The sequence below is a fragment of the Chelonia mydas genome, chromosome 4 (assembly GCF_015237465.2).
Source record: "Chelonia mydas isolate rCheMyd1 chromosome 4, rCheMyd1.pri.v2, whole genome shotgun sequence".
Classification (NCBI taxonomy): domain Eukaryota; kingdom Metazoa; phylum Chordata; order Testudines; family Cheloniidae; genus Chelonia; species Chelonia mydas.
In genome coordinates, this window is record NC_057852.1 from 124,224,728 (window position 1) to 124,296,816 (window position 72,089).

Below are 72,089 nucleotides of genomic sequence, written 5' to 3' on the forward strand. Positions count from 1 at the left end.
AGAAAGTTGGCAACCCTATATCTGGGCGGTGGGCCTACTAGAGTGTGATGTGAAGAGCTGCTTTCCCTTGCTGGGAGGCTGACAGCTTTCCCATTCAGCTGGGTGGAGTCCCTGGTGGCCTCAAACCCTGGCCATCCCCTGGTTCCAAGTGTAGGAGGGGTCTGGTGGGCTCAGCAGACTTTCAGGTCTCATGGATGCAGCAGAATCTTTGGGCGTGGTCTCCCCTTTGTGGAGCAGGAGGATCAGGGCCGGTCTGAGGCCCTCTGACAGCTTGAGTCGCAATGGCCCTCTCCCCTTCTGTTGCACAGAGTTAATCTGAGGCTACTGCTTCAGCCTGACTCCCTGCAGCCCGCTCCCTGCTGGGTCACAGCTGTTTCTCTGAAGCCCCCAAACTTGCAAGGGCAGCCACGTCTATGCACAGCTATTAGTTAATCAACACATTTAATACATCAGCATGTGCATATTTATCTGCCTCCATTGAGCTTTGTAAACTACAAGTTTTGTACCTCAGCCTTGAAAATTAGTTTCACAGCTGCAGAGGGTAGCTGCTCTGTTATTTACAGTCCTTGGAGACCTCACTGAATGCAATGGCACTAGACAAAATGCGTCCTGTCATCCAAAAGCCAGGAAGCTTTAGCACCTGTAGAAACAGTTTTGCATTCCAAGGGGCAAATTATCTTTAATCTTGTTAAATGACTGCACTGCAAAACAATTGCAAAATACTTTCTTCGATGGCCCATAACCAAGCACGAAGGGTCCATTACTGCACTGTGTGAGGGATAGAGAGTAATCCTATAGGACAACGCAGCTGATCGCAAACAAGGGCTGCAGTCAATTTAAAAAAAAAGAAAAGAACTAAAGCTATAGCTGTTTAAGAACGGATGCTTCCAATTTTCTAAATTACAATAGCAACTTGTTGCCAAGCAATTACAGTGTTTCATCTGTTTTTTCCATGCTTTCCTCCTCCCCTTTTATTTTTCTTCAGCAGATGCTGTTTCTGAACCTTGTCATTCTTCTCTCTTCCCTCCACCCCCCAGTGATTTACATTTGGTAATGAACAGCCACCAAAGGTGGTGGTGGGGGGAAGCATAGTTCTTTTACGCTCCCTTTCAATCTGACCGAGGCATACGCACCTTTGAAAGCAATTTTAAAAAGCTTCTTTATAAACCAGACTGCTGGATGTGAGTTAGGACTTCTGAAAGTCGACATTTAACCCTCACTAAATTCTCTAGGCTAGATCCAGTAGGTAACTGGCAAACAAATGAGTTCATTGCACCAGAAAAGGGACTAAAAGTGGCATTTAAATTCTACAAACTTCTTAAGGAACCATAATTGCTTAATTCAAACATGCTCTGTAAACACAATGGAGTTTTTTGTTTATTTGTTCTCTCCTGATTCTTGGAAGAAACTGGGACTCCTTTTCCTCCCAGTACAGCTGGTGTTCTCTGGGAGGCATTGTGCCTATATCTTAGGCTGTTCCTGTAAGGCACAATTTAGCCCTTTTTCAGTAGCTAGAAGTGGCCGTTGAAGGGCGTGTTTTAGATGTTCCTGCTTTGACTCAACCCTTATTTATTGAAGTACTACAAACGGTGCAGGCCATTGTCAATAAACATCAGATCTTTAAATAGGTTTGCCCCCCAAAAGGTGGATTTCCCACATTTGTAACCTCTGAAACACCACAAAGAACATTTCACACTAAAACCAGATTTATTCCTCCTGTGCTAGAGGAGGCCAGCCATAAAAATCAGCTTAACCACATGCATTCAGCTGAAAGACACCTGCTTGGAGCACCACATGCTCCCAGTTCAGCTCAAAAAGGAGAAGGAGAAAAAGGCAAAAATGACTGTTGCACATACCCTAAAGCTGCATAAAAATCAGTCCAAAGCACCTAGTTGCCCTCTCCCCCATTGTGGACTGGCTAACCTGATCTCACAGGTCCCACGGGAAATCAACAGACATGTTTAATATACCTGATGGCGTATATAGGTGAGACCCTCCGCTGGTGTGAATTGACATAGTTCCACTGAAGTCAAGCCCGCTATGACATATCACACTAGCTGAAGATCTGGCCCCCTTGCCACTAGAGAAGAGTCCTATACTAAGGACTTTGGTTTATCTATAGGTTCCTGCAGTGCAATAGTATTAATGATGGTTTCTCAGAAAATGGTGGGAACGTTATTAAGAAGGCCAGGCAATGAAAAAGAAGGGTAGGTGAATAATGATGATGGTGCTGACAATTCTTGAAACAATCTTTGGTGAGCCGCTAAACTGAAATCAACGGAGCTTTGCCTATATACACCAGCTGAGGATTTAGCCCCACTGTTAATAATAATGAGACTTAGTGCTTTACATATTCAAAGCACTTTCAAAAAAACAGTCAGTATCAGACCTCAGAGTAACAGCCGTGTTAGTCTGTATTCGCAAAAAGAAAAGGAGTACTTAGTCTCTAAGGTGCCACAAGTCCTCCTTTTCTTATCAGACCTCAGTCTCCTGAATCCTAGTTCAGTGCTCTACCTGCAGCCCCCCAGAAGGTTTTGGATCAGCCCTTTGATTTCCTATTGCTCTCCCCTCTTCCCCTCCGTGACGTTATTGACTTGAACTGGGACCATATAGAACATTGTTGCAACCTTATGGTGGCACCAAATCTTGTATAAAAGGGGTCAAAGGAGGTGTCTAGGACAGGGTTGTGGTTTGCTGGTTGTGATTATGCTGTCTGTGTGTGTGTATCATTTTTGTAATTGAAGTTATGAATATTGGCTCTATACTGTCTGTGCTATGCTTCTGGGTGACACCCCAGATAAGTTGGTGTCAGCTCTGCCTAGCCTGCTTGATGGCCCATTAAGGACCATCAGCTATACAACTGACCCATTGAGAAAAGGCAGACACGCCTTGGGACTCAGCAAGGTATGCAGGGACATGCCTATGGACAGAACTCTGAGGTGTTTCCAGGCCATGTGATGGACAGCTTGTCTTTGGAACAAAGAAAGAGAGACCACATGGCAAGAGAATATAAAAAGCTGCTGCAGCTCCTCCATCTTGTCTTCAATCCTGCTTCATATCTCTGAAGGGACTTTGCTACACTGAAGCATTGAACCAAGGACTGAAAGACCCATCCCAGCTGTGGATGTTTGTACTCCAGAGACTTGATTTGAGCCTGCAGTTTATGCTACCACTGCTGCAAGCCTGAACCAAGAACTTTGCCATGACTGTATGTCATTGATTCCATTTAACCAACTCTAGGTCTCATCCATATCTTTTTCTTTTTATGAATAAACCCTTAGATTTTAGATTCTAAAGGATTGGCAACAGTGTGATTTGTGGGTAATATCTGATTTGTATATTGACCTGGGTCTGGGGCTTGGTCCTTTGGGATCGAGAGAACCTTTTTTCTTTTACTGGGGTATTGGTTTTATAACCATTTGTCCCCATAACGAGTGGTACTGGTGGTGATACTGGGAAACTGGAGTGTCTAAGGGAATTGCTTGTGTGACTTGTGATTAGACAGTGGGGTAAAACCAAAGTCTTCTCTGTTTGGCTGGTTTGGTTTGCCTTGGTGTGCACAGAAACCCCAGCCTTGGGCTGTAACTGCCCTGCTTTAAGCAATTTGTCCTGAATTGGCACTCTCAGTTGGGTCCCGCCAGAACCAGCATCGTTACACCCCCATCTCCATTTTCATGTTGTTCCCCCTTTTCTTGGGACCATCCACCTTGCTCCCACCCTGTTTCTCTGACAGATAAGGGGATTAATGGGTTGCTTCCACATAAATGTGCCTGCTCACCAGCTGCACAATAGAATGTTTTTCACATCAAGTTTGTGTATTGTGTCAGCTAGAAAAACAGTTCAGATTCATTCCCACAAGCATCTTAGTTACTAGATCTGCAGCAGGGATGACTCATTTTGTACTGTAGTAATAATAAAACCATTTTGCAGCAGTTCTTCTGCACTGACTTACCTTCAGAACCATGAATTTCAAATGATCACTTTATTGTTGTTTGTTTATTTATTGAGAAGTCCCTAAATAGAAGGGGTGGGAGGAGAGAATCTCTTTCAAATTACAATAGGGCTGACAGAGATATTATCAGCTGCCCTGTTGTTATTGCTTAGTTGAAGATGAATGAACATTAATGTTTGTTTCACAAGGACTCTGCAGCTTTGCCAGAAGCCATTAGCAAGTGGTAAGGTGTAGCTGTGCTGCTCGAAGCACAGACCAGGGATCAGATTTTGACTCTCAAAGTCACAGTCTGGACCCTGGTTCCCCCCACTTACTCCAAAGGGGAAATGATCTGTGCCAGGTACCCTTGGCAAGCTGACTCACCTATGCTGGCTAGTGCATTGAGATACAGAATGAAGGCTCCACCCACTCCCTGCTCATGTGCACATGAAAGGAGTAGCAGCCCCACGGAGATGGCTCTCCCCATTGCAATGTGGGTAGACTGCAGAAGGGAGCAAAAGGGGAGAGGGTAAATCATCTACCCTCCTCTCTTGTTCAGGCACTTAAGGCAGCTCAAAACTAAGTCCAAAACTGTGATTTCTTTAGAGGTCAACTAAAGATGAAGGGACAGTCTATTTCTCGGTCTTCTACATCAATCCCATCAGCGTTAGTGGGATTTACATTACATTAAACGCATAGCCCTAAGTTTTCAGTAGGGGACTTGGACCTTGTTGCTGCCTATTAAATATGCAACAATGGCACAGATTCCACAGACCCCCCCAGAGGAGACGGGATCCACTTATATTTTTCTGCCACTGAAGATCAAACTTATAAACAAGAAAGTTAGAAGGTATAAGGTCAGATCCTCTGCTGATGCAACTTGGCTTAGTGCCACAATCACCTCAATGGAGTTGTGGCAATTTACACCACTGAGGATGTGGCCCAGAGTGTATTTAGAGACAGTAGATAACACACATGAAATATAAGGCTCTAGCAGTGAAAACCTCCCTTTAACTTCCTTCATTTAAATATCCTACTGCTGTATTTGGAAAAAATGATAATGCTGTGAAATTTTCATTGTGATCATAGTCATTCATTTAGGCAGGTGGCTTAGTAGATAAGTCTTGTGGTTAAAGCCTGCGAATTCACAGATCTAGGTTCTATTTTTGCTTCTGCCACAAATTTTCCCTTTGTGATCTTGGACCACTAATTCTCTGTGCCTAATTTTTCCTTGTCTGCAAAAGGAGAGAGATAACACTTCCCTAACTCACAGAGGTGTTGTAAGGAATAGCTCGAGAGTGGTCACAAAGCACTTAGAGATCCTTGGGTGGAAGGTGCTGCTATTAAACAGCAGACTTGTGTTTCCCATAAGCATTTTTGAGCTCTGCCTATTTCTTTTGTTAGCTTTTGTTTTCTTAACCTTCAGAGGAAATGCTAAAGTAGCCACCGGAGACCATATTGCTTTTACAGTCAAGTTACTGTCGTGCCACAAATCAGCACACCTGTACATTTGTATTAACTTTAAGGCCTGGTCTACGCTACATGGTTAGGACAATGCCAGGCGGCTTATGTTGACTTAGTCGTTCATGCGTCTACACTCAAATTGGTCTCCCACTGCTCTAAGGATCCCATTACTTCAACATAGTAACATCATCTCCACAAGAGGCGTAGAGCCAAGGTCAATGTACTTAGGTTGAAGTAGTGTGAGTGTAGAAACTGTTAGTTATGTTGACCCTGACTGTCCTCCAGCAGCTGTCCCACACTGATGACTCTGGTCACCATTGGGAACTCCATGCCCAGGGGTCATGGAGACTGGAAGCCCACCTCCCCTTTAAAGCCCCACACATTTTTGAAATTCCTTTTGCTGATTTCCTGGCTTGGCGAGCACACCTAGCAGCTGTCCATTGTTGAGTGCAACTGCCCAGCTGACCATGCTGGCTACATGCTCCAGATGTGCTCCTGCCTGGAGTAGACAGGAGATATTTGATCTCCTGGGCTTGTGGGGAGAAAGGCTATATAGGCACAGCTGTAGAAATGTTGAGATCTACGAGCAGATTGCTCAGGGGATGCAGGAGAAGGGACACTACAGGGATCAGCAGCAGAGCCGCGTGAAAGCCAAGGAGCTGTGGCAGGCACACCAGGAGGCCAACACTTGATCCAGTGCTGAGCTGCAGACCTTCTGCTTTTACAAAGAGCTGGATCCAATACTTGGTGGAGACCTCAATAGCACGTCTGAGGAGCCTGAGTCACAAGACCCTGCCAGGAGCAGTGAGGAGGAAGAGGTGATGGTTGAGGAGGAGTATGGGGCAGGTGACTGGGGGATCCAGCTGTGCTGCAAGCTGGGACCTGTTTTTGACTCTTCTGCAGTCCAGCCAGTTGACCATGGGCGAGCCCAATGCAGGGGAAGAAACCTCAGGTAAGTGTGGAGATAAATTTTCAATTACAGGGATCCCCCCCCTCAAAGTAGCAGGACACATCTTTTGGCTTTTCATTAATGTACTTGTCTTAGAAGAGGTGTTGGTACAACCAAGTGAGGTAGAGTTGCTAGCTACTTTTCATTCCCCTCTAGAGTTAGGTGGGAAGGGGACATATGGAAAAGCTTGTTTATGTGCACCGGGATGTCCCTTGAATCCTCCTGAGAGAGCTTGATTAAACTTTCATGGCGTTACTGTGCAATCCTCTGCCAAAGGTTTCTAGCGAGGGCTGTCTTATTTCTTCCTCCGCGGTAGGACACTCTCCCACGCCACTCAATGATAACTTCAGTAGGCACCATCTCAGTACACAGGCTAGCAGCATACAAGCCTGAGTGGCTTTGAAATGCAACAACAGCTGTGCTCTCTCTTCCTTTGTAACCCTCAGGAGTGAGATATCAGATAAAATCACCAGCGCCTGTGGAAAACGGTGCCGGTATTCAGTGCCATTTGCACTATACTACTAGAATCATGCAACCGAACAATTCCCTCCTCATTTCCCCAATCCCCGGTGGGCCATGCTCACCATGGCTGAATTGGCTGGTGCTGTGACTGGCACCAAGCAGAAGAAATCCCAAGCAGAAGGGAGAATTTAGTGCTTAAAACTTTAGGGGAGCAGGGGGAGTGGGTTCAGCATCACAAGTTTTGCTTTCTGTAGTGAATGAGCTGACAGTGATACCTCTGTGTGTTCTTCAGCTGATGCCTCTGCGGCCTTCAGGGTGTCCCCCTCCACACCCGCAGAATACCTGAGCCAGAGAAGGTGGAGAAAGAAGAAAACTTGGGATGACACGTTCAGTGAGATCCTGCAAGTCAGTGCTGTATGAGACCATGAGCACAGGGCCTGGGGAGGATGAACATTGTGGACAGTCTGGAGAAGGAAAGAGTGGAGAGGAGAAAGAGAGGGAGTAGCACCAGGGCATAATGGAACTTCTCAGGCAGCTACACAGATGCTGCAGACTCTGGTGGACCGGCAGGTTCAACAATCCCAGGCTCCCCACGCTCTGCAGCCCACTGAGAACTGAGTATTGGCACCTCCCTAAATGCCCCCTTTAACATTTCACCTGGAATCAGGGGTCGCTGCATCACCCCCCACGACACCCAGAGGACATTAAAGACAATCACAGCTTCACATATACAGATCTGTGAAAGCCACAGTTGGTGTATGTGTACTTGAAACGAACATGAATTTTCCTTCCCCTTTGTAAGTTTTTATTGTTTTATTAAGTTTTTAATGTATTTGTTGTAAAATTGGTCAGGGTTTTTTTGCACTGATTTTGTTACAGAATAAAATCCTGTTGTTTGGAACAGAATTCATCTTTATTAGTTCGCAGCATATGCTGCCAAGTGCTCACCACTTCTGAAAGCAACCAATTACCCGTTACTGCACAGTGTCACGCAACTCATAGGATCATTCCCAAACAAAATGAATAGGTGCACTGACAATGTTGTAGACCTACATGTACAGCAGTCACCACACGATTCCTACCAGACCACAAAAGAGCAAGGCCAGGGAGAGCATACTACACCACTCACTACTCTGACTCACTGTTAAAGTGCCCTCTCGAAGCCTCCTTGAGCAACATAGCTCCACGTTGAGCTCTTCTAATAACCCTTGGTTTCAGAGTAACAGCCGTGTTAGTCTGTATTCGCAAAAAGAAAAGGAGGACTTGTGGCAATCCGATGAAGTGAGCTGTAGCTCACGAAAGCTCATGCTCAAATAAATTGGTTAGTCTCTAAGGTGCCACAAGTCCTCCTTTTCTTTTTTCTAATAACCCTGGTATCTGGCTGTTCAAATTCAGCAGACAGCTGCTCCACCTCTGCGCTCCACGCCAGCTTTTCCCCCTTTGCTTCATGTATATGATGCAGAACACGACAGGCAGCTATAACCAGTGGGATATTTTTCTCACTGAGGTCCAATCTTGTGAGAAAACAACACTCATGACCCTTCAAATGACCAAAAGCACAATCATTTGTTATTCGGCACCTGCTGAGCCTGTGGTTGAATCATTCTGTGGTGCTGTCGAGGTGGCTGGTGAAAGGCTTCATGAGCCGGGGGAGCAAGAGATAGGCTGGGTCCCACAGGATCACTATTGGCATTTCAAGATTCTCAATGGTAATCCACCGACCAGGAAAGAAAGTCCCTGTTTGTAGCTTTCTGAACAGTCCTGTTTTCTTAAAGATGCGAGTGCCATGCACCTTCCCTGACCAGCCCACACTAATATCAGTGAAGCTTCCTCAGTGATCCACCATAGAAACATCCCCAGTGGTCTTGCACAGTCATAGAAAAGTAGCCATTTCTGCTGATGTTCTCTGTGGCAAACTCTTCTGATGCCAAGGGAAGGATGTATACGTCATCTATCACTCCGCTGCGTTCAGGAACCCCGTTGCTGCAAATCCATTCACTGTGTCCTGCACATTGCCCAGAGTCACAGTCCTGCCTAGCAGGAAGCAATTAATGGCCCCGCACACTTGCATCACAACCGTCCCCCCGGTGGATTTCTTGACTTCATATGGATTCCTGACTGACTAGCAGTAATCTGGCACTGCAGAGTTCCACAGTGTGATCTCCGCTCGCTTGTCCGCTGTCAGTGCAGCTCTCGTTTTGGAGGGATGGGGTGAGCTCGGCACAGATTCAAACCGTGGGCACCCAAAAATTCTGCAGCCACTGCTCTTCGTCCCAAACCTGCGTTATGACGTGATCCCAGCAGTCAGTGCTTGTTGCTTGGACCCAGAAGTGGTGCTCCACCATCTGCAGCTGCTGCCCGAATACCAACAACAACCTTGAATTGGTTCTTGCTACGTCCCCTAGCAGCCTGTCGTTCCATTGCCACTGGGAGGCCTGTTGGGGGAAGGATCTGTCCACCGGGGCTGGCATGTGAGCCGTGCCCATTTATTTAGCATGGGCTCAGAGGCCAGGATTTGGACTTCAAGTAATTCCGCAAAAATTGATCAATTTATGGGATATTTTTGCCCACCAGGCTCATTTCACCTTTGGCCACTTAATTTAAAATCCTAGTTCAGCAGCCCTAAAAAATGGATGCTCTGCAATCTCTGACATCTCTTTGCTGTTGCAGCTCAGCTGGGTTTGAAGGCTTTAGAACAAAAGGTACATGACTATATAACAGGTAATCGGTGGGACCCTAGGACTGTTTGCACAGTCAGCATCCCATGCAGCAGAATGCTTGTGCTCTGTTACAATGCAAAATGCAGGCCCATCACTTCCATGGCTTTTGCACTCCAATCAAGATGCACACAGCAAAGTCCTCCTAACAGCAGCTATATTCACCTGCTCTACCTCAGGACCCCCTCATTCTTTATTCATTGCAGGCACTCTCCTGCATTCCTTCTCACTGAAAGGTAAGCAGAACTGTCTGCCAGATTCCTAGATGGAGAGAGTTACAGCTCAGACCAGATTCACTCGATGGCCAAGGTTGTACAACCCAATTGAATGGAATAAAAGCATTTAGACCAAATGGGAATTTGATGCAGCAGTCAGTGATTGTCAGGGATGTGATTTATAGCTGAAATATGGGAAGTCATTACATTGCTTCCTGAAGACTATCAGTCAAAAAATGTTATTTATTTGGAATGATGTAATTAGGGGTGCCATGCGCACAAAGCATACTAGGGAGTACGGTAGAACAGGGGTTCTCAACCTTTTCCTCTCTCGGCCCACCCCCCAACATGCTATAAAAATTCCACAGCCCACCTGTGCCACAACAATTGGTTTTCTGCCTATGCAGTAGATTAAAAGCCAGGGCTGGCATTAGGGGTATCAAGCGGGGCAACTGCCCAGGGCCCCATGCCACAAGGGGCACTGCGAAGCTAAGTTGCTCAGGCTTCGGCTTTCAGCCCCGGGCAGCAGGGCTTGGGCTTTGGTTTTCTGCTCTGGGCCCCAGCGAGTCTAACTACAGTTCTGCTCTCTGGTTTATTTTGGCAGATGCCGTGAAACCTGCGCACAGCCCCCCAAGAGGCCTCGGACCCCTGGTTCAGGACCACTCTGACAGAAAGCTTCTGGGTATCTGGGTGTTTTGCAACCTGCACTCACTGGCACCTGGTCTAAAAATGGGATTTGGTAAAAGAGTTACCTCCTGCTTTGAATGCAATTATTGGCGTTGTTAAAGAAATACTCTCGAGAGATGTCTGACATGGAATCAAGTAACAGAGGGGTAGCTGTGTTAGTCTGGATCTGTAAAAGCGGCAAAGAGTCCTGTGGCATCTTATAGACTAACGGACGTATTGGAGCATAAGCTTTCGTGGGTGAATACCCACTTCGTCGGATGCATGGAATCTACTCCCGTAGTTGGGCACTTAGGTTCAGCGGTGCCTGAAAGTGTGGTGGCCCAAGTATGGCATTGGGAGAGCAGAGCTCCTGAGTTCTAGCCCTGGCTGTGACATTTACTGACTCCAGTTCAAATTTGGACCCAGGTTGATTTTTGGGTCCCTCTGCAGTTTGAATCACAAAGCTAGTACAGCCCTAACACTGCCTTATGTAAATAGCATAGCTCTTTAAAGGGATAGTCCTCGGACACGGACAAATTCCAGGGAAAGGCATGTGTCTGGAATACTGGCACAGGGGGAGCTGGATGCAGAAACTGTCCCGCAGGCAATCTGAACAGAATGGCTTAATTGCTATTATTGACACAGCTGGGAAAGGATCAGGAAGACCTAGGGAGGGAGAGAAAGAAGAGATTGGGAGTTCCTGCTCTTGGGAAAAGGCTTGAGAGGAGTGAGGAGAACTGGGGCCACCACGGGGGGCGGTAAGCTCCTGTGGTGAATCTTGAAATAGTGGGAAAGACTCAGGGGATGCAGGCCTGGGAGTTTGCATTTCCTTGAGGAACTGTGCACAGGGAACATTACAAGGACTAAAGTTCCTGCCAGAGGCAGGCAGAAGTGGCTTAAGTTTGTATTGTCACTTGAGGATAGGGGGAGCCCCTGCCCTGAAAGCAGGGTGAACCTTGCAAAGCTATGCAGCCTGAGAAAAATACAGATACACACTGGGTGAAGGAAAGGAAAGGCTTAATCATCAGCTGAGGAAGCAAGGGGTGTTCTGAACAGACAGACTTGCCTGTTCACGACAGGCTCCCTGGGTTAGAATCCAGAGAGGAGGGAAAGCTTGGGTTCCCCTATCCACCCACCGTAAAGGGTGGGGTGAAAACAGTAGAGAACAGGGGCAGAAGTTGTTTTTATTGTTTTTGTATTTGCTTTTGAGTGGCAGTGTTGCCACCCTTCGCCACTGGGAAATCGTGAGTCAGACCCCCCAAAATCATGAGATTGGCTTAAAAATCATGAGGATTTTTTTTTTTAATGATATGAGGGTTTGCTTTATTTCCCTTCTGGTTTCTGAGCCTTTGAGGTGCTCTCAGGTCACATTTTCAACCTTTCCTCTGCAACCACGCAAGCTAGAAACTTACCTTTTTTGTTAATGAAAGCTGAGATTTTCCAGCAATTTCTTGATTTCAGCAGTTGGGGGTCTAAGAAAACCCCCTGATATCATGAGTCTCATGATTAAATCCAAAGAGCTGGCAACACTGCTATTGCAATGAGCTTCATGAGGTAAGCACTCTAAGCAAACAAGTGCCCGATATTGTAGGGGCCAGCTGCCTCCTGCAAGGTGCTGATCTCCCTCATTTCCCATTGACATCAGTTGGGGTTGCCACCTCTGAGATGCAGAGAAACTGGCCACTGTGACCCTACACCCAACACAAAGAGGTCCTAGTGGCAACTATAGCTAACTTCCCCACATAAGCCTCTACACCCACCACCTTCCCAGGACTCCCTGCCTCTCCCACCTTGCTTCTTACCCCTGCCAGAAAGCCTTGGGTCCATCCCACTTCCCAGTTCTCTACACCAAGAGACACCACCATGGTGGCCTGGCGGCCTGGGGCTGACCACCCAGTGGGAGCCACTCCTCGCTGGGCTGGAAAAAAAAATTTCCTGACATCTAAGAGTTTTATCACAAGACCATGAGTGAGATTTTATTTCTCTCATGATAAATTCACGAGAGTTGGAATGTCTGGTTTGGTTCAAGACTCCTGGAGGAAGCCCTGGGGCCACTACTTGACACAACAGTGAAATGGAAAATGAGCCCTGGCGGGGCAGCAGATGTCATATTGATGACCAGTGTTGTGTGGGACACTGATATGCTGGAAGCGGTGGGACTCTAAGTAACCTGGCCAGAAGGCTGAGTCATGAGACGAGAGGTTAAATAATTTACATAAGATCGCACAGCAGGCCTATGTCAGAACCAGGAAGAGAAACCTAAATTCCTGACTCCGAGGCCTGTGCATAGCCACTAGACTATTAATTTTTTCCCATGATAATGTAGTACACCAGTTGAGTCACAACTAGGGCTGTCAATTAATTGCAGTTAACTCACCTGATTTCTCAAAAAGTTAATCGCAATTAAAAAAATTAATTGCTATTCATTGCAATTTTAATCACACTGTTAAACAATGGTATACTAATTGAAATGTATTAAATATTTTGGATGTTTTTCTACATTTTCAAATCTATTGATTTAAATTACAACACAGAATACAAAGTGTACAGTGCTCACTTTATATTATTATTTTTATTAGAAATATTTGCACTGTAAAAATGATAAACAAAATAAATAATATTTTTCAGTTCACCTCATACAAGTACTGTAGTGCAATCTCTTTATCATGAAAGTGAAACTTACAAATGTAGATTTTTTTTGTTACATTACTGCCCTCAAAAACAAAAAAATGTAAAACTTTAGAGCCTACAAGTCCACTCAGTCCTACTTGTTCAGCCAATCACCAAGACAAACAAGTTTGTTTACATTTACGTGAGATAATGCTGCCTGCTTCTTATTTACAATGTCACCTGAAAGTGAGAACAGGCATTCACAAGGCACTTTTGTAGCTGGCATTGCAGGGTATTTACATGCCAGATATGCTAAACATTTATATGCCTCTTCATGCTTCAGCTACCATTCCAAAGGACTTGCTTCCATGCTGATGGCGTTCATTAAAAAAATAATGCGTTAATTAAATTTGTGACTGAACTCCTTGGGGGAGAATTGTATGTCTCCTGGTCTGTTTTACCCACATTCTGCCATATATTTCATGTTATAGCAGTCTCTGATGATGACCCAGCACATGTTGTTTGTTTTAAGAACACTTTCACTGCAGATTTGACAAAACGCAAAGAATGTACCAATGTGAGATTTCTAAAGATAACTATAACACTCAACCCAAGGTTCAAGAATCTGGAGTGCCTTTCAAAATCTGAGAGGGACGAGGTGTGGCGCATGCTTTCAGAAGTCTTAGAAGAGCAACTCTCAGATGCGGAAACTACAGAACCCGAACCACCAAAAAAGAAAATCAACCTTCTGCTCGTGGCATCTGACTCAGATGATGAAAATGAACATGTGTCAGTCCACACTGCTTTGGATCATTATCAAGCAGAACCTATCATCAGCATTGACGCATGTCCTCTGGAATGGTGGAATGGTGGTTCTCACTTTCAGGTGACATTGTAAACAAGAAGTGGGCAGCATTATCTCCTCCAAATGTAAACAAACTTGTTTGTCAGAGTGATTGGCTGAACAAGAAGTAGGACTGAGTGGACTTGTAGGCTCTAAAGTTTTACATGGTTTTATTTTAGAATGCAGGGGTTTTTTTGTACATAATTCTACATTTTTAAGTTCAACTTTCATGATAAAGAGATTGCACTACAATACTTCTATTAGATGAATTGAAAAATACAATTTCTTTTGTTTTTTAAAGTTGTTTATATATTGTGTAGTGTAAATATTGGTAATAAAAATAAATATAAAGTGAGTGCCGTACACTTTGTATTCTGTCTTGTAATTGAAATCAATATATTTGAAAATGTAGAAAGGGTCCACAAATATTTAAATAAATGGTATTCTATTATTGCTTAACAGTGCAATTAATCGTGATTAATTTTTGTATTGCTTGACAGCCCTAATTATAATAGCCTGCTACTTACTCTTAGCTGAAGGAGCAATCCTGTAATTGCAGTGGTAGAGGCTTTTGATTTAGGCATTAAGCTCCATCCTGGGTTTGATCTGTGCTCACCAGAGTAGGGCTCGTACATGCATGTGGTCAGGGTGCATTACTCTAATTTATCAGCTATTTCACAAGTGCATTGCAATCACGCTCTATCTATTCTCCACCATCACTGTTGTATCTGAGCACCTATTGTAAATGTTCCTGCTAGTCTATTGCAAGTCTCTCTTAAATGTTCCTGATTCAGTGGTACACATACAGCTGGGTGTATCAAGCACACACACGTGATTTTCAGCTCATTAGCTATCTAATTATTGGGACTGGGGGTGACTTGATCACAACTGCGATACAAATGTAGAGGCCAAACACTATTCCAGCAGCAGCCAGTAGTATCAATCTTCCTCAACAAGAGATGTAATGCTTGAGTTAGAGCCAATTTATTCTTATTTGTTCCTTGACTTCCTGTTACTATCACATGTTCTACATTTGGGAGCTCTGAAGAAAAGATCTGGCTGGAGTGTGACTGGCATGTGTCCATCCTCAGCCATAGCTTTTTACTTCTTGTTGGCTCTGGAACAACTCTTGGTACTCGTTCCTTTCCCCAATCGCTTGTCCGGTGAGCTATCTAGACATGTAGTGAATGGGAGCAGAAGTTGATTAGCACCTTGTAGGAGGCCCTGAGCACCTCACCAAATTGGCCCCATCTAAAGGCCCACTCAGTGCCATAGTATACAAATAAATAATCCCTAGACTGAAGGGAACATCCCAGGTCTCAGGTGGGTTAGCACAAAATTCTACATATGCTGAATGATCCATTTGAACCTGGGGACACGTGAAATACACTGTATGTGGGAATCACCCTCCATGTGTAACAATGCCACCTGCCTCCCGGTCTGCTGGCAAAATAAGGACCTCTGCCAACCAGGTTCTAAGGGTATGTCTGAAACATACCTGCTGCTTTAAAACAGCAGTGCTGAAACTGGGCATTGCTGGTGTTCAAATGGACATGTAGGCACATGAAACAAGTCTGCTCCATCATGCTTAGCACTTAAGGAGAGCTTTTCATTTTCAAAGCATTAATAAACTTTGAACAAAACCTGAGCACCGCTGCTATACAGATGTGGAATCTAAGGATTCAAGTTTGCATTTGCACTTGTGTTAGTTACATATTTGCAGCTTGTGACTCACATGTGAACCAGACTAAGGGGAAGGTTTGCAGAGTGCTCTGAAAACTGTAATTGTGAGGCTCCATGCAGCTCTAGGTAAAATGATCCAGCATGAGAGAATTTTAAATAACTCAGGTCTAGAGACTTTTTGAGAGTCTGCTTCGGGGCCTCTTTGAGCAACTTCCACACTGTAGTGAGCTTGATGGTGTGTGGGGGTACGACTACTCTGTACTACTTGGAGCTGCTCAACTGTGTGTCATATGCCTCTGGCAACTGCTAATGGTGAATCTCCTTTTGCTCATGATGAGGGCTTGTGCACTGAGAGCAGGAAGATCTCAGTTCTAGCTCCAGTAGGACAGTGAAGTTTTAAATAGCCATCATTGGGCAACATGGTGGCATGAAGTCTTAGGTTTGTTACAAAGATTTGTTACAATGTCATAATTCATTCAAGAGTGAACAATCTTAAAATCTGAAGTCTCAGACTCTGGCGCACAAGTGGAAACAAAAAAAATTCAACAATTAAGAGTGACAAGGAAATGTTTGAACAGCCTCATCCTTGAGAGTAAAGTGAACATAGTTATAAACCGGCTACAAATACACTCTGAGGATGGCCAAGTGCCTGGGTTGTTCCATTACAGAAGCCTGTAGCTTGTGCTTCCAGGTATTTTTCATTTGCTTTATTGCTTTCAGCTGTTGCTTGGTATTAGTTCCCCGGGTAGCTGTGTCATTGCCAGTGTCATCGAAGTGAATGTGGCTTAGGCTGATGGGGCTGTTAGGCGTCAGCCCTGTTTCTTATGGGTCTGTCTGGCAGTAAGGCAGCGTCACTTAACTGCAGCCAGATAAACAAAACCAATTGCTGCTGTTAAATGCACACAAACCCCAACAGGGCTGGGCCCTGTTGGATGTCTACAAGCTCAGCTACTAACAAACATTCCAATGAGCTCCCACCGCCAATCAGAATCAATACTGCCCACAGCATCTCTATCATAATTATGAATACATACTTCATTCGCCCATACGGTTTAACGCACCAGTTAGCCTATGTGCCTGTCTTCAAATCGTGGTCAAACACGATCCTCTTTGCTCATTTTGACCTCACCCAGCCCCTTTCAAAAATCTTTCCATGGAGATCTCTGGAATTGTTTACAATAAATTTATTTTTAAATGCAAATGTCTTTGGGGGAAAGAAAAGAGGAGATTGGAGCTCTCTGGTTAGGACCTCAAAATGAGCTCTGTGCTTTCAAGATGTGTTCATTTCAAAGCTGGGGTTTATGGGGGGAAGAAAAATGCTTGGCACTTTCCATATGGGGAGGTAATACTAAGTTTGTGTTGTGCAAAATCCTTGAAGACCCCCAGAGAACTATGAGCTGGAAAGAAACCTAGCCATCCCGGCACTACTGACCCCACAAATGAAACCACAAGTTATTTATTTATTTATTTACCTTGCCAGAGGCTGATTTCTTTTTAACCTTTTCTCATACCTTGGTTGAGAAATGCAGTGGCTTAGAGTAAGACCATTTGGAGCCTCTGGGATTTTCAATGGGAAGTGTTTTGTATCGAGTAATTATAGGGTTGTTCTTTATAATTAAAAAAAACGGGGGGGGGGGGGGGGTGTTGGGAAAGAAAAGCCCCCACTAAGACAGCACAGCCTGTTTCTGTTAGGCTTTCTTCATATGTAATGATTTAAACAGAAAACACAATCAAAGAAAAAAAATCCTTATGCGAGGGCTTTAAAGAAGCAATGTGCTGAAATCATTGAAGAGAATTCAGGACTGGTGAAAGCCAGCGTTTGAAAGCTCAAAAACAACTGAATGATTTGGTTGATAAAGGTTTTCTTCCCCACACACACACCTTATTTATTCTTTGTATTAGGTTGTTCTTAGGGGCCCCAACTGGGTCAGGAGCCTGTTGTGCAAGGCACTATACAAACTCACTGAGAGACAGTCCCTGCCTTGAGGAGTTTACACATCAGACACAACAGCACGAGGAGACCCAGAACATGACATGTGTATTATTATTACTAGACATATCGTGTCAACTCCCTCTGCACCAAGATTGCTCAGTTTAGTGCTCATGACTGCAAGGTCAGAGACAGGCATAGTAGAAACAAGCATGGTGATTGATTGTCTGCCTCAGAGAAAGCTACATTGCAAGAGTGCTTTGTATATAGAGGGTTTGGTCCTGATTTACACCATATAAAAGAGATTAGGGTGAGGCCCATGGTTTACAAATCATTTTGGTACTCTTTGGTCCCAAACACAGGTCATTAAGTACTGAGTAAAAATCACAACTCTTCATTCAAAAGAGAACCTTAGGAAAAGGGACTTTGATACAGATTCCTCTGAAGGGCAGAGTGCTGCAGGTAAAATGGATCATTGCTGGGTTTTTCCTCTCTCGTTTTACTGTCTGTACTGGCCATATCCTCAGCTGGTGCAAATCTGCACTGCCCCCCCCCCCACCCAAGTCAGTGAAATCATGCTCATGTACACCAGCTGAGGATAAGACTATTAACTTTTTCACTGACAAAACCTCCCTGCCTATCTTCCACAATGACTTTGCCTCCAAATGCCTGAAGATGTTTTTACTTAGCAGTAGTGACAGTTCAGCCAGTCTGACTCAGCAAACACCCATAGAAATTTAGGCGTTAAACACCCCAGGGCATGAACAATTTTGACAACTTCTGGTACATGCAGGGAAAGCAGAATAACAGAGCAGATGTGAGAGGTCAGTTTTACCCTGAGGTCCCAATCCACCTCCCATTAAAACTAATGGGGGAGTTTGCCATTGAGTTCAATGGGTGCAGAAGGAGACCCTTGGGGGTCAGGTTTTCAAAGGTATTTAGGCACCTAAAGATGCACATAGGTGCCTAGAGGGATTTTCAAAAGCACCTAAACCATTTAAATGCCTAACTCTCATTCCTATCTGCAACTAAGGGCTTGTCTACATGAACAACTAGTCCATTTCAAACTGGTCCACTAGTCTATATGGCCAATTAGGTCTGGTCTGCACTAGAGAGCTATATTGGTGTAACTAAATTGCTCGGGGTGTGAAAAATCCACACCCCTCAGAGATGTAGTTATGCCCACCTAACCCCTGCTGTAGAAAGTGTTATGTTGGCAGAAGAAAGCTTCTCCCACTGTCATAGCTACCACCTCTTGGGGAAGTGGATTAACGACGCCATTGACTTCATTAAAGCGTCACAGCAGTGCAGCTGCTCTGATACAGCGTTTTAAGTGTAGATCTGCCCTTAGTCTGTGGCAGGCTAGTGCAGGATAGATTCACTCCCCAGTTTTCTGCCAACTGAATGTTTGTGTAGACAAGCCCTGAGTACTTTCGAAAGTCTGGCCCTTAATGCTGTATCACTGTCACTGTGGACTTTGTAATCGTATTGGAGTCGGTAAATCAGGACAGAATTTGGCCTGAAATATGTTTGGGGTTTTTTTTGCTGATGACTGTGGAGATCTTAGATACTGACTGCCCACTAAACCAATATCTGTCATCAAAGGGGAGAAATACGACTTTTAAAGTTGGCTGCATTCCTTTAGCATTCTCACGGGAGAAGTCGGGGGCGGGAAATCTAGCAGAGTGGGAGCATAATTGTCTGACTTATAAGGGATATAGGCTGGAAATGTAAGACCCCTTTCATAAGGGTCAGACTACAATTGGCAAATCTATGTGAATTTAAAGCTGCCAGGCACAATTTAGAAAAACTCTTGAGGTTTGTTGAATTTATAATATATAATTCCATCTTAATCCACCCACACGAGGCAATTAGATTTATTACTGTCTAAACAAGCCATGAAAGTCTACCTGTAACACTGGTTTTAAAGAGCTAGGACTTAATCCAAAGCCCACTGAAGTCAATAGACAGTTCACAGAGACAAGATGAGTGAGGTAATATCTTTTATGGGAGCAACTTCTGTTGGGAAAGAGACAAGTTTTTGAACTTACACAGAGCTCTTCTTAGGTTACTGAAGGTCTTAGTCAGCTCTATGTATCCGAATCTAGCCTACTGTCTGCATCAGGTCCCCTGAACTGGCGTTCTGCCTTACATATACATAGTTCTATCAATCAAAACCCTCCATTGAGGACTTTTCTCATAGCACCAGAATTTGGTCATTATAGAATAAAGACCTCAAATCCACAGAGGGAAACTTAACCCATGATCTCCTAAAGGTCTCAGTACTGGAGCAAAAGTCCTATTGATTTTAATAATAATGGTAAACAGTATGGCCCAGATCCTCCCATTGATTTCAATGCAGGTTAGACACCTAAATACTTTTGAGGATGTAGGCCTACAGTGTTAGACCCCAGGGCTGGATTCTGATATCCTTAGTTATGTTGAATACTCCAGAGAATCCTACTGAAGTCAATGGGACCCCTTATGGACTTGGATACAGCTATCCTGCATAAGTAAGAGTATCAAGAATCTGTCTCCAAATGATGTCTTTAAGGTCACATTTGCAATGTATTGCTTTATGAGTTGATTATATTCTTACAATACTATCATTCTTTGCCCGCTTGGAAAACTAATGATAACTAATAAACATGATTTTCCATAATATCTCCCATCCCAGTGTTTGGGCAGGCATTTTGCGGATTTAATAACAGCTACAGAATTAAATTACAGATAAGTAACAGAGTTACAGATTTATGTTATACAGTACGTAATTCAGTTACTGTTCTGAGCAGGACAAGGGGAAAGGAAATCACCGAGAGAAGGGAAAGAAAAAAATTTGATTCTCCTCTCAGTTACCCTGGTATAAATCAGTAGTAACTCCATTGAATTCAAAGGAGTTAAATAAATATAGAAGTGGTGAGAGAGGATAATGGGGCCCCTTATTTTTACAGTTGTTAGGGACCTGATCCAAAGCTCATTGAAGTTCATGGCAAGGCTACCACTGACTTCAGCATGCTTTGGATCAGGCCTTAATTGCATAGTCAGTTTGGATCAATGTATGTGTTTCTAGTGCTTGCTCCCTAAATACAATACTCATTTATACCTCTGTCTCCATTCGAAGCGAACAGCAACTGTTGATTATTTCCTTGCACAGTATTTCGGTCGTCATCAGGAGTCTGTCGCTATTAGGACAGCGTGCAGCACCGAGAGATCTTAAAGTGAAAATAAAACTGTCATGCTCATCTGGCTCCTTTCTAATGGATATAAATGAATCCAGCAGTGCATGCCGAGCATTTTATGAACTGTATAGTGTTTTTAAAAATGTGCTGGCAATGAGGTTAGAAACCCCATTCTTTATGCCTTGTGGTTTAGGATATATGTACTGTGCTGGAACAGTAGAAATAGCACAATGTGTTGGTTTAAGCAGTTTAATAAGAATATGTATGTTCCTGAATTGGCTTCGTTCTAGTTCTAAAGCTATGTGACTCCTGTCTGCCTTGAAATGTTCTCTTTAGTGGTTTTAGCTGTCAGTACTAATACTGGTTCCTAGTAACTTGTATACTTCAAGGTCGTCATGAGGTCAAATATTTCTGACATTGAGGAGTGAATTCAAGTGATGATTTGGTGAGTTCACCATTGGAGCCTAGCAAACTGGCCGGGTATCCTGTATTTCCTTCACACTGGCATTGTGATATTTCAGCTGACACAGATGTGCTAGGAACCAGAATAATGGAAAGCCAGTTTCCAGCCAAACTTTAAAATTGTGCCATGGTGCTCACCCATTAGCCAAGAATTCAAACTGGAACAAGTGCAGGGAAAGGCTACTAAGATAATCCGAGGAATGGAGAGCATATTTTATTAGAGGAGACTAACAGAGCTTGGCTTATTTAGCCTAGCAAAACCCAGGCGGAGGGGGAATATTATTGCTCTCTATAAATACGTCAGAGAGGTAAACACCAGGGAGGGAGAACAGCTATTAAAGCAAAAGGACAAAACCTGCACAAGAACAAATGGGTATAAAGTGGCCATGAATAAATTTAGGTTGTAAATTAGAAGAAGGTTTCAAGCCATCAGGGGAGTGAGGCTCTGGGACAGCCTCCCATTTGGAGTAGTGGAGGCAAACGATCTAACAAGTTTTAAGGTGGAGCTTGACACGTTTATGAATGGGCTTATAAAACAGTGTTGACTGTGATATCGGGGACTGGACTGGATGACTAGGAGGTCCCTTCCAGTCCTATGCCCCTATTATGTTCCTATATATATCAATTAGAAATGGTCAGCCAAATGGGTTTCTCCCTCATAAAATTTTGAATTTTCATTAGAAAACTCCACACTTTGGTTTGAAATCTGAAAGTTTTTGATTTTTGACATTTCTTGCAGAAAGCAGATACTGTACATAAAAAAAATGTGTATAGTCTAAAACTCAATTTTCTGTCAAAAGAAAGTTTCAACAGAAAATTTTTCCACTTGCCCTAATGCCACTTCTAAACAGCTACTAGTTTGCACGGCAGCTCTTGAAATAATATTGTATTTTTTTGTTTTTATTTTGAGGGCTTGGACACATTTCTGTTTCTTTTCACACTAATTTCTACAACAAAAACAAATGTAATGCTAAGGGTACGGGCCAAATTGTGGCAGAAGCCAGGAAATTGAGAGGTAAGGTTCCTACTTCCTTAGTTAGGCCCATTTTTGTCATATAAACTTGTCATGGTTTTATTACTTAGTGATTTGAGAAAAAGTAGGAGAGTTAATAATCACTGGGCCCGATTAATCCCTGGTGTGACTCTACTGAAGTCAATGGAGCTACATCAGTGAACAATGTTGCCTATTATTGGTTATAAGAAATATAAACTCCAACCTGATCCAGTTGGCCCTTATTCATTCAAGAAATTCTTGTTCACTGAAGAAGTCCTCCTGAAGTCAGTTTGTCTATTTTAGGTATTTAGAAGATGCCTATCACTTCTCTATATGGATAGCTTTCCGTATAATAACAGGAAAAAGAAATCTCACCGAAGTGTTACAGAGATTTAAAAATAAATATTTTAAGCTAAACAATGTAGGTATTTTAGATACAGAGTGGGCACAAAAACAATGAGGAGTCCTTGTGGCACCTTAGAAACTAACAAATTTATTTGGACATAAGCTTTCATGGGCTTTCATCAGACGCATGAAGTGGAAAATACAGTCGTCGGTATATGTATACATAGTACATGAAAAGATGGGAGTTGTCTTACCAAGTGGGGGGTCAGTCTAACGAGACAATTCAATTAACAGTAGAATACCAAGGGAGGAAAAATCACTTCTGTAGTGGTAATGAGGATGGCCCATTTCAAACAGTTGACAAGAAGGTGTGAGAAACAGTACGGGGAAATTAGTTTTTGCAATGACCTATCCACTGCCAGTCTTTATTCAGGCCTAATTTGATGGTGTCCAGTCTGCAAATTAATTCCAGTTCTGAAGTTTCACGTTGGAGTCTGGTTTTGAAGTTTTTTTGTTGAAGAATTGCCACTTTTCAGAACAGCATTTGAAAAGGTGGGGTTATTGCCATCTTCTTCCTCCTGCCCTAACTATGATCCTGGGGTCAGCCAGGGGTCCATTCAGTCACTTGGTGTAATTTAGAGAGACCTCAGATTTTCAGAACTTCACAGATTCCATTTAGGCAGCAAAATAAGTGGTCAGATTTTCTGAAGTGCTCGGTGTATTGGGTGCTGAGATCAGAGGTGACCCATGCCTGCTGATAGTGGGATGGAGGGGGGGGGCAGAGTGAGGACAGCTAGCTTCAGCAGTGTTACTGAGCATGCTCAGTCCAAGTCAAGCTGCAAATCTGTGGGGGGCATGTGACCCCCACATTTCCCCTCCTCCCCCCATGTATCACCTCTGGCTGAGACCTTTGAAAATCTGTCTCTAAGTGTCACAATAGGGAGTGGTTGGTGTGGAGCCATTTTGGCCTTTGGTTAGGTAGTTAAGTTAGGAGCTGAACTCTTGTCAAAATCTAACCCCTCCTTCTTTTCCCTCCCCCCTTTCAGTCACATCCTTTCCCTCCTCTCCCAATTCAGGTGTGTCTTCTTTTTTATTACTGTTACCCCCACCCTAACACGCTCTGTTTATGCAGTATTATCTTGTTTTGTATTGCCTGGTTTTGCAGCTATGAAAAGTTGTAAAATTGTGTATTTCCATAATTCTCTTGGTGATCCTGTGAATCAGTCAGCATTTGGAAACATACAAACTGAAAGTCATTTACCTTTTTGTACTTTTCATTGTCTGCGTCTTTATGGAAATCAATTAAAAATTAACTTAAAAAAATCTGGTCACAACTGTGGATGCTGAGAACTTGAAAATCTGTCTGTTAATGTTTCAGTGAGTCATTATACTGTGCATTAGTTACTTAGTAACATGAGAAATTCAACTGTAAGAAATCAGTCATTTAATGACTAGATTAAATGGCAGATGGGGATAGATTAAATTCATTTAATCAATTTATATTAATTTGAAATATGTTTATGTAGCTAAATTGCATCTATTTTATTGTATCTCTCTTTTCACATCATTTATGTGTCACTTGCCTTCTGACATTTAAGCTTATCTGGGCACGGGTTGTATCTTCATGTGTGTTTGTACAGTGCCTCCCATGTGGGGCTTTGATCCTGGCTGGTGTTTCCACATATTTAACCCACGCTGGTAAAGTAAATATTGAGTAGACCATGCGTATGTCAAGGGGTAATAGTGCCATGCTGTCTGGTCATGGAGTGAAAGACCGGATCACAGAGCTCAGTGCTCCACTGTGCTTCTATGAGCAGAGTGCCTGCTGTTGGCACTTCTGCGTTGACCCCATGGAAGCCTTTGTGGTGGGGTTCCAAATCTACAGGTTGAAAGGAGAAAGGCTGAGGGTGGGAGGGAGTGGGATTGTAACAGGGTGGCTTGTCTGGGCTGGAAAGCCTGGGACTAAGTCAACCCTGATTATAGGATAGGCCCCACCTGAGAGGAATCAGGTGATTCCTTCATAAAAGGAGCCAGGCTTAAGTGCTGAAAGACCCTAGCTGAGGAAGGAGCTGGAGGGAAAGCCAGGTATGAAGCTCAGAGCAGGAAGGAAGGCCTGAGAGAGACCCTCATCAAACAGGGGAGAGACTGAGAGACCCAGAGAGAAAGTAAGAGGTGAGGTAGGAAGTGGCCCAGGGAAAAGAGCTGACCAGTGGTACAGTACAGGGCCCTTGCTGGAACCCAGAGTAGAGGGTGGGACTGGATTCCCCTACCAGTGCCAAGTAGGGGGTGTACAAGCCCTCCAAAATGGTTGTCAAACCTAGCAAGAGGGCAGCAGGCTGAATGAAAGACTAGCTGAAGAAGAGCCCCAGGGAGGGCAGGAAGGCTTTTTTGTTTGTTTGTTTCAGTTAAAAACAAAACTTTTAGCGTGGGTTCCTCTTCTATGCAGTGCAGTCACCTCTGTAAGCAAGAGGTTTCCTGGAGAGCAGTTGTCTGGGGACTCCCAGTGATACCTGCAGGAGATGTGCTTCTACAGGAAGTGAGGGGAGGCAATCGGAAGCACAAGGTTACCATTAGATGGCTGTGGCCCTGAGATATGCATTGGGAGGTAACTGTGGGGCAAATTCAGGGGTGAGATGAATTAGTTTCCCTTATGTTTAGGCTCCCTTACACTCCATTAGACCCTCTTAGCCCAACTTATACCCATCTACCAATATCTGGTATAATTTAAAAACCAAGGAACTGGAAGAAAATTTAAGGAGGTGAAAGTTCTTACCCTGAATGTCTTCAGACTAAAAAAAGATGTCACATCTAAAATTTGTCCCTGTGAAATTTGTCCCTGTGTCCCTGTATGTGGGAGTGTTGTCCACAATGTAGGCATACTGTGGAGTAGAAATAAATATGACATGAGACTTGACCCTGATTGTCAAATTGTGTTTTTTAACATCTTCACCTTAATATTGCACTGACATCACTTTTTGTTTTGCTTTAATTTACATTGGATTGCCTTTCTTTTTAAGAGGCAAAATCTGGATTGCCTGGGGGTTTCTGGCTTCCTTGGTTGGCCGATCTTTCTCTTAATATGTTGGCCTATCCTGGAGCCAGCATCTGCAGCTTTTGGGACTTGTATAGCTTGGTAGGCATAACGCAATGGAATACTTCCGATGATGATTCCATAATCTCTCTTGACAGCTGGTCCCACTGCCAGGCTGTTCTTGTGGTTATAGTTCTCCTAATATTTAACCTAAAAATCTCCGTGCAAATAAGTCCCATTAAAACTTTTTCTAACCTTGCTGAATGATGAGACTAATTGATTTCTGTCCTCTTTACTATATTGATTTATGTATTTTGTAGGCATTGATCATGTTTCCTTTTCTCTAAATGCCCATTTTTGTGATTTTTTTTTTCCCCTCAGCAGACACTGTCACCCCAACCTTTTACCATGTTTGTTTCTCTCCTTTGCACACTCTGATTTGCTTGTGTCTTTTCTTTACAATGTGGTGTGCAAAAGTGAACAGGTAGAGCTGAATAATCACCTTCTTGCTTTTATCTGCGATGAATCCTGTAACCAGTTCAGTGCAGCCTCATGCAGTGGCTACGATATTTTATTTTCTATTTGCTGATGCTGCTGGTAAATGCTGGTGATTCGATGAATGCTGAGGAGCTTCACGATCACAAAGGGGTTATGGCAGATTGAGAAACAGAAGGGGCTGACAGAAACCAGTATAGCTGACAGTCTTCTACTGCTGGCTCATCCGCCAGTGAAATGTCCATGACCCCATTATATTACGTGCTGTACAAACACCTATAAATTGCTTTTTCTATCTTCTTCACAGCATACCCTCTGAGGATAGGACAAGAAGCAGTGGGCTTAAATTGCAGCAAGGAAGGTTTAGTTTGGACATTAGGAAAAACTTCCTCTCAGGGTGGTTAAGCACTGGAATAAATTGCCCTTGGAGGTTCTGGAATCTCCATCATTGGAGGCTTTTAGGAACAGGTTAGACAAACACCGATCAGGAATGGTCTAGTTAGTACTTAGCCCTGCCTTGAGCGCAGGGGACTGGACTAGAAGACCTGTTGAGATCCCTTCAAGTCCTACACTTCCATGATAATAATGGACATGTATTTGGAAATTTTCTTGGAAGACCCCCAAATCCTGAACAGGATATATATGAAGCCTCCTTATTTACCTAAATAATGTATTTTGGAGCAAAAGACTTGAAAGTTATTTCTCTTCAAGGCCAAGAGATATGTTCTTCCCATGGAGTAGCTGATGACAAGATGAACACCTAAAGAAAACTGCTCTACTTGAGATGTTTTAGGTGAAACAGAATCATCTCTAGGTCACTGATTTTGGCAGATCAAAAGGTTTCCTGCTTATCTTTAGAAAATCTGATACAGGGTTTGTGCATTTATGCTCATTAATAGATGTCCCAGTGTACCTGGAAGGATAGTCTTATGGTTAAAGCAAAGGACTACAAATCAGAAAATGTGGGTTATACCCTGAGGTCTGCCACAGAGTATGTGACCTTGGTTGCATCCATTACCTTCTCTGTTTCTTAGTTTTTCCATTTGTAAAATGAGGATAGTTTCTGCTTACCTCACAGGGATCTTTATAATGTGCATAGAGATCCACTGTAGAATGACTGATGCTACTGAAGAACAAAGTATCATTATTATGTGGTCTGTGGCCATGTGTGCCTGGGTATCACAGTTAAGAATTGAGCCCAGTTTGTTGCCCTGCATTTCATATTCATAACTATTCAACAAACAACCGTATTTGCCTGCTGTATGCCATCTCATAGCTGAAAAATGCTATTCAAACCTCTCAGCAAGTCTGATAAATGCTGTATTTTGAGGCAAGGTTTTGGATTCCAACTTCCTCAGACTGGTAAGCTGAAAGATTGCCATGAAGTAAAGCATTTATCTAGCTTGCTGAGAGGTTTGAATAGTATGCTTGTGCTAAAGGAGGGTCATCCAAACTTTAGTCAACCAAGGGATGCATTTGTAACTTTCCAGGAGCCAAAAGGCAGCTCTTAGCTTGCATATAATCAGGCAAATGGCAGCCATCATAATGGAAAATAATCTAAAACAGGTAACAAGAAATAGGTGACCCTCTAGTATTTTAATAGAGTGCAGAGCTACATACGCAAACAATACGTTATGCAACGGGATGTGATGCACATTCTTCTGTTCAGAGAGCTGGCACTAGCACAGCATAAAAAACTAGATACTGTAGATGGGATAGATGTGTAAGGTGAGGATTGAGCTATTAATAATGGGCCAGGGCACTGATTCAGCAAGGGACTTAGGCACACACATAATTTAAGCATATGAGTAGTTCCACTGACATACCTAGGTACCTTGCTGAGCTGGGGTCCAAATGCTGAAGTCCTTTCTCAGGCTCCAGTTCAATAAAGCACTTAAGCATGTTCTTAAAGTCAAGCACATGCTCAAGTGTTTTGCGGAATAGGAATGGTTTGGTGAACTGGGGCCTCTGTTTACTCAGTCCTCATACAACAGGAGTTTTGTCTTGAGTAAGGACTGAGTGAAAATTGAGTAAGGCCCTCAAGATTGTAGCCTATTACTATTATTTGTTGATCACTAATATGCTTGGAGCTGTACAAAACCGAGAAGAAGAGGCAATATGTAAGTGGTGCACACCAAAGTGTGGATCAGGGGCCAAAATCCCATTTGTTCTCATAGGGTGAAATTCACCCCTGTACAGAGGGATAGAACATGTAAGTTCTACTGTTCTGAGGGCCTAAATGGAACTCAAATGGGGTATAGGCCTTGTAAAGGGGTAAATTTCACGCATATGGAATACAGACAATGGCATCTCATGATGCATTAGGCCCAGCGTGCGATATTCCATCTAGATCTGAGTGGTCTCCTGGTGGATGACTATGTAATTTGTCCTGTACTCTCCATCAACCACATCCCCATGAAATGAGTCTGCTTTCTCCTTCTTGTTTTCTATAGATGACTTTCTCTTTCTCCTAATTAGAGAAGGCTCATCAGTCTCTCTTAGAAACACTTCTCCGCTGCAGATCAACATGGGGTGGGGGCATCTTACGAAAGCAGCAATATTGACTTGCTCAAAGCTGGGCAGTAAATGAAAGGAACATTCCTTGACTGTCGATGGTGGCAGGTTTTTCAATGCGGGCTTTCTTAGAAAAGCTACATTTAATGTAGACAAAAGCCACATAAAACTGCTGTTGAAATTCATTTATCAAGTTTTTTAAAGCAATACCTATTTGGAAAAGCACCTCCTCCTTTCTGCATCTGACAAACTACAGAGGTGTGAGATCCATGAATTGCCAATCAGCAAGAAAGCTGTAAAAGTGTAGAGGGGCTACGGCTAATCAAGGGAGAGCGATAAGGGAGCTGAACTGAAATATAATTGGGAGAGAAATAGGAGACAAAGAAACTTCTGAAAATGGGGAAAAGAGGACAATCTATTTCTAATTGAATTTACTGCTGGTGAAAGGCACCCACCTGAAACCTGATGTTTTTAAAATGGAATTGATATAGCAAAGGCAGTGACATCACATACCTTCCCATACCATCCTGTTGCAATCCTGAAACAATTTATAAGGGTGAGAAGGTAGTTCACTGCCCAGAACTAATCAAATTTTGACATCTGCAGAGGCTGCCAATTAGTGCGTCAATACCTGAGACCACCAATTCACTCTACATAGACTGCTGGACAGGAATCAGAAGGTAACAAGTTCTAGGGCCAGATCTTCTAACTGATGTAAGTAGACATAAGTCTCCTGACAGCCACAGAGCCACACTGAATCACAGCAGTTGAAGTTCTGGCCCTCAGTTTCTAATCATCTGGGCTGGAGTCAAATTGGCAATCTCGTGCTGAAACACTTCATACCCCATTAGCAATCCCCTGAGCCTTCCAGTTACTCCACTGTGAGTTATTGAGGCATAATTGCCAATAGGATCAGGTGGTGACACTTACGTGGTTGTGTGTAAAGCTAATACATATTATATGTTTCCCTCATAAATTCAGAATTAAAGGAAATAAAAATCTTTCTTTTAAGTATTACTGCCTTTTGGAATGAGAGACGCAGTTATGTCTTAGTTTTGGAAAAGAAGGGAAAACAGACTTGGAACCATGTTAACATCTCCCTATTTTTTCAGAGCAACTGAGCGTGCCAACACATCTAACACATCTTGACTACAGGGTGCTCGAAGAAGCTTTCATTTGTCACTGCTTGCTCAACGGGGATCAGGCATAGCTGCAGTGGAGAAAGTGTGTAGCCTTGTTGTTTCCTACACCAGAGATCTCTTTCCAGTTTCCCTTGGTAAGAAAATTCCACCATCTTGTGAATTTTCCTCTTCTCTTTAAGGATTTTCCTTCATCCATGGCTGATGGACCATCCTGTTTAAATTGATGCGCTTGCAAGAAGGATTTAAATCAAAGGAGAAATCTTGTGCTCATACCAAATAGCTGTTTTTCTTCATTTAATGAAACAGGGCCCAATCCAGCCTCTGCTCACAGGAATAAGCCATAGACATCAGAATACTCCTATTCAACTTTCTGGGACTACTCACGTGAGTAAGGATTTCTTGAATATGTCAGGGTGAAATTCGCTTCTTAGGAAGGGGTGAGCACAAGGCCTATGCACGATGTGGGTAAAGGTCCAGAATTTCTGGTGTTGGTCCAAACCTATCCTTGAACCTTTTAAGGCATCACTAATTAAAATGCATTATTACTCATTTATTTAGTCAGACTGTTGTAGTTCCTCTAATCAAATTTGGCACTAACAAAATGCACCTATTGTCCCTCAATAACTTTGCATGTCTGTGTGTCACTTTCCCCCCTCCCTTCATCTGTCTTTCTCATTTTAGACTGTGAGCTCTTTGTCTCTTCCTGTGTCTTTGGAAAGTGCCTTGGACATCTTGGGCACTGCCAGAGTCTAAATAATAAGAATACATACAAATACATTACATTAGAATAAATACATTCTAATTAGTAACACAGATGACCCTGAAAGGGTCAGGGGTCATTTTGGATAAGCCCAAAAATGGTTGGCACCTTACCCACATCGTATCTGAACCCTTTGGGCTCCTTCATCCTCCCTCCTGGGTCTCTCAGTCATCTGGGTCCCTTCTCCTGCCCTATGATCACACCCTAAACATGTGTCTGGCTTCCTCTGATTCTCTCTGAGACACATTCTACATGCTGCTCCTTTCTCACAATCCCTTTCCTGTCAGGCTTCATCGACACTCCTGCAGTGCAGACTAGTGCACCATGTAGACAAGCCCTAAATATCTTGCCATTGCTAATTCCAGTGCAACCCTCTTCAGCAATCCCATAAATTGAACACATTTAATTGGATCTTTTCCAAACCCACTAGTATCCTAGCTAAACTATCTCCTTACCCATGATCTCCCTTCACCTCCATGTGTCCTCCATCAACACAGCCTCTAGCTCTGTGCCCTTCTCAGGCCTTCCTACATGCGTTACTGTGCAAAAGTCAGTGAGGAGAGTCCAGATGATGATACGACAGCAGTGCAATAGAATGAAAACTAATGAAGGCTCTGACTCAGAAAAGCACTTAAGCACGTGGTTAACGTTAAGCACATGAGTAGTCTCGCTGACCTTCAACAGCAGGAAGTTGAATAGTCAACAGGAAGAAACCTTCATCGGTTGCTGTTGCATTTACTGCTTGACTGAAGCAGTGTACAGCCCTAGTTCCGCAACTGAGCAACGAAACTCATCTTTAACTTTATGTGTAGGAGTAATCCCATTGAATTCACTTCCCACAAAGTTCAGAATGTATTTATGTGCTTTGCGGGATTAGGCCTAACACTGTTTCTAATCTAGCACAATATACAACAGCCACCAATTAGTTCTTTGTCCTGTTATATATCGCTGCCATTTGTTTGTCAAGATAAAGACACTTATTTGGTGAAAGGAATCTGGCTGGAGAGTGGGAATGGTTTGCTCTCTCTTTGCTAATTTCACTGCTGTTGTAATAAAGAGCGTTTTGTTTTACCTGCCTAACAGAGCATGACGACACAGGAACAATATGACTTATTAAGTAGGGCAAACATCAGAACCTTGACATAATGCAAACCATGTGTCTCGCAGCAATCTTCATATGCCTCTGACACAGTTCAGAAGGTACTCTGCAATAGCATTTGCTAAGCATCATACCAGCTTTTATCTGATCATACCTGCTAGCTATCCTCCCACATGTGCTTTTTTATTTTTTTTTGTTATTATGCCAATAAAAGGGGCAAAATATAACATAAGCTTATAACTTTTTGTTTAAAAAAATCATCATCTCTAAGACAGGCAAGTGGTCCAGCAGATCAGGACAGCTGTCGTTTAGTACTTTCAAGATAAATTTCAAGTTCTTCACAGCTGGAGCTATTCAGTAGCTTGCTAAGAAATCTTGTACCACTGCCAATGCTCTGCAGCTGCCAAATCTGCCTTTATTAGCAGCCACATTTCTTGCTCTGCCATAGTTGAATGCAAAATGAGTCTGACATTAGTTTTCATTCAACTTTCACAAGTGTGCTAAGATAATCATAATAATCACTCTGTGTGTGCATGTTTTATACATCATCCTCTGTATAAACTGATATATAAACACAGTGTGGGATGCAAAATACTACAAAATCAGTGTTTGTAAGCATCCATCCATTCAGATTCCAGACAACTCTATGGTTTGACTATGTTCGCACCTCTTATTATTCACTATTTATGATCATTCACATGAATAGGTCTTTGTATGAGGGACTGGCTGGTCTTTATAGGTGGCATTCACCCTGTGCAGATGGCCAGCACAACACTGAAGTCCCACTGAAGCCCTATTTTGAGAAAGAACTCCGCCGTAGCTGGTCCCAAGCCCAGTTGAAAAAGGAGGAGTGTTGGCATCAGGCTGGCAGCTGGCTGTACAACTTTGCCAAAGAAAGCTATGAAATGAGTCCTTTATACACCCTACACGAACTAGGGTGCTCCCTGGTGAAGGAGTTGACAAGTGAACCCTTATGTATGGGACCAAGGCTAGAAGAAGAAAACGTAGGATTTAGGTGCTGCTTAGGCCTTGCATTGCCTCTCTGTACAGGTGTGAATTTCACCCTACACCAATACCCATATCGTGCATGTGAACCAGCTATATATGCATGAACTAGGGACTAGATGGTACAACATCTAGTCACTATTTTCTGCTGATTATTTCTGCTTCATCCTTTTGTCATACATTTTTTAAACCTGAACAATAATGAACATCAAACTAGGGAGCAGAAGCAATTCCACCTGACTTAAGAGACCAATCACATGCCAGAAAGACAGTGAAATTTGTCACTGTGCCAGTACAAAGCCTATTTAACTCACACAAACATTCAACGTGGGAGCTAAGTGACAAGTATACCTTGTCCTAGCCCTCTCTATGGGAGTGAATTTCACCCATAACACACATTTTGCAAACAAACCAAAGGCAGAAGGCTGTTTGTCCACATTGTCTGGACTGTACTTACAACTACACTTTCAGAAATTAGGATCAGCTTGCCAACAATTCACAAACAGAAAAAAATCCTAAATTCACCAGCATTAGTGAGGACTGCTATAAATTGCTAATAACAATAATAATAAATTAATCGTAGTCATAGAAGTGTAAGGCTGGAAAGGCCCTTGAGAGACCATCTGGTCCAATCCCTTGCACTGAGGCAGAACCAAGTAAACCTAGACCATTACATTTTACATATATTACTACAATATATGTATGTATAATAATAGTACTCCAAGGATCTCAAAGTACATTATAAACACTGATAAAGTAAGCCACCTAACAACATTGTTGGTTAGATAAATATATGTATCCCATTTTACAGACTGGAAAAACCAAAGGGCAGAAAAGTTGTGACTTGACCAGTGTTCCCCAAGCAGTCTGTTTCACAGCTGGGAACAGAGTTTAGATCCTTTGACTCCTGTTAATCATACAGATCTTCCCATAAAAATCAACTCTACTTATGGCACTAGCTGATAACATGCACTTTAAGGGGTTTTCAGATTTATTTCCATATCTGTAAATATGTATGTTAAATTATCCATCTGGGATGGAATCATTTCTGATGAGGTATCTCTAAACATCCTCCAGCTATGTAAAAGGAGTTGCATACAGCGGATAAAATCCAGTGTAATACATGTATCTTGCTACGTTCTATGCTTTTTTATGGCAGTCCTGTCCTTACTCATGCTGAATAAAACTGTAATCCAAAAGTGGTCCACATACAGCATATCCTGCATTGACTTCAATGGAGACATGGCAATTTGCACCAACTGAGGATCTGCCTCATTGACTTTAATGGGACTTCACACAGAGTAAAGTGCTACTCAGTATGAGAAAGGGCCAGATTCTGATACCCTATCTGAGTACAGGGGTTGCCAAACAATTTTTATAGCTTTCTTCTAGTGGATTAAACTTTCACTGGCTGTTTTTGGTGGGGCTACATGCACTATTATACCAGATTTTACTAATCCCAGGCACAAAAATCTAGTCACCTGTTGTTTGTTTTGTATATATTTAACTCGCACACTTACAGAGACTTACTTTGGGCAAATGAGTGAATAGAGTTTGCAAGGCTACATTTCACCCTCCGCCCTTCTCCTGATCAAGAGTATGCAAAGGACAGAAATAAGTTGGACAAATGTAAAATAATGTTGATATTATAGATCACTAATGGAAGTTAGAAGTTATTTACTATTTGGCTTACAACACCGCAGTGAACAAATATGGCAAGATACCAAGTTTTCAGTGTCATTCAAGCAAGTGAAACTTCAGTTATGTTTGCTGGTGTGGTCAGGAGCAGCTTGCACAGGAAGGGGTCAAATTCAACCATCACTTACCATCAGTGTGGTTTCAAGGGTGTATATCAGAGCAGCATTTGACCCTGTACCTTTTTAGCTCATCCATTTGGTAGGGAAAAACTGACCACAAATATCTTTGATGCCTCCAGTGGTGGAGTAAAATCTACCAACTACATTTGGTTTGTCCTGCTGTTCAAACTTAACAATGCAGAGAGAAGAAATAAATGCAACGAGTGGAACATTTTATGGGAACAAAATGTATCTGAACAAATACTGAAAAGCTGCTTTAATGGGAAAAAGCAGCTCAGCTCTGTCCACAGATGGCTGAGCAGCCAGTTGTTTTAAAACGACCACTTGTTCCAGGTATGTCCTTCGCTACTTCATTTTTCTTTGTCCAGAAAAGATACTTATTGCACCTGACATCCTCTTGAATAGGGATGAAATTCCATCAGACTTCAAATGAGGTCTTCCAATTATATTCAAAATAGGTGGCGGGAGTGATCCCAAGTGTAACACAACAGCTGTGAAACACGGCAAGGGGAGAGATGTTTTTTAATGTCAGTCCAAGCGTGGGTTCTTTTGTGTGTGTTTGCATTATTTTATTTTACAGCAATATTTGTTCTATTTTGTAGCAGCGAACACCTCAGTGCTACATATTTTTCCTGCAGTCTATGAAAATTAATGTACTGTAACATTTTGGTTGAAATGTAAATGGGGAGTTGGCACCAGAATCAGGAAACAGGCAACATTCCCTGATTATAGAAACATGCAGATCACCTTTTCTCACTTATGTAGCATAAAACGAGAAGAAACCCTCAATGGGTTTTGTGGCTTTATATTGTTGATGTTATAGCAATATACTGGTCTATCGTAAAGTTTTGGTTCTATTCTTAAGGATTCACATAGCTGGCTCATTCTGATAATGATTTCCCTTTAATTTCTAAATATGGAAATCATCTAAGAATGCACCTTCTTAAAGCTTTTCTAGTCAATAGTTGTATTGGGAATCCATCATTCTTATATTAATTTAGGGATTGTTTCAGGCTGTTTCATAGTCTTGGAAATGGGATGTGGAGACTTTAATCTCCAAGGCCTGATCTATACAGAGGTTTTGTACCAGCATAACTATGTAGATAGGGATGTGATTTTTTTTTCTTCGCTGACATAGTTATACCAGTACAACTCCTAGAATGGACAGAGCTATATCTGTATACTTATACTGGTAACACTTAGGGCGTGTTTACACTATGGGTGCTCCAGCTTCCTATGCTATTGAAAGGGATTTTTCCATCAATGTAGGTAATCCATCTCCCCAAGTGGTGGTAGCTTGATCGATGGAAGAATTCTTCCATTGACCTAGTCTACACCAGGGTTAGATCGGCTTAACTATGGAGCTATAGGATGTGAATTTTTCACATCCTTGAGTGATGTAGCTAGGTCGATCTAAATTTTAAGGGTAGACTAGGGCTTATTCCTCTTGCCAACCTGAAATAAGCGATACCAGTGTAAGCTCCTTTATATTGGTATAGCTGAATGCACACTAGTGGGGATTATATTGCTTTAGCTATACTAGTATAGTAAAGAGCTACAACTTTTTGGTGTGAATAAGGCCTTAGGCACTGCAACTGGGGGTGTGATTTGCAGCTTGTTTAGATGTACCACTACTAACTTTAATCTAGCTAGCTTGCTAAAAATAACATAAATCTGTTAGTCTTTAAGGTGCCACCGGACTCCTTGTTGTTTTTTGTGGATACAGACTAGCACGGCTACCCCCTGATACTTGTCACTGAGGATATGGTGGCATGGGTTTCAGCCTGGGCTAAAAGGGGGTATGTACACAGGGGGTTCAGGCAGGTTTGTCCAGCCAGCACCAAAGTCTGTACCCTGGTGACCTCACTTCTATTTCTAGTGAGCTAGCCAGTGTACAGCTCGTGCAGGTACATCTACATGAGCGGCCATTCACACCCCCAGCGGCAGTGAAGAGGTAGCCTTAGTCATTGCTTTGACACCAGACCAGGTGGGTAGTGATGGAAAACCATTACTACCAGAACCCTGCCTTGTTCAGCACAGTCACCACGGTGCAAATGTCCATATTTTAAAAACTATCCTCCAATGGGGATAAGTCACAGGGTCCCTTGTTGGCAATCTTAGCGCAGAGGTTAATGGCTGAAGTGGAGATTTCCATTTTTCGAGGCTGTCCCACCACTAGGTTTTGGGGCATGCTGGAAGGATAGGGTGGGTTCGCCTGCATTGCCACTGCTCCCTGGGCACTGTGGGTAAAAGGAGAGCTTCCGTTTCAAAGATTCCTTAAATGGGCAAGAAACTCGTTTTAGAATTGTGTAGAAACAGAAATAGAGAGGGATGTGAACAGCAAAATTGGGCATGAGAATCCCTCAGTCAGACCTTTAGATAAGGTCCTGTTGTAACATTTGGACCCTGAGCTAAATGTCCCCAAAGTCTGGGGCACAGAGGAGCTGAAGAGAGTTGCTGGGAGCTTGTATAAGCCCCATGTCAACATTTTGCTTTCTATATTCAGGGGCCACTGCCACTCTTCCAACTCAAGGCCATGAAGAGTCATGCCTAAAAAATGTTGTTGAAAATGTTAGTCAATTAGATATTTCTAATATGGACTCACGGTCTATCTCATGCAGGAGACATTGAGCTTGGCCTTCATTCTACCTGTGCAGCTGGCCTGGGACCCTTTCTTTCCCTGGTAACTTGGGGTCAGCAGGAGCAGCCAGCACCATCGGGCCATTGCCTCTTCTTTCTCTAATAAGGTGGGGGATTCTTCCAACCTCATCCTGCTAAAGGGACATGGGCTAGGCTAGCAGGACTCCTCTGAGTCACATTCAACAGGGAGGATTGGGTCTTGGGCTACAGGTTTCTTCTTTGCTTGTACCATGTGGTTGGGCCGAAAGGACTTTTCTTCCACTACCCATACAAAGAGGAAGGGGCTTGAAGGTTCTCTTCTCCCACCGACCCGGAGAATGTGCAAGTCATCTTTATCACCACTAATCATGGAAGCCATGAGGAAGGAGAAGGTCCTTCTCTTCCACACACATATTGTCAGGTGAGAAAGGAAAGGACTTAATGGCTCATGTGGCAGTAGGTCTGCTTGACTAGCTCACTGATTAGAATCCCACAAGCAATTCAGGACAGTGCTCTAATGTTTGTCCAATCTGAAAACATCTCTGATACAGTCAGACCATTGCAGGTAGGTAGGGAAGGGGCAGTTTAGTTCTCATCCCTAGTTTCCATGGGAAGGGATTCTGCAAATACAGGCTTGTTTTACTGTTATCTTGTCCCCACCGCCACACTTGTTGGCTTCATTCACTTGTTGCATCTTGTCATAAATTATGAGCTCCCTGGGACTGGATACAGCACATGAGGACTGACAGCACCATAGGGCTCTGATCCCCGATCAGAGCTGCTGTCATTCAAACAATGAATAATCTATACTCCTCCCACCAGTAGGTCAGAAACACCAGTGGCCTATAACTGCTGTGAAAAGTTATCCTCCCAGTTTAAAAACAAATAGCTCAAAAAGGTGTATCCTGGTGTATTGACGGTTTTGCAACATTTTTCAGAAAAGAAACCATTCTTTGCAGTGGGTCACATGCAAGTCCTTGGGAGTTCTTTTATTACTAGACTCATATAATTGCAAGTATAACTGATGTTGATTTCTTGTTTCAATTACCATGGCAGACTGCCAGTGCCTTCTGTGACAAACGGATTTCAATGCTATTACAGTCTCATTTCTGCTGCAGCGTATTAAATACTTTATTGCCTAAATATGTGAAGTGGCACTAATGTCCCATGTGGTGTGATGGTGGGAAAAATATCCATGCATTGCCTGGCTGTGGAAACTCAGTATACCCTGCGGTCCCTGGCTACATGGGCACCTTCTCTAAGGATGGTACATTTCCAATGAGATACTTTTTGTCTAGGTCAGTCCAGCTGACTGCAAAAACTTCTAAACCCTGCTGATAGCTGACTGGGGTGCAGGTCCAGCAGGATCTAGGTTCAGTTCCCAGCTCTATCCTGGACATTGAGCAAGTCTTAGTCTTTCTGAACCTAATTTATTCATCTGTAAAATGTGGGGATAATAATCTGTTCTTCTTCTCTCATTTACACATGATGGTATACAAGTACATGACCAAGACAAACACCAAAGCAAGTTATGGCCATGCCGTTTTTCAGAAGGACCAAACTAGATTTATAGGCATTAGAGATGGAAAACACCTGGGAGATCATCTAGTCAATCCCCTGCTAATGCCCAATTGTTCTTTCAGTGCATTGTCTAATGCCTTATCCTGATTAGCTTTAAGTCACATTAAGACTTTGCATTTTGCAGAGTTTACTTTTCTCCTGGTTTATGGTGGTTGTTTTTAGATGCATTGTTTAGGAGTAAAAAAATCAGATTTTGTTTGTGTTTAAAACATCTCAACAACAACAAAAAAAGATAAAGAAGTACTGAACCCCCTCCAAAGCCCCTTCTTACCAGAAATCAGCACTCACAGAGAGTGCAAGGGAGTTTATAGAACCATCTGCAACTGAAGCGGGGAAAAAAATCAATGTTGTGTAATCCAGTGTTGAGTGTGTGTGTTACAGGTCCCACTCAGTGCTGATCCACAGAGGATATGAGTTACAGCAGCCACCTGCAGAGCCTTGGGTTCTTAAACTCATTCTATTCTGTCACAGCTTATTCTATTAGCTCTGGAGGTCCCCACTCCAATCCCCAGGGTGCTGACCAAGAGGTAACCTGCACAACGAGACCTGTTTGGCATCTGAGAGTTGAAGGCAGTCAGCACCTCAGAGTAGGAGGTCCACAACAGGGGCCCCAATTTAGGGGAAAAAATTAAGTACGTTTAAGTCCCATTGAAATCATATTAAGCACATGCTTAAATGCTTTCCTGGACATGGATGAATATAAGCACACGCTTAAGAGATTTCTTCAGTCAGGGTCAGGATCTTTCAATGGGCTAGGGGTTTATTAGATTCAATCAGTTTCAACAGGAAACCAGAAACCTAATTCCTAATTTGTAGGGGGTCATATATTTGTTTAAAACCTCACCAACATAGTGGACTAGAACAGCATTTAAACAAGAAAATGAATGAAACAAGACACCAAATGAAAACAGAGACTCCAGTATGTAGAAAATGATCATTTACATTTTTTCCCCACATGTTATTAAATTCAAGAAAGCAATATAGTAACAAAAAATCATTAGGTAATTGAAATAAGGGTATATCATCAGTGGAGATATTAGGTTACACCAATGTCATCACCTGGAAGCCTGTAATTTTTACACTGCTTTTCAGTACTAAGGATAGAGTGTTTTGTTCTGCGTGCACAGTCCCAGCTCCGTTTAATTTGGTAGGACACATGCTATCCATCTGTGCGTCTGGGGTACTTCCTACTGAATGCTTCAAAAAGCAACATTTCCTGTACACATTCTTCAGAACTGTCAAAAACAGCCGTGTAATTTATTGATCCAGCCTAATCAAGTTAAATCGGCTCAGTGCTAAATTGAAGCAGTTTTAATTAAGAACTGGATACAGTATAAGAGTAACTGTGTGGAAAACTGTTGAAATAAATAAATACAGTGAGGAAGGAAAACATGCCTAACCTTCTGAACTGGCTGAAAACAGGGAAACAGTCATTTATAAGTACACTTCTGCAGCTTTTTTTTTTTAAATCCCTTATTACTAAATACTATAGTACAGAGATTAGAGAGTAAAATTCACTCTGTGCAGAAGGGCTGAAGTGGGACAGCGCTTACGCTGGTTCTCTGCACATGGGTGAAATTCCACCATCAGAAGTGGTCCATGGCAGTATGGCTGTGGAATATGGTCGTTTTATGATAGTACTCCCACAAACCCTGATGGAAAGCAGCAACAATGCATTTCCCAAACCCCATAGGGTTTTTTTTGTTTTTAAGTGTTGAGCTGGAAGGAGAGGTTGTACATTTCGAGGATTCCTTTTCTCCATGGCACCATGCTACAGAGGTCTCCATGGAAAAGCCACATCAAGATCAGCTTCTTCCTTCTGATACACTTAGGAGTGTTAAGCCCATGTGTTCTTTCCCCTGGAGTTCTTTCTGTGGCAGGTGCAATTTCTAGCAGCAGTTTCTGGAGCGTACGGCTTCTAACCCCTGGTGAAACATTGCTCTCTTTGTGGCCAGTGTGAAAAGAAACAAGTTAGGTCTGGGCTGGCACAAATAGCCTGCCTATAATTTCCTGCCCACTCACTGGGGCTTACTCTGAAACAATTTGTAGTGCTGCTGACTCGATGGTTACTGAGGAAAGAACTAATTTAGCACCTGAAAATGCTGACATAATGTTATTTGTGAAGGTAAATCTTCCACATTTTGAGTTCCATGGGTCATGCTTGAAGAAAGTAGGGGATGTTGAAACAACTAAGGAGTAAACTCTGGTGTTTAGATGCTGCTTGTAATTATTAGAACTGGGAGCATCTTTATTTTAATTGGGAGAGTTTCTTAAGAGAGGAGGGAATGTGGTGTTTAGATGAATGAATTTAGCCAGTTCTCTTTTAAACCCTGTTATAGTCCTAGCCTTCACAACCTCCTCAGGTAAGGAGTTCCACAGATTGACTGCGCTGAGTGAAGAAGAACTTCCTTTTATTTGTTTTAAACCTGCTACCCATTACTTTCATTTGGTGGCCCCTAGTTATATTATGGGAACAAGTAAATAACTTATATTATGGGAACAAGTAAATAACTTTTCCTTATTCACTTTCTCCATACCACTCATGATTTTATATACCTCTATCATATCCCCCCTTATTTTCCTCTTTTCCAAGCTGAAAAGTCCTAGCCTCTTTAATCTCTCCTCATATGGGACCCGTTTCAAACCCCTAATCATTTTAGTTGCCTTTTTCTGAACCTTTCTAATGTCAATATATCTTTTTTGAGATGAGGGGACCACATCTGTATGCAGTATTCAAGATGTGGGCGTATCATGGATTTATATAAGGGCAATAAGATATTCTCCGTCTTATTATCTATCCCTTTTTTAATGATTCCTAACATCCCATTTTCTTTTTTGACTGCTGCTGCACACTGCATGGATGTCTTCAGAGAACTATCCACGATGACTCCAAGATCTTTCTCCTGATTAGTTGTAGCTAACTTAGACCACATCATATTGTACGTATAGTTGGGGTTATTTTTTCCAATGTGCATTACTTTACATTTATCCACATTAAATTTCATTTGCCATTTTGTTGCCCAGTCACTTAGTTTTGTGAGATCTTTTTGAAGTTCTTCACAGTTTGCTTTGGTCTTAACAATCTTGAGCAGTTTAGTATCATCTGCAAACTTTGCCACCTCGCTGTTTACCCCTTTCTCCAGATCATTTATAAATAGGTTGAATAGGATTGGTCCTAGGACTGACCTTTGGGGAACACCACTAGTTACCCCTCTCCATTCTGAAAATTTACCATTTATTCCTACCCAAGACTCAAGTGAGTAGAGTTGATTGAATAATTCCTCAAGTTTCTTCTCACTTTCTGTTCACAAAATATATGTGCGCAACTAGCACCATTCTTGTATTTATCAATGATTTGAGATTTTCAGTAATTACTTTGTTTCGCTATATGAATAGCTTGTAAACTGTTCAGTGCAAATATCTGATATTTAGTTTTGCACCATGCTATTATTGATTCATTAATTATTACCTTTTAATTCTGGCAGTGTCCATAGTGTGAAGGGCTCTGTACAAAGAGAAAGCAGCTCTCAGTTCCTGGTAGCAAGTTACTTGAATCCTGGACACAATATGAATTTTCAATATTACATTAGAATCTACAGTTCCAGGTTAGCTTTCACTGACTAGCCAAGCATTCGCTTTCAGCAAGAATTCATGGTAGTGTAGCTCAACCATTGAGCAGTCACAGGAAGTGACCATGATCAAATCCAAATTGATTTTCCAGTCTAAATGAATCTGCACGACGCTTTTTCCCCTCACTATTTGTTCTGCTCTTAAGGCCCCAGTTAAGCAAAGCACTTAATCACATGCTTAAGTCCCAATGATTTTAAGCATGTGCTTAAAGTTAAGCATGTACTGAAGTGTTTTGCTGAATTAGTGGACACAGCCTGATGCTAGTCTTTCCGTTGACTTCAGTGGACAATAGGTAATAGGTAATAAAAGAAATCAAGTTCTAAGTGACCTTCCATAAATGGGTGGTATGTTTCTTTCCTGTCCAGATAAATATTGCATGTAGAAAGTGTTACTGTTCTGGCCCAGTTTGGACTGTAATTTCATTTACTCTGTTCAAATACTTGATGTGAAAACACTAAACAGTCATCATGTAACCCCACTTTACATATAGCATCCTGCCTGGGAAAGAATAATGTAAGCCTCCACTTCCAGAAAGGATTTGTTTGCAAGATTATTGCTTCTTCAGAAAGCTTTTCATAGAAATGCACCATTTTATTTACCTGCGTTAATTTCTGGATTTTGCCCAGGTTGTTCTCTTCAGTCTTGCTAACAGTGACCTTCTGTCCATTCCTACAATCAATCAGCCAGTGTTCTGTTCAACAAAATACTTTACCATAATAAGCCCTGTGTTTGCAGAAGATCTTACCTTTGGAATTGTGTGTGTATGATTTCTCATGGTCAGTTGAAGTGATTAAAAAGGCATTAGGACATCTGTGGAAACAAACAACATTGCAGCTGGTGTTTGCTGTTAAAATAAAACAACACGCTTTTCAAATGCAAGCCAAGAGATCTGATAATAATGGTAACACTTGGGGTATGCGGTATCTTCTATATAGGGAATTCAAACTGCTTGCCAAACTAGTTCATTTTCATTCTACTCCTGCGAGGTAAGTGTAGGGTAAGTATCATTATGAACATTTAACAAAAGGGGCACAGAGAGGTTAAATGACTTGACCAAGGTAAAACAAAGAAATCAGATACAGAGCCAAATATAGGACCCCATAAACCTGAGTACTGCCAGATTGCTACTCTACCCATTAAACATCACTGTCACACTTCAACTAAGTTCTGATTGATTTTATGCAATGCCCTGGGGTTGGGGGTGGGGGACACAAAAGCCTCATTTTTCTTTATCACACTTGCTCTAAGAGGGAACTGTCCTTGGTTAAAATGTGCTTTGACTGATTGTTCTGAACTGCTATGGAATCTTACTGCAATGGGTTGTGGAGCTACTGATTTCTATCATGCCTGTGTCAGGAACAACGGTGTGCTTCAAGAATAATGCTTTGTCAGCAGATGGTTTGTATGTAACTGTTCTGCACTTGAAAATATTTGCTCATAAGCAAAAAGGAAGGGTGGTTAAGGCATTGGCCTAGGGCTTGAGATCTGCTTTCACTTCCTAGTTCTGCCACAGATTTCCTTTATGACACTGGGCAAATCACTCAGGGTTAGATTGTATAGCTATAGTGCTCTAAGACAGTGGTTCTCAACCACGGGCATGGGTACCCTGGGGGTACGTAGAGGTCTTCCCGGGGGTACATCAGCTCATCTAGACATTTGCCTAATTTTACTATGGGCTACATAAAAAAGCACTAGTGAAGTTGGTACAAACTAAAATTTCTTACCGACAATGACATATTTATACTGCTCTGTATACTATACATTGAAATGTAAAGACCATATCTGTATTTGAATTGATTTATTTTATAATTATGTGGTAAAAATGAGCAAGTCATCAGTTTTTCAGTAACAGTGTGCTGTGACGCTTTTTTGTGTTTTTATGCCTGCTTTTGTAAGCAAGTAGTTTTTAAGTGAGGTGGAATTTGGGGTACGCAAGACAAACCAGACTCCTGAAAGGGGTACAATAGTCGAGAAAGGTTGAGAGCCACTATCTCAGGTAAAGACCTCTTGCTCTGGGGAGGGAACAAGTTACTTCATCCTCTTTTGTGGAGCAGCTTACTCCTTCCTGTGAACCTGACTGGCTACTCTGGCCACTGAGTGGGAGATGGGAGATTCAAGACTCTTTCCACTATCTATGTAGTAACTTATATGGCCCTCATTATGATTATATCTGAGCCACTTCCTGCCCACCCTCTCACTGCCTACTTGTGCACAGCAGGGAGCACCAGGTGACTAACTTCCACTCTTTTCCTCCTGGCCAGAGCCACAGACCAGGCAGGAGAGTAAGGGACTCCTTTTGCTCCCTGCACAGCCGAGTCTGGAATGTGACAATCTAGCTGGGTGCTGAGGAAGGATATCAGTGCTTCAGCTGCGTTCTAATGAGGCTTTCTTAATACTGCGAGGCAAACCAGTTCAGATCAAATGAAAACCTGGAGTGAAATCCTGACCTCTTTGACGTCAATGGGAATTTTGCCATTGATTTCACTGGGAGGCCAAGACTTCACCCTGAATTTTTAACCTTGCTGAGACAGCAGCTTTATTGAGGTGCAAAAGAGTTTGAATAATCCCCTCTTCTTTTACATGCTGGAAGACTCCTGTACACTGCGCAGTTTCAGATGGGACCACACTCGAAGTACCAAAACATCATGAGAAAGACTTTTTACATGCGTTTTCCAGTTCTGTTCTGCAGACCTATGAGGATCAGATAGTTTAGATTATTCATCAATACTATAGCAGAAGGCCAGAAGGGACCATTAGATTATCTATTCTGACCTCATGCGTAACAGAGGCCACAGAATATGCCACTCAGTATCTCGTGCATAAACACCTTTACTTTTGTGGGTTTCTCTATCACATCTCCCAGCTATTTGTGGTTTTCATGTTACGTCTCAGAAATTAGTACACTGAACCTACAAACATCCCATTCTTCTCCCCACTCTTGGAAAGGAGGTGATCTTGAAACAGAATGGTATTCTCCAGGAGGGACTCCCCAACTCACAGTTCAAAAGCATTGGACTAAAGTGGATTCTACTCACACAAAAAATTGAAACCGGATCACAACAGCCAGTTTGTTAGAATCTGAGTTCAGCAGATCTGCACTAAACCTAGTGGGTCCAGCAATTAAATAATATGTTTACATAGCTTAATTCTGAGGTGGAACATTGTCCTCCAGGTATCTATGTCCATTAGGCATGCATCTTCACTATGACTACAATATTTACTTTGACACCCTGCATGGCCTCTTATCAGCTGCTGCATTTGAGGGACTCTATGGAAAATTGAAAAGCTCCTGGGATTTTGTGACTCCTATTTACCTTCAGATTGCAGGAGAGAGAGTGCAAGGAGATGAACAGCATTTGAGGACCAATTTGGCTAGTATTGGGAACCTGGATTGCCTTTCCTCTCATGGTGTTTTTTTGCAGCCTGTGGCTGGTGCATTGCTCTGCTTTTCAGTCAGTACACTATGAAGAGTGTCTGAATAAAGTATTTTAAAAAAATCTTTCCTTTGGAAATTACTTTGCATTTTTACCATTTCATTTATCTAATGTAATTATAGTACAATAACCATAGGTGCATGTAAACAATTCATTGTCCTCCAGTCTGGACTATTGACAGTTTTAATTAGATACTTTGCTTTTACTATATTACATACCGCAAGCACTTCTAAACGGCATCCAAAATTAAATCACCCTTGCATTTAGGGACCTGATCCACTGTCGTCTGTCAAAACCAGTGGGAAGACTCCCATTTACTTCAGTGGGCTTTGGCCCAGGCACTGGCAACATTTATAGAGGCTTGATTCTTCTTTCCGTTTTACATCAGGACAGTGGAGAGAAGAATCAGACCTGAGGCTGTCCTCTATACTCATGACCAGGTATCAAGATACTCCAAAGATCAATTCAAAAGGCAAAGAACTAGAGATATTTTTCTGTTTGGTGGAAAACAACTTTATTTTCTTTGGCTTGGTGATCCGAAAATATAAACACTCTGCACTTCAGAGGAAGGTCAGGATTTGGCATTGCAAACTGGAGAGCCCGGCTTAGCCGCATGAAGAATTTGTGTCTTATGTGCAAACTAGTGCTAAGTAAACAAATCTCTAGTTCATGTGCCTGAGCAAAATTATACACGGCCAGAATTAATTAGGAAAAAAAAGTATTGACAGTGGAAAAAGGCTAAGAAACATATTGAAGGCCTGAGTGGTGAATACTTCATTAGTCTTCGGAGACGTTCTGCACTTCAGTGTCGAGTTGAAACACACTGAGACCCAAAGATGTCCACAGTGTAAGAACAGCTGCATCTTAACTCTTATACTTAGATTTACTTGAATAAATATCACCAGGGCTGAGACCTATCATATAGGGCTTTAGATGGCTGACAGAGTAACAAAGAAGCTTCACAAAGTAGGTCTCAGGCTGAATACTGGGCTAATATTCTCTAATCCCAAAGGCCTTTTCAGACAAACATATCCCTGCAGAGATCTATTTACTCAACAATTGGCATTTAAAATAGGTATAGTACCAAGATTAGGCTTTTCTGAGCCTTTGTTTGTGTTCTGAAAATCAATATTGCAGTAAGAGGAAAGGTTCTTTGAATGCTATTATTCTTGTGACTTTATAATTCATTTTCCCATAAGACATCTGCGAATAACCAGAAACCCATAATGTCTTAATTACTCATGAAAAATATACTTCACTGCTGATATATATACATATTCAGGGTGAGAAATTTTTGCTAAAGGGCATATTAATTTCCTGGATAACTTGACCTAGATTTCTCAGTGAGTTGTTTATAAAATCAGATCAGTGTTGATATGAATGAAGAAAACTCTTTATTTTTACTGCCTACATTAGTTTATCAGCTTATATTTCTTTGTCTCTTCCCTCCTGATTCTGAGTGTGGGTGTTAAATGGAAGGGAAAGACAATCAAAACTGGAAAATAAAGGTAGTTAATTTTATTAATGGGTTAAAATAATATTTTAAAAACCCAATAACAACCCCTTAGATTAAAACTGAGATTTTTTATGAGAAACTCATAAAATAACTACAGCAATTGTTCTCTTCTTTTTGTGTTCCAGACATAGTCCATACTTTTATTAACTAGCCAGTGCTATTGTTTAAAGTGGGAGTACTCCCCATAGTATTACACACAATAGCTAGTGTTTGCAAGGTTTGACCCAACTGCTCTGTGCCTCAGTTTCCCTACCTGTGAAAATTAGGATAATGATATTTGCCTCCTTTTTAAGTGCTTTTAGATCTACTGATGGAAAGCAGCATATAAGAATTAGGTGTTTCATAGAACGACAGGGTTAGAAGGGACCGCAAGGGTCATGTAGTCAAACCCTGTCAAGATGCAGGATTTGTTTTGCCTGAACTAGCCAAGACACATGGCTACCCAGCCTCTTTTAGAAAACCTCCAGTGAAGCAGCTTCCATGTACAATGAGTTTAAAGTGTGTTTTTGTTTTATAAATGTGTTATTCTGGTCAGGTAAAACAAAGAGAGAAACTTAAATACATTTCGAGAGTTGGAGAAAAAGCTTTTCTCAGATGCCAATAAATGTAACATTTTGGTACCCACTACAAGGCTAACGCATTTCCAGGTAGATGGACTCTGCAGAATGAAAACAACAGGGAGTAAGTGGGGCTCACTTGTCAAGGGATATATTGGAGGGTTTGACAGCTAGGAGATGGGTTGGGGTTTTGGGGTGGACAAGCAGCTGCAGTGGGTGTCAGATCAACGGAGCTAGTTTACAGATAAGTATAGATGTGCGCAGCATTAGACTGCAGGTTCTGGACAATACCTATGTTTGCCCTCTGCTCCCTAATGGTTGGTATTTGTCAGCAAGCGAAGGGTTTAGAATTCAACCAGTTTTAAGCTCAACATTATCTCCTACTATTTTTCCCCTCTCAGACTAGTGCTACCGTCTTCACATAAATTATCACAAGTACATAATATACGAAATGGATACCTGTTCGCAATAAATTACACGAAAGGGCCAGATTCCCAGCTGGTATAAATCAGCATAGCTCCACTGCAATCAAAGGAGCGGCACTGATTTACAGGAGCTGAAGATCTGCCCGTAGTATCTTAATATCACTCCTCTGGGAATTTCCCTGCTTTCCCCATGATTTTCTAGAGAACCTTGGCCCCAGAATGAGTTTAGGGACTCATTAAAATCCAGAGCAGCATTCTGCTGCTGAAGAAAGGTGGATTTGTCGGACAAAGCAACCCCTTAACAATATCAGGAGGCTATGCTAAGAGCAGGCCCTGCCCTGAGGCTGGAATGCAGGAGAGAAGAGCGGGTCAGATGGGAGGGGATGAGATGCAGGTCATCCATCTGTAGGTGGAAAGGTAAGGGCTAGCACCTGGTGGTGGGGGAGGTGGAATACTGAGGAGCAGAAGGGAATGGAGAAGGGGTGCTATTAGTTACACCAGAGTTTGCTCCCTTTTCATCTGGCGTGTTTGCTTGTGTGTGAACTCAGGGTAATTCGGGAGTCACAAACCCAGCAAACCAAGCCCATCATTTAAGGTTCAGTGACGTACAACCTGGAATCTATAGGTCTCACCTAGGGCTATGGAGGGCCCTCTGTGTACATACAGATAGCCTGATCATATCCAAATCCTTGTTGCCCTGTGATTCCATTTTTAGACCTATACCGGACAATCTAGTAGAGGATGAACTGTATCCCTACAGGTTTCAGAGTAGCAGCCGTGTTAGTCTATATTCGCAAAAAGAACAGGAGGACTTGTGGCACCTTAGAGACTAACCAATTTATTTGAGCATAAGCTTTCGTGAGCTACAGCTCACTTCATCGGATGCATACTGTGGAAAATACAGAGGATGTTTTTATACACACAGACCATGAAAAAAATGGGTGTTTATCACTACAAAAGGTTTTCTCTCCCCCCACCCCACTCTCCTGCTGGTAAAAGCTTATCTAAAGTGATCACTCTCCTTACAATGTATATCATAATCAAGGTGGGCCATATACACATTATATGGTGATTATCATACACATTGTAAGGAGAGTGATCACTTTAGATAAGCTATTACCAGCAGGAGAGTGGGGTGGGGGGAGAGAAAACCTTTTGTAGTGATAAACACCCATTTTTTTCATGGTCTGTATGTATAAAAACATCTTCTGTATTTTCCACAGTATGCATCCGATGAAGTGAGCTGTAGCTCATGAAAGCTTATGCTCAGATAAATTGGTTAGTCTCTAAGGTGCCACAAGTACTCCTTGTATCCCTACAGAAACCAGAACAGTTCCAGTAGCAACCTCCTGTAGGTAAATGAAGGGATAAAACCATGCCTTCCATATTCACAGCACATGCACTTGATGTATGGTAGCTCAGATCTTCTTAGACACTTCCATAATATTTTGCCTCTTAGCACTGGGAAAATCCTGACTCCTGGCATAGGGGGGATTAAGAAATATACAAATATAGTCTTCTCATTGTGTTCCAGGATTTGTGATCTTACAGGAGGGTACTTTCTGTTGTGTCTTGTGGTTTTTGAGAGTCTACGGAAAATATTTTGATCAGCCTAAATATAAAGATTAGAAAAGTACCCTATAAATAAACAATTCTTTGAACAGAGCAGTTCCCTTATTTCAATTTATACTTTGTGCATCTAACAAGCCATGGTGTATGGAGGGAGCTTGGCTTTCTGTCACATTGGTTTAGATTCCCCTCAAAATGAAATGTTGATGGGGTAATATCTTACAGATACAGAACATCTAATACAAACAAAACTAAATTAAGCTTTTAAAAAAGTCAAATAATGTTAAGGCCTGCAAAGCAGACAGGAGAAATGAAAGGCAGAGTTAGACTGTTAGAACTGTGCCAGCATCCTTTATTCAATTCTACTATGCCTAAGCAGTAGCTGCTCTGTTGAAAAGGATGGCACTTATACTAAAGAACAATCATGGGAAACAGGAGATTGGATAAAGTCACATAGAAATAGAGCTGATGGGAAAAATGGGGAGATTCAAAATCTCAAGCTGGTTTCTATGTTGCAGAGTTCAAATTGGAACAATTTTTATTTATTCAGGAATTTTCACCATTTTTCTTAACAAATCAACATTTTGTATTTTTGCTTTCCCCCAAATCCCCTCACTTTTTCTTTTTGCCACCTAGTTCAACAAAATGAATGATGTCCAGATTTTGTTTTGTTTTTTATTTTTCCTTTTTCTTTTTCCACTCTAACTTTTCAAAACTTCCTCAACTGTGGAAAAGTTTCTTTCTTCTTTTTGCCTTGCTATAACTTTTCCAAAGTCAATGAAGTTTTGAAAAGTTACAGGGGGATGGGGAGAGAAGGAAAAAGAAAAAGCGGGAAGAAAAAATAACCCCTTATTTATTCAGTTGTATTCAATGGCAAAGAAGTGGGGGGGAGAAGGGGAGGGGAAGAGATGGGGAACAAAACACCAAAATTAAATAATCAGATTTCAAAAACAAAACAATCTAAAATTTCAGTTAAAAACAAAATGACTTTTTTTCTTTTGAAATTTCCCTTTGAAAATTTTGGAAAAAAAAGGTTGAAAATGACAATTATTTTATTTCCAGTGAAAACCTATTTTGTGGACAGAAACAAAATTCAGTTGCAAAATTTCACCCTGCTCTACATAGGAACTTTGTCATTTAAACCCAACCTTTCAGTGTCCAGTTATTTTGGGTGCATGCATCTAGAGGGTATGTCTACATTGCAATTAGACACCCGTGGTTGGCTCATGCCAGCTGACTGGGGCTCGCAGAGTTCTGGATGCGGGTCTGTTTATTTGCGGTGTAATGATCCGGCTTGGGCTGCAGCCCGAGCTCTGGGACCCTCCCACTACACAGGGTCCTAGAGTCTGGGCTGCAGTCAAAGCCTGGACATCTACACTGCAATTAAACAGCCCTGCAGCCCAAGCCATGTGACCCTGAGTCAGCTGGCATGGGCCAGCTGCACGTTTTTAATTGCAGTGTAGGCATAGTGTCCAGCTTGAGACACTTTGGCATCCAAAAATCAAGACACACATTTCTGAACTCTTTTAGAAAAAATATGGGCCTTAACCTCTCTGTTATTCTTATACCCCCCCAATAAAATGGGTCTAATGATCCTCTGCTTTCTGGAGGTGCAAGACTTAATGCATTAATGGCTGTAAAGTAATCTAAAACTAGTTCCCAAAGTTCTGAAAGTCCCTCTAAGAGCTGCTTGTTACAGGTAACTGCTTCTGTGCTAAATGTTGTCAGCTGTGAACATTAACAAAGAGAAAGCTCTGGAAGGGACCTGGAGGCAGATGAAGGTAGGAAGCAGCCCCGGAAGTCACAGTGAGTTTGAGGGAGCAGACCTGAGCTATTTTAATACAGGATACCTGGGCTGGAACTCAGAGTAGAGGGGGGGCCTGGGTTCCCCTACCTACCCCCACGAAAAGGATGTAAAAGCCCCCTGAAGCCAGGAAGCAAGGACTCTTGAGCCCAGACTGGGGCAGAAGACCTTGCATAAGGTCATTAGACTTTTTGTTTGTTGGACTTTTGCCCACCCTAGAAGAGGTGGGGTTATAAGTGACCTGGCTGGAGCGCTGAGTCTGGAGAAGGGGTAGCCACTGCAGGTTTGGCAGGGCTGTCAACAGGAGGTGTCAGAGTTGAAGAGGCTGCTTCACCATGTCTCACCAGGAGGTGGTGCACAGGCTGCTGAGGCACCCCCTGCCACACTGCCTCAAAGCGTTCACCATCTAAGGCCCTGAGCCTGAAATTCAGTGTGAAAGGACAGAAACCTGTGTGCTCATGGAGCCCCACTGACTTCAGCTGCAGGGTCAGGGATCAAAGTAAGAGCTATGCAAAAGCTGTGGCTTTGTTCTCAGAGGGTTTCTGTAATGTTGTAGGTATTTTTGTTATGCCTGTTGCCACCTGGTGGCCAATGTGAGAATAGCTATTTATGGTTAGAAGCACTAAGGCCATACTGAGCATGCTCCAGTGAGGTGGGGACATGGGGGGGTGGGAGTGAGGAAGTTGTTTGAGATGGAATCTGATGAGTTGTCTAGGTGATCCTGTACCGAAATAACAGATCTCCTTTTTTTGTCAGTTCTAAACTGTTTGGGGTCTTCATATACCCGCATTACAGTTTTGCTGATACATTCTTTGCATTGCTGAGAGGTACACGGACACTGTTATCCCCATTTTACAGATGAGGAAATTAAGGCACAGTCAGTGTCTGGTCCAGGGCCTCACAGAAAGTGGCATAGAGCTTGGAGTACAAATCCATGTCTCCTGACTCCTGTATTTTTTATTTATTTATTTATTTATTTTCAGAAAAAAGACCTTCCTTCCTGTAAGATGCTGAGTATATTGCCTCCAAATACGGCAAACAGGCATAGCTTCAGCTCTGCACATGAATGGTGTTAGGTATGATGTGATGAGAGGGCTATTCATTGGGCCACAGGGAAACACACGACAGCTTCCAATCAAAACAAAATAGGGAAAATGTTATGTAAAATCGGCTCTGTATCCTTTTTTTTTATATTCCACTCTGTTGATCTCTTTTGATTGCTGGATGTTGTGACTTGTTTACAGGGGATGTTTCTCCTGGCCTTGACCTGTAGGTTAATATGTCAGTGCCCTCAGGGTGGACCCTTTAGTTCCTTCTTTTCTAATGGATTAAATATTATTCTCGGGTCTCTTAGAAGATGAGCCTTAAGGCGGCCACAAGACGGGAGAAAAAGGAGAGACTCTAGGTGTGCAACAAGCTAAAGCTGGGTCACCTTGAAATGAAAGGGAGTTTTGCCATTCACTGCATTGGGGCCATTAGCAAAGCATGTTTTTTCAGTGAACTATCCAGAAATTAAACTTCCATTATCAAGGGCACCCACCGTGTGTGAATCTGACTGAAAACACCTATTCTCTCTAGGAGCAGTTCATGCTTTCTCGGGCTTTCCTTCTGTTTTCAGTTGTACATGCTTGTCTCTGGCAAACAGTTCTGGTCCAGTTTTATGTTTTCCCTCTGGGTTTCTGCCGGAGATGGGATACCGTTGATCCAGCCTTTCAGAAGAGACTAGCAATTTTTGGATGTCTTAGTTATTGGGGACCCAACTTCAAACTCCTTAATGGGACCTGATTTTTCAGAACATGCTGGGCACCTACCCTTTGAAACCAGAACCGTTTAAAGTGTCTCAAGCTGATACCTCGAAATGGAAGCAACCTAAATCACTCATCACTTCTGAAAATCTTGGCCCTCATTCCTACTTCAGTCTGTAGAAGCAGAGAATGAAAAAACCTTCTGTTGTAAGTTAGAAGAACAATCCATGAATGGCTTTAACATCCTCTGCCCTCCTCTTTCATAGCTACTGTGTATCTCTGTTTTACTAAGTTATTTAAACTGAGACTAAATTTCTTCCCAGGCTCCTGGCCCCTCATGGCATGTTTTCTCTGTTGGAGATTCAGTCCTTGTACATCATGTAGTAAATATAAAAAAATAGGTTTACATACCAGTGAATAGAGAAATCTCTTTCCAGGTCAATGCAAGAAATTATAGAGCCTTGGAAAGCCCTAGTTTTATCTCCTGCCAAAGGAGGGATTAAGTCACAATGATTCCCAGGCCTAAGGGTTTTTTTGTTTTTTTTTTTGCTTCTGCCTTCTTTGAGTGCAAACTGACAGAGACGAGTTTTCACTCCAAACAGCTGTCTGTTATTTGAATGGAGTCAGTTCCTAATCCCGCACATGACTATCATCAGAGTCTGCTGTAGTGGAAATGTTTCTAGTATCAAAACAAAGCCTTTGGCACAGAGACCTGTTTGAGCGGGCTCTACGCATAACCCCTGATTTCAAACGCTATCTTTTCTCAAAAGGCAGCACTCCGTTGGCTACCAAGCTAGTCATTACCCAGTTAACTAGAAAAAATGCACTGAGATTTGCATAATTATAAAGAAGCAAAATAAATATAAGATGTTCAAATGAAAATCAGTCCCTGGCATCTTTCTGTTTTTGTGTGTATGTGTTTTCTTTCCCTAAATGTCCATCTGGAAATTAGGATTTCAAGTAAAACTGGATCTAATAATTAATGGGATGTTCTTAGCTCAAAATTATATATCCCGAGATATCACTTGGTTGGAGATATTTACAGCAGCTCTAGATGAATTTTATAAGGTTTGGATTGAATAAGTATCCAAAATGCTTATTTGGTAATTTGCACTTGTATGCTACCTGCTGTTGAAGGGTCACAAAGTGCTTAACAAAAGGAGTAAGTTTTATTATCCCCATTTTACAGGTGGGGAAGCTGAGTCACAGAAAAATTAAGGCCAAATTGTTCAAATTTGGGTGACTTAACATTAAAAAGAAAGGCTGGTGGAAGAACGGTGTTGTGGTTAAGGCTATGCACTTGGTTGTGGAAGGTTTAGGTTCAGTGCCTGGCTTGGCTACAGATTTCTTGCCTGACCTTAGACAAGTTACAATTTCTTTGTCCCTCAGTTTCCATTCTGACATAGTGTGACAATGAAAAGGGAGTGAAAAGCTACAATTTCTTCAGAGAGAGCCACTGTTGCCCAGTGATTTCAATGCAGGATTGGGGACCAGGAGCTCTTGAGTTCTAATCCAGACTATGCCATTAAATTGTGTGGCCTGGAGCACTTCACTTTGGGAGAACCCTCCCTGCTGTGGTAGAGTTGCACAGGCCATCAAATGCAGCACAGCAGGGTGGTTCTATAGGGAAGGAGAGCAGGCCAAGGAGGGGGCTGCATTTGTTGTCCTGTGGTGGCCTATTGCAGCAGTATTGTAGCAGTGAGGCAGGGATATAGTTCATGGCTGGGTTAAGGGGTTATGTTCCTGAGGGCTACGGAAGGAGGAGGTGTAGTGTCAGTTGTGAGAGAAGCAGACAAGCAATTGGTGAAGATTGACCTCACTGGCGAATCAACAGGTGAGGTGTGGGGTGGCCAATGTGATCGAAGAGAAGTCTGGGTGAGTAGGAAGGGTAGAGGTCTGAAGGGCCTGGAAGGTGAGAGCAGACTATTGACAATGGCATGAGGGTAACTTCAGCGGCAGTAAATTTACTGACGCTTCTCTCTAATTAACATCTACATTTGGCACAATAGTCCCCATTAAACTGATTTAATGCTCAGTTCAAAAGGCTTTAGAAACTATGCTAGGGAAGAATCAGTTTATTTAGGAATTTCTATCATAAACCCCTTTGAATTCAGCCTGCCTGTAACACATACCCCTCGGTGGGAATCTCTCCTGCGTGGAGAAAGGGGCAGACGTTCAAAATTAGGAGCTACTTATGGGGACGAATACAGCTTGAGGAGGTCAGTGTGCAGAAATGGCCTTGGGAGAACACATTAGCTGACTTCTTAGCAGCTAGATTAGCCCCTCCTCCCCAAAGAGCTGGTGAGTCTCCCAGTGCACAGGGTTAGAAGGGATAGCCCCACCCTGGAGATGGAAGGGCTGCTCATCATCACACAAAACTCCCCCGGATTGGAAGGTGTCCCTAGTGGGGAAACATTCACTTCCCAAGAAGCCTTTTCAATTGGAATAGAATAGGTGCCACCATGTGCCTAGTAGCTAGTGGAAAGCATTTGGGATCAGCCTCTCACAAGGGTTAATCGCTGGCTCAGATAGAACGTCTCTCGAGTGAGCTGCATTTCAGCTGTCTGTCAAGGAGATCACTTGCCATACTGTTTAGGTCAGATGGCTCATATGCTCCCCTGCTTGCTTGCTGAGTGGAGTAAACCATGGTGGGACCAGCAGAGGGTGAGAGAGGACTAGTGGGATGCCACAGTGTCACTTTCCTTCCTCCTTCTGGCATGAGGTGGGCAAGGCCAGGGGACTAGCGGCACTGAACGGCATGCTCCCCACCAGCACTGCGACAAATTCACAGATAAAATCTTCTGGGAGTTACCTGGACTCCTTCAGAGTGCTCTGCAACCCCGCTGTGCAGCTGGGGCCAGTGAGCCCATGGGTGCCAGCTGTAGGGTGGCAATGAGGGGAAGGATTTCTTCTGTAGTCTGCCCACTTCACAGGGAGAAGAGCTGGGATCATCACCTCTGCTTCTTTTTCTGGCCCCTCCCCCACCTCTCAACCCCTAGCCAGTAATCCTCCATGCTTTTGTACAGGGAAGGAGCTGATGGGTCAATATATTTGTATATTCTGACAAGAATTTGTTAGGTTTCCCTAACCCCCATATCACAGCACAGTGTTTCCAGCCCTAGCTAACCCTCTTGATAACAGAATCAGTCCTGTTTTCAAAGAATCAGCAGAAATCTTCAGCAGACCAGATATTAGGGCAGCAGCCTGGGTTGTGGGAGACCTGTCCTCAGGTCTCTCCCTGCTCTTCCACAGACTTCCTGTGTCACCCTGGGCAAGTCACTTTAAGGCCCAGATCCTGAAAGATATTTACGTCTCCAACTCCTATTGGTTTCAATAGGAGCTAAGCATCTGAATACCTTTGAGGCTCTGGGCCTTAGTCTCTCTGTGCCTCAGTTTCCATCTGTAAAATGGAGATAATAGCACTTCCCTACCCCCAAAGGGGTGTTCTGAGGATAAATACATTAAAGGTTGTGAGGTGCTCAGATACTGGGATGGGGGCCATGTACCTACCTACCTACCTTAGACACCTGGAAGAGATTTTCACCAAGCAAACCCATATTTTAAATTTACTTCAGAAAATTCATGTGTATGTAAAGGCAATACTGCAGGACAATATGGAGTGAAACCCAGGCATGGGCATGGAAACTTCAGTCTTTGCTAAATATCAAGCCCACTTAAATGTAAAGCTGATTGAATAATTTCTGTCAAAATGTCTGTCTGTCCCCCAGCCCGCCACCCCAGAAAATGGCTCTTCAGTTTAACAGAAAATTTAACGAAAAAGTTTGTTTTCATCCAGAATTTTGGAGGTTTCATAATGCAAATGTTCATTTGAGGGGCATTTAGCTCATTGAAAACTCAACACATTTTGAAAAAGAAATTTCAACAAAAACACAGATAATTTTCAGGTGTTGACATTTTTGGAAGGGGAAAATAAGCCCCTCCTCTCCCCCCCCCACTCTAATTGTATGTGATGTGTTTGAAATTCAGCAGCGTAATGGAGTTGTTGAAGTGCTTTGTATCACTTGAGCAGAACGAAAGTGGGCAAAGTCTCTTTTACAGGGTAGATGAGTAGAGGATTCTGACCTGGTAGATTTTTAAAATTCCCTTTGCATAGGTGTAAATGACTCTGCAAGATGTTCTTGTCGGACATGGTTTGCCCACCTCTGCTCATGTCTCTTAAAAAAAAAAATCTAAAAATAATTTTAAAAATCTTGTCGCTAAAGCTGTTAATTTCTAGGACTTTCCACAGTATCTGAGCTTGTCTACACTTAAAACGCTACAGCGGCACGGGCACAGCTGTGTAGGGCTTCAGTGTAGACACTACCTACGCTGCCGGGAGGGGTTCTCCTGTCAGTGTAGGTAATCCACCTCCCTGAGAGGTGGTATTTAAGTCAACGGGAGAATTCCTATGTCAACCTAGCACTGTTTACACTGGGGACCTATGTCGGCTTAACTACGTCACTCAGGAGTGTGGCTTTTTCACACCCCCTGAGTGACGTAGCTGGATCGATCAAATTTTCTAGCATAGACCAGTCCTGAGAAATTTTATAAAATGAAGAACATCTGAGTTGTGCTATCCCTGGACTTCAGCAGCAAAAGATACATGGAGATAATACAAGCCCAATTAACGCTTTGTTTGTCCAAGTTTGGATCCTGGGTGTGGCTTGGGTGTCCCAGAGTGCAGGTGTCATAACTACCTCTCCTGAGGAGCAGCTGCACTATATGGTATTCCCAGGATATCCAGAGTTGAACTTGTGCTGTTTCCACATAGTGTAAGCTCCCATTTTGTGCCCATACTTCCCTGCCCAGTGAGGAGTGGGTTGCACAGGGGCAGGAGAGAGTCAAGGGCATCATGGCTCCCTCAGGCCTGGAGCAATGATCTTTCTCCATGATCTCCTGAGCTGCAGGGCTTGAAGGCCATGTTCCAAACTCATCCTCCAGTGAGGGGAGCATTGCACAGCTCACCTCATGGAATTGCCAGGCAGGCCCTTTGTCCTTATTGCCCAGGAGAGGAAGGGTAGGGTACAGCCCGATATATGAGTGAAAGAAGGACAAGGACTAGCCCTATTCAAGAGGTTTATCACTTCTGACTATTATCCAGTAAGAAAGTGCCTAGCATGCAAAAGCCAGACAACTAACACCATTCACACTGCTTCCACCACATCACCACTCCAGCCAAGACACTTACACTCTACCTAAGGCATTTGTTCATAGTAGAAGATACTATGGCACCAACTTTTGGTGGCTGCTTAAGTCAAACCAGTTTTACAGTAGGAAAGTAAGATAAGAAGCTCCCAGCTCCACTTTACACCATATCTGTCAACCACAAGCCTCTCCCTCACCTCCCCCAGACCCGAAACAAACGACTCGTTGGACAAATGCCAAAGTACAAGAGGATAAAAACAAAAAAGCCATCATCTTTCCCTCCCCTCCCCTTCGGGTGTTGGAAAGGGATACACTCAGCATGCAAAAAACCTGCTGACTTCACACTCCATTAGAGAATGTGATTTGAAACCAACAAAAATAATTGTCACTGTGTTTAGCCAGAGTCAATAAAAGCACTAAGGGTCTGGCAGTGTCAACCGAAGAAGAAAATAAATTGCCTGCTCATGAGCACAATGCATCCTGAAAAGAAGTTTTCTTTGCTCTGTGCTCAGAAAAGAAGGAGGGGGGTTGTAATGTGTGTGTGTGGGGGGGGGTTGTTCCTGGTGACATATTTCATGTCTGTTGATATCGTTTTAACAAGGAGCTCTAAACTGTGGGGTCTTGAATCATGGCATACGAAAGAATAAATAAGCCAGTGCATGCACTGATTGCATAGCTGGCTCATGTAGTAAATCTACAATCAAATGTTTATCTATAGGGATACACACAAAAGTTGCAGAAGAAGAATTGTTATGCAGCCTTCATTTTCCACAGTGGCTAGTGATTTCGGGTGCTCCACTTTGATTTTGGGAGAGAGGTGGAGCTTAGCACTATATAAACACCAGGCTTTATTCAGATGTCTCAGCTTGGGCCCCCCAAAATAGAGGTACCCAGAATCACTAATCACATTTTGAAACTGTAGGCCAAAACGCAGTTGTAATAGTTTCCCCGAGAAATAGCACAGCAAATTGGAAAGATAGGTACAAATGATCTTTTACTGAGTGGTTTAATAAAATCAGTGGAACAGGAAGATGAAAAAGTAGCACGGGAAAAAAATAGCATCACTTGTATTTTCCTTCCACATTGTTTGGCCTTGGCACAGAAGACGTCTGACCCTTCTCACGCCTGCTTTTCCGCAGTGTATCTTAGGTGGTTTAAATGCCCAGACACGAGACATCTGATTTTCAATGCCCGGTGAAGTCCTGGGAGTTTTGCGTGCTCACACCAGAGATGTCTCAAGATGGGCACCCACAATCTTGAGGCACCCAACATTTCAGGTCACATTGGAAAATGCTGGCCTGTGTTGCACTGTCAATTCCAAATGTTGAGGGCCATGGTCCCACCACAGATTTCTATTTGTTCTGTAAAGTGCATTGCACGTTCTTGGGCTCTGGATACAAAACAAATAATAATGGGACTGATTTTGCCCCAGAGATCCTTGTGTAGATGGGACCTGCTATTTCTGGATCGCCCCTTCCACGTGTAAAGGGCATTTAGGCAGCCACGTGGTAGCATCCTGACCTCTGTTACTCCCTCCCCCTCCTCCCCACCCTTTTTCTGGTTACTCTGGGTCCAGGGATCCCCATGTGGGAAGTGGGGATTCCAGACAGGACAACACTCTCCCACATTGGCACTGTGGATTTTTCCAGCCACGGAAGATGGTACCACTCTGTATTTCCATGCTCCTCCCTCCTAGATCTAAAAGAAGACTCTCAGGAGACTGAGTCCCAGCCCAGAAGCATGGGGCATTTGCACGGATGATACTAGCCTCCTGCAGATCTTGGGGACCCATGGGGTTCGTGGGCCAACCCTGCTGCCTGCTCTGTGTGGGGAAGAAATTTCTGCATGAAACTCTCGTGGAGAGGGGTGAGGTAGTATTAAATCACATGATATTGTAATTACTTTAAGCAGAACCACTGAAGACCCTGGTGGAAGGCCTCCAGAGGTCAAAATTCAGCCCAAGGCAGCAGAGGCCAGCGTGATTGATGTAAGATGCCCACAATCTCTTCTTCATTGGGGGTGCGGAGGCTGCAGGGAGCATCCCCAAACACAGACAGCACTGGTTAAGGGGCAGAGAAGAGGTGCACACTTAACATATCCTCTTGGCAACCTTCCTGGGCAGGGTGCTCCAGATGGGCGCTAAAATTTGGCTTTCTCAGATGGAATTCCCAACAAAAGGTGTTGGTGGAAATATCACCTCCCCTCTCCAGTGGGTATATCACCTATGGTGCCTGGGTGGAGCAGGGAGGTACAGTTGCCATTGACCTCAAGCTCGCATGGGTGAATCCATCTCTGCGACGAGGAATAGGCCAAGCCAAGCACCATAATGTTCTTCCTCTGTGCTAGGTTTCAGCCATTCAGCCGGGCCGTATATCCACTGCAAGCCCAGCTGGGTGGAATTGCAAAGGAAAACTAGATTTTTAAGAAGAGTAGAGCAAGCAAAGGACTCCAAGAAACACACAGCTGCCCCAGGCTGAGAAATTCCAACTGCTGCATGCAAGGCCTCCGACCACATTTTTAACTGTATGTGACAGCTAAGTGTTCAAGCATGTGAGGAATTCCAGGATAAATGAAAAGGGCCCAGGGAGGGATCAGCTGGGATAAAGAGGCCAAGATAAGGAGAAGGACCTGCTTAATCTTGTTTTGATCTTTGTTTATTTATCCTCTGTCAGCAGCACCAGCACAATCAAATACGCAGGCATGTAGAATCCACTGGACTCTACAACATGACAATAACAAATCTGCCTTGTGCATCCTCTGCTCCCAGCCCTTTGGTAAACAGAGTCTTCTTGTTTGTCAACGCGAAGGAATTTGTGACCATATTTACTTTCTAGTTCTCATCAGCTGCTCAAGGCCCTTGGACATTGTTGTGTCTCCCTCTTCTTGAACTACAGCTGATAATGATTGTTGCTTATCTCCAGCACCTCAGGGCTTTACAACTTCCAAACAGTCCAGGCCAGAGATTAATGGTTCAATTCTGAGAGGAGTGCTGGGTGTTAAGCATTTTGCTGGGTGGGGTCTAACGCTTCCCCAGCAAACCAGACCCTGCAATTCCCTTCCCAACAATTTCTAGTCTATGTCTAATTTTCTGATTCAACTTGTATGCAAAGCACTTTCAACGCACTTTACAGGCAATTGGGGATGGTGTCTATGGATCCTCTTGGAAATCAATGGAGTAGCACAGTGTCTAACTCAGGACAGAATTTGATCCTAATTCATTAAGCTTTGCAACCGCTCTGTAATGTTAAGTGTTCACGTCTCTGATTTACACACCCTTCTGAAGGGGTCATGTGAGTGTAACTCAGCACAGAGTTTGGCTCTAAATACATCTCTCTGTGGTAGTTATAGTCTCACCATCTTGTTGGTGCAAAGCAAATGCACTGGGCATCCTCCTCACTGATGCTATTAGGAAAATGTTCCTGGAATTTTAGCAAGACACACAGGACCATATTCTCATTTACATTAAGTTCCCTGTACACTACCAGAATGGTGCAAAAGGGCCCAGAGGCATCAGTACAGCTACCCAATTTACCCCATCTGAGGTCCTGGCTGGCTTTTCTGAGATCTCACATATTGTGACTCCAAGTGAGAGGTTGCTCTCCACAGCCCAGAGGTTAATGTAGCCTACCCTTAGAACGCAACCTCTGCTATTCCAAGATCCCGGTGCTTGCTAATTCAAGTGAGGCTATTTTAACATATCACCACTTGGATCTCCAGCAGGATTTCTTTGCCAAAAGTGTAAAATTCCTTTATTCCCTTTGCAAGAATTCAAGGCATTTCTATAAAAGGTTGCAAGAGGTAAAATATTATTTTCATTGTCCTAAATACCAGCAATTCCTACCTGCAAATCAGTGGTCCTTACAACAAAGAAGAAAATAATAATCATAGTAATTTTTTGCACTTTTAGGATCTTATTTTCAATCTGGGTCTACTTAAACTAAGCCTAATAGAGATTCTAGGGACAGAAGGAACCATTATGTTCGTCTACTCTGACCTCCTGCATAACACAGGCCAAAGAACTCCCCCAAAGGAATTCCTATCTTGATTTAAATATTGGCAGTGATGGAGAATCCACCACAACCCTTGGTAAGTTGTTACAAAGGTTAATTATTCTTGCTGTTAAATTCAGACTCAAAATAAGTTGTACATTTTTATCTTGCTTCAACTTCCAGCCATTGAATCATGTTACACCTTTCTCTGGTAGACGAAAAGCCCATTATTAAGTATTTGTTCCCCATGTAGATATTTATAGACTGTAATCAAGTCACCCCTTCACCTCTCTTTGTTAAGCTAAATAGATTGAGCTCCTTGAGTTTATCACAATAGGACAAGCTGTGAAATTTGCATCTGAATTCAGATTCAGAACCAAAACTGTGGGTGTGTTCAGCTCCAGGATATATATTAAAATGCTGTTCTTGTCTATTTTAGGGCCAGCTAAAACCAGAAATGTGGGGTGAGAGGAGAAAAGACTCTACACCTCCTCCCCCCGCACCACCTCTCCCCACCCCCCACCGCCACCCCAAAATGAACAAAACTTTTTGGAAGTTTTAGGTGAAGGTTTCTGTTGGGTCTCATTTTATGCCCACTGTTTTGCGTATCTTTTGACCTAATCTTGTCATGATCTATCTATAGCTCCTGCATTCATAAAGTACCCATTACCCTAGCATCTAAGTCATGTACAAGGTTTAACATACAGACGTTTGCCTAGAGCCAGTTTACTTCCCACCTCAAGGGCCCTGATTTCGGATGCTGTGTCAGCTCTCCTTCTTTTAGTTCAGTCCCTGGCTGTTATTTGTGAGGGTGCCAAGCAAGGGAAGCACATGTACATTGCAGCTTCTCTCTGAGAAAGTCTGGTTTGTTGTTCACTGCCACTGGCATCTCATCTTGGCAGGTTCTGCTGTACCCTTTGGAGCCATCTGCGTGTCCTACTGCAGACAACTGGTACAATGTGTGCAGCACAAACTAAAGCATTGAGCCATTCAGGAATGCACATCACCATCTCTAGAATGGAGTTGTGCGGGGAGAGGGGGGCAGGACTACTACCAGAGGCTTCTTGAGGCTTTCTAAAAACCCGTTTCAGCTGGTGGTGGGACATTTTAAATGAAAATTACCATCTCGACACATTGCTTAAACTGACTTTGTCCTGCACCCCATTGTACAGAGCCATTGAGAGCACAGCTGACCAATTACATGTCCAGTTATATGACTGGCGGACAAGCAGAGTAACTGCATGGGAAATATAGAGCATGCAATCGCCCTGTGTGCACAGGTGCTGTCTGACTTTCCTGAGGCTCCAGGCCTCAATTCACTGCAGTTTTGTGCAAACATATAAGGGCATAAATGGCTTTTTAACAGTGCTAGTCAACTGAAATCAGAGTTGTGTTGGCCAGCAGCACCCCTGGAAATCAGGCCCCATGTGTCTCAGCCAGAAACGGAGGTACTCAAAGTTAGTGGATAGTTGTGAAAACTCAGACCTTAATCAGCACGTGTCTCAGTTTCCTCATCTCTAAGTAGGGCTAAAAATACTTCTCATTCTCCCATGGGTGTTTTGAGGATGAATTCATGAGTGTTGGTAAAGCACGCAGTTCCTCGGGTAAGAATGGTGCTATAGAAGTGAAAAGTGGTGTTATTTTATCATCTCTTCTGGGGGCTTCACTGGGGTAGCAGCACCTGTGCAAAACTCCTTTGTGCAAAGGAGCTCTTACCCTAAGCTCAAGTTGGGCTAAGTGTAAGATGGTAATTGCCACTCTGTTTAAGTAATTGCTGATATTTAAATTGTGAGCTCTTTGGGGCAAGGCCTGTCTTTGTTCTGTGTTTGTACAGCAGGGCTGGATTACCCAATAGGCAGACTAAGCACTTGCTTAGGGCACCAGCAAAGTAGGGGACACCAAAAAAATGAGATTTTTTTAAAAAAAAATTTGATATTTGATATTTCAAAAAAAGCATCAAATTAGTCATCATGGGAAAAATCAGAACTTTCTTAGACTTCCTTACACTCCACTACACACTCTTCCCCCGTTTTTCTGTTCTCTTTTTATTACTTATCCCCACCTAAACCAGTAATTTCACGTATCTACTTACTACGCTATAATTAATACACTTGAAGCCCATATGAAGAAGAGAGGTGAAGTGTACAAAGAAGTATCAAGTAGATTTTCTTTTCTAAACAATATGGACTTATCTGACGAACAATATTCACAAGGTTCCCAAAAGCTAGTTGTCTCATACTCTGTTGACTTGAACATGAATCTCTGTGGAGAAGTACGGCAGTTCCACGTTATATGCGCGCGAAGTTTAATGAAACAGGAAAAATGAAATTCAGTCACATTGATCTTCATGACATACTATTGAAAGACTGAATACAATGCGTATTTCTAAATGTAGAGATCGCACTACGTATTTTTCTAACATTGATGATTACTAACTGCTCCACAGAATGCTCTTTCTCAGCTGAAAAGAATAAAAAACCCTCAGAGAACAACAATATGTCAGGACAGACTTGACTCACTTACCCTATTGTGTATGGAAGTGGACATGCTTCGTCGAGTCAGCTTCAATGAATTTATCCAGAATTTTGCAATCAGAAAATCTAGAAAGAAGCTATTTTAATTTCAGCGTACATGTAAGTTTTGTGTCATTTCAAAAAATAAAATATTATTTTATGGTATAGTATTGTTTTTATTTTTAATTACATATGGGGGGCACCATAATCTTTTCAGTGCGTAGGGCCTCTAAAGGTCTTAATCCGGCCCTGTTGTACAGCACCTAGCACACTGGGGTCCTGGCCCATGACTAGGGCTCTGAGGCGCCACTGCAATACAGATAAATAATATTGTCGAGGCAAGTTCATTTTGTTTGCTAAAAACAAGAACTCCTTATACTTCTGCGCATCTCAGCCTAACAAGGCATCTTACCTTTTCTACCATCTGTAGAACAATTTCACGGTATTAAATAGAATCATTTGAAAACATTAGAGGCCAGCTTCCCAGCTGAACTAAGACAGCATAGCTTCACTTGACATTAGTGGAGCCATAATGATTTACATCAGCTGAGGAACTGGGCCACTAATCTTAAAGAATTTAATAGATATGGAAAGGACTTTCTGTGAGTTTCAGACATTAGCAGCAGTAAAAAAACCAAGGGGGCTGCTCTTTGTAAAGGCTTGGAAAGTACCTTAGAAACTTCTGTGCATTTCAGACTCCTAATGATGACCCTTTGTTCTTAGTGATGCGTGATCATTAGCAGATATGAGCAGCACGTCAGTAAATCAACCTAAATACTTTGTTATAATAATCCTCATTACAAAACGCTGATAGATTAACCCTGCTCCATTTCAGTTTATGAGCAAAGCTCTCTGCTCCCACTGGCAGGATGATTAATGTAAGGTTCACATACTTAACATTAAGGACCAGTATTTATGGCCTTAAAAACATCAAGAAAAAAGTGAAATGTCTACAGTGACAGCTTGCATAGTACAAGTGTCAAATCTTATCAGGGATTTTCTCATCCATTATAGCTTCAAGAGACACTATCATTTACCAAGCTGACCTGACAGACCTAAGAACCTCATTGTAACATTCTTTGTACGATAATCCAGTTAAGAAGCCAAACACTGTCTAAGGCAGAAGTAGTTTAACACTTTCACATACTTGATAAAACCATTATTGGGAAGGAGATCAGCGGCAAGGCCAGTAAGTAGCTCACATCATTTGTTTTCTCTAATTTTGGCCCAGGCTTCTCTTCTCTTCTATTCTATAAAGGATCTTCTATCACACTAATCTCTGGAGCAGCTGAGTGCCTTCCAGGATCACATTAAGCAATGCGACTAACATCTTTCATGTTTTGTTTGACTCTAGCTAGGTTAGAGTCACAATGATATTTGTATGGGAGCAAAAATGTAGGATCTGAATGACTAGTGTCTGCATCAGTGAAGCCACCTTTTAACCAAGGCACAAGTCAAGGGGCCACAATCAGTACATTAGCTAGACTCAGGCAGAGCCACTTGGTAGCCTATGCTGCTCTCCTGGGCTCCCACAACCCACCAAGGAGGTAGGCAGAGGAGACATGAGAGCTACTCTCTCCTCCCTTTTTACCCTTTGCAGTGCAGCAGATTGCTAGTGGGTGGTGCTGTTGAGCAGTGGTAGCTCAGAATTCAAACCCTTCCATTTAAAAGTCTCAAGGGCATGGTTCAGGAGCACAATTTCAACTAAATATCAAATAAACATTTTCTCTGGACTACAGTAGCCCTGTAGGTCCACAATTTAGCAGCTCAAGGGCCAGTACATCCATGTGAGGTGCTATCATCCTGAGGAGCGGGTCTGCTCTGTGACTTCTATAGAGGTTGTCCTGACATTTCACAAGGACAATTCAAGGAGCAACCAAGAGCTGGTTGAATAATTATAAATGTTCCTGAATAAACAGGAAATTGCTTCTTATGGACTTATATTAGTCCCATTCAGGATAATAGTTACGTATGTGCTTAATTATCCCTGTTCTGGAAAACACTTAAGTGCATACTTAATTTTAAGCATGTGCTTCAGGACTACTGACTTTAATGGGACTTAAGCAGGTACTGGAAGTAAAGCTCATAGCATTGTAGGAATGTAGGGCTGGAAGGGTCCTCAAGAGGTCATCTAGTCTACCCCACCCCCACCCCCACCCCCCACTGAAGCAGGAGGAAGTATACCTAGACCATCCTTGACAAATGTGTACTAGAAAGACGATATCCATCATTTGTCATTTGTTATGCACCTGCTGGAAAAGTTCAGCCAGCCAGTTAGAAGAGTGCAGAAAGAATACCAAGTGATTAAGTGACTAATCACACACCAGGAATAGGATCTGATCCAATTCCCATCTAAGTCAACCAGAGTTTTTCCACTGACTTCAGTGGGTGTTGCATCAGTCTCATAGCATATAGTCAAAGTGCACAGTTCATGAATAACTGATGGGCTGAAAATTTCTTACCCAAGCTCTTTGGGAACGTCTGTGAACAACAAAGACATTTTCAGAAACTAGATTTAGGAACAATTCAAAAATAGAAAAAAGGAATATTATTTGTGAGGGATAATTCAATCATCTGTAGTCACAATCAAAATCAAATGAGGACAGTTTTCAAATGAGGCACCTTGACAGAACGTTCAGATCCCTTATTCAGGTGCTCTAGACCAGTGGTCTCCAAACTTTTTGGATAGCGCACCCCCAGGGCCAGCTCTTTGGTGGCGCTCCTCCTGCTGCTCACCCCCAGGGATGGTCTTGCGCACCCCACTTTGGAGACCACTGCTCTAGACCCTAAATCAGGAGTTCTCAAACTGTGGGTTGGGAACCCTCAGGGGTCATGAGGTTATTATGTGGGGGGTCGCGAGCTGTCAGCCTTCACCCCAAATCCCGCTTTGCCTCCAGCATTTATAATGGTGTTAAATATATAAAAAAGTGTTTTTAATTTATAAGGGGGTTTGCACTCAGAGGCTTGCTATGTGAAAGGGGTCACCAGTACAAAAGTTTGAGAGCCATTGCCCTAAATACATGTTTTACCTGTCTTAGAGCTGATTTGATGCTGGATTTGGTTGTTTTATTAAGAAGCCCAGATTTAAATTTTAGCCCATAGCCCAGTTTCACTGGAAATACCAACATTCTCATTTAACTTTCATGCATCATTTCTGTAACAATACTGTGGATACTAGTGAGAAATACTGCAAAAAGGCACAAGCTTGTGTCTGAAGTGGTAGATGTCCTAATAGGGATTTAGCTCCACATACTATCTCTAATCAGTAGTAGATTTCAGTGTAATAAATTGCAATTCATTCCATGTCCCGTTAGTATGGCAAAACACTAGAGCTGGGAGTGGCAAATTTTAATGCGTTTATCTCATGCTTTGCCTTGAAAGAATCTTTTTCATTATAAAGTCATAGTTCTCAACCCCCTGTGTGTTGTACCTATACCACTCCCTCTAAATGCCTATTGAGTTAGCTACAGCCACCCTGAAGGGCGTAGAGACTATTGTTTTTGAAATGCTTCCATCTGAGCTATAGAGCTGGGTCTGCAGACAAGCATCACATTTCCCAAGAGGTTTCCAGGAGGCGTTCCATCTGGGAGTTGTGCCAGACTTGAAAGAGAGCATGCTGGAGAGTCTTCTGCAAGGTAAATTACATTTTCCTGTTTATTTATCTAAGGTAGAAAAAATGGTGCAGCCTAGGAGAGCATATGTTGGGCATAATGAAAGACAAACGTTGGCTTTGGAGGGAAAACAGACGTTCATCAAAGTATATGGAAGAACAAACAACTTTTTCATTAAAACACAATTGAAAGGTAACTTCTCATATCCGTTCCACCTGCTTTCCCATGTCATGTATGGATGGGAATCTGCTATTCTCCTCCTTTCCAGTCAGTCTCTCTCTACTGGAGTGGATGCATGGCCACCCACATATGGCAGGCAACCCAGGACTTACCACCAATAGGCTGGCAAAGAAGTAGTGGCATGTGGTACCTTAAAAGATACAATAAAGCTCTGTGTTGGCTTTGTTCCAGCCCCTGTGCAGAAGGTCAGCCCAAGGCCTATGCATCACTCAAAACCTATTATAAGTGCTGCTGGCCCTCTGCACTGGCGTTGAATTTCCCCCCAGAGCCCAATCCTGCAAGGTGCTGACCGCCTCAAATCCCATTGCTTTCAATAGGAATTGAAAGCCACCAACACTTCACATCATTGAGTCTTCAGTGAGTAGGAGGAAGCAAACAGATTGTTGTCGTAAGATGGTAAAGCCAATGTGAAGCACAACAAGACACTTGTTCAAAGGAGTTGTACGGAGTGTACAAAGTTCTGTGTTCATTGTGCTTTACTGAAAAAATATTATTTCCTCTTCCCTCACTTTAATGAATGGCTCTTTTCCCTCCTTTTCCCCCCGCATTGTCTTTTATTGCACAGCTGTTAACCCTGTGTCCTTTTATCTGTTAGAGATAGCATCACACCACGGAGCAACCTGCCACTGGATCAGGAATGACAAATGGATTCAGGGGATCAGACCCCAAACACAGCGTGTAACCCGGTTTTAGGGGGACATGTAGGATTATCATACCCACCTCTGATAGATACCCAAGATGTCTATATTTTTCTTACAGTTAGTTCGTTGTGCCAAAAGAGTCTCGCTGAATTGAATTGTTAGGTACAAATGGCCCTAAATCAAAGAGCCCCAAGCCCTTTGTTCTGGGGAGAAATCCCTGGCCAGGGGAGGACCTGTCTCCCTACTAGGATGGGCAGCATCGGGCAAATCAAAGACATGAAACTTGGCCCTCTCTGAAGCAGAGTGCAGGGAGTTTGCACACCCCTCTCATCACCAGCACCATCCTCCTCTATCCCACCCTCTATTTCACCCTACTCACACATACCAACTAGCTGCCTGCCTTCCACACCGAAGTTCCTATCCCAAAATATACCACATCCTCCATCCCTAGCTGAGGCCTTAGAAAAGTGAGGTGGGTGAGGCAAAGGCCAGGCTTAATTTGTAATGAAAGAGGTGCCAGGGCTCAAGCAATTTTTTTACTTTCACAACTGATATGGGAAGCCCAGAGCTGCCGGGGCTATGAATTGCCAAGCCTTGAGGTGCTGGGGCTCAACCCTGGCAAAAATTAAGCACTGGGCAGAGGACAATCATTTTACTCCTCCAAAAAGGCCTCTTCACAGCCTTCCTGCAAGCAGCTCCTAACTGTCTGCTGTCCTCTCTCCAGGTGTTCTGTATTTAAGTGCATCTATGATGGCTGACATCTTAGTCAATACACTAGGGATTGAATCAGGGACTAAAATCTACCGCTGCCTGAGTTAATTTCCTTCTAAGTTCTGAGTATTCTCGAGCTTTGCTCCATAACCAGGAGTGCTCATCACATGACTTTCTGGCCAATCACGAGCCAAGATTTTGATCAGGTATGTAACAATACTTACCGTATTTATCTCCCAGGAGGTCTGGGAGGCTTCATTCGTTAGTGTTAGTGAAGACTCAAAACGTGACAGGAAAACAGAAGCCTTATGATGGCCATCTGTTGTGTGCTGTTTTGTAGGGTTGGCCATGAGAGTTTGAGTTTGGCAAATTACTGTATGTCTGATTGGTTATAGAATATTTGTGTTGTTGTCCCATAGTTCAGTTCAGAGTTTAGAAAAAGGGTTAGTCACGGGTAGGGTTACCAGATAGCAACTGTGAAGAAACAGGACAGCGGGTGGGGGGTAATAGGCGCCTATATAAGAAAAAGTCCCAGAAAACAGGACTGTCCCTTTAAAAATGGGACATCTGGTCACCCTGTTCAAGGAACACTGACTGTAGTTTTCTATTTGTGAGTAATGTTTTGCTGCTTTACATCGTACAAACAAGTGAGACGTTGTGAATGCTCTTGAAGTTGTGGATTAGGTTTGGAAAGAAATCAAGGGGGAGAGTGGCATAAAGATATTCCGATTTGCACTTGAATCTACAAACCAAGTTTAAGGGAGCACAATACAGCCTCAATCTGGAACATCTTGTAACGATGAAGCCTGTTGTATGGAATGGATCATCCTCTCGGGCTGGATAAATGTGCATCTGGGTAGCAGGCTTCCTCTGGGGCCAGCATGGCTAGTGAGCAGACCACAGCTCAGCAGTCTCCCAGAGTCTTGGGATGGATTTGATGGGCATTTTCAGAGCCTGGTGGCTAAGTTACAGTCCATCATCCCCCAGTGCTCCCTGGGTTCCCCCAATCATCCAGAGGAGGGGGCAGGAAATGGGGACTCAGGCCCACCCTCTCCACCAGGTCCCATCAGGAAAGGAGTGAGGAGTCCCTCAGTACCCTCCAGCTGGTACAACAAACCAACCTGTCCTGGGCCACTTCCTGCCTCTCCTGTTCTCTCTTCAGTTTGGGGCGTGGTCCCAGCACTGAGCTGCCCTCTCAGCAGAGGGTTGCTCACAGTCTCAACAATTCAGACAATTAGTTGGGATATCTCAGCTCACTTTTCAGCGTTCAGTTGCTCCCCCTTATTAGGGAGAAAATGGGGTCACGCAGGCCCTTGGACTCCCAGTCAGGTCATATCCACAGTCCAGACCCTTCCCCTGTAGATCCCCGTGTCCCAGAAGCTACAGCTTGGCTGCTTTCGTGGAGCCAATCTCTCCTTCACTCTCCCTGGCTTGACTGGCAGAGTTCCCTTTTAAGCAGATTCTCCATTTGGAGCATGCTCTGCAGCTGCTGAGGCCTTGGCCCAATACTGCTCCACAACTCCCTTAGCCTTAGCATGGGGTCTGTCAATCCCAGCACAGTCCATAAATTACTCACCAGCTTGATCACTAAACACCAGTTTTGATGGTTCCTAGGGTGTAACTGGAAAGTATTAATGACGGTCCACTTTAGTTGGGCATTTTCTCAACCTATGAAGTTCAAGTAACTTTTTCTTCCCCCCAAACCACCCTTCCTCTGAGTCTAACTCTGTGGACTATAGACTAAATGGGCCCCTTGTGTGGGGGAACATATTGACGCACTGTGGAATACAGGCTTTTATTTTCAGAATGTTTGCAACCCGACACCAACCTTTAACTCAGCCCCTATTAATGTATCTGCCTGGGATACAGGGAGGCCACAGGCATTTCAAGTTGTACATTCATTTGCTTCAAAAACATATTCATTTGTACCCAAGGATAGGGCAAGGTTGAGGCCTTACACAGGGCCAGGCAGAAGGGCGGTGCCGCTAAACAGCCCCTAGAAGGAATTGTCACTTTATCATGTTCCCTTCCCTGGTTCTCCCCTT

The 72,089-nt window shown here is 42.9% G+C and overlaps 1 long non-coding RNA gene across 4 annotated transcripts; it reads left to right on the forward strand.

Annotated features, from left to right (window-relative positions):
* The first annotated feature begins 24,479 nt into the window (after window positions 1-24,479).
* Window positions 24,480-31,601, forward strand: LOC122465628. 4 transcript variants are annotated; one of them, XR_006290610.1, is made up of 5 exons: window positions 24,480-24,536; window positions 29,098-29,171; window positions 29,604-29,715; window positions 29,813-30,017; window positions 30,915-31,601. It is a non-coding gene; the product is annotated as an uncharacterized LOC122465628 (long non-coding RNA). The 4 variants fall into 4 exon arrangements; XR_006290611.1 differs by having other exon boundaries at window positions 24,494-24,536; window positions 29,098-29,205; XR_006290609.1 differs by having other exon boundaries at window positions 24,498-24,623.
* The last annotated feature ends 40,488 nt before the right edge of the window (window positions 31,602-72,089 follow it).